The 71,169-nt window shown below is 44.7% G+C and overlaps 1 protein-coding gene and 13 non-coding genes across 14 annotated transcripts; 8 read left to right on the forward strand and 6 right to left on the reverse strand.

Moving 5' to 3' along the window:
• Window positions 1-18,302: 18,302 nt before the first annotated feature.
• LOC138243756 (U7 small nuclear RNA) lies at window positions 18,303-18,358 on the reverse strand. The gene has a single exon (XR_011192374.1). It is a non-coding gene; the product is annotated as a U7 small nuclear RNA (small nuclear RNA).
• Window positions 18,359-27,142: 8,784 nt separating this feature from the next.
• LOC138243843 (U7 small nuclear RNA) lies at window positions 27,143-27,200 on the forward strand. The gene has a single exon (XR_011192461.1). It is a non-coding gene; the product is annotated as a U7 small nuclear RNA (small nuclear RNA).
• A 306-nt stretch (window positions 27,201-27,506) lies between these two features.
• LOC138242399 (histone H4-like) lies at window positions 27,507-27,818 on the reverse strand. Its single transcript, XM_069197867.1, has one exon. It carries the CDS (start codon window positions 27,816-27,818, stop codon window positions 27,507-27,509), a length of 312 nt encoding a protein of 103 aa, XP_069053968.1.
• A 752-nt stretch (window positions 27,819-28,570) lies between these two features.
• trnay-gua (transfer RNA tyrosine (anticodon GUA)) lies at window positions 28,571-28,659 on the forward strand. Its single transcript is given in 2 exon segments — window positions 28,571-28,607; window positions 28,623-28,659. It is a non-coding gene; the product is annotated as a tRNA-Tyr (tRNA).
• Window positions 28,660-32,460: 3,801 nt separating this feature from the next.
• Window positions 32,461-32,542, forward strand: trnal-uag (transfer RNA leucine (anticodon UAG)). Its single transcript has one exon. It is a non-coding gene; the product is annotated as a tRNA-Leu (tRNA).
• A 5,901-nt stretch (window positions 32,543-38,443) lies between these two features.
• trnaw-cca (transfer RNA tryptophan (anticodon CCA)) lies at window positions 38,444-38,515 on the forward strand. Its single transcript has one exon. It is a non-coding gene; the product is annotated as a tRNA-Trp (tRNA).
• Window positions 38,516-40,066: 1,551 nt separating this feature from the next.
• On the forward strand, window positions 40,067-40,140 carry trnan-guu (transfer RNA asparagine (anticodon GUU)). The gene has a single exon. It is a non-coding gene; the product is annotated as a tRNA-Asn (tRNA).
• A 1,332-nt stretch (window positions 40,141-41,472) lies between these two features.
• Window positions 41,473-41,544, forward strand: trnah-gug (transfer RNA histidin (anticodon GUG)). The gene has a single exon. It is a non-coding gene; the product is annotated as a tRNA-His (tRNA).
• A 734-nt stretch (window positions 41,545-42,278) lies between these two features.
• On the reverse strand, window positions 42,279-42,351 carry trnaf-gaa (transfer RNA phenylalanine (anticodon GAA)). The gene has a single exon. It is a non-coding gene; the product is annotated as a tRNA-Phe (tRNA).
• A 1,711-nt stretch (window positions 42,352-44,062) lies between these two features.
• trnav-aac (transfer RNA valine (anticodon AAC)) lies at window positions 44,063-44,135 on the reverse strand. Its single transcript has one exon. It is a non-coding gene; the product is annotated as a tRNA-Val (tRNA).
• A 694-nt stretch (window positions 44,136-44,829) lies between these two features.
• On the forward strand, window positions 44,830-44,901 carry trnah-gug (transfer RNA histidin (anticodon GUG)). Its single transcript has one exon. It is a non-coding gene; the product is annotated as a tRNA-His (tRNA).
• Window positions 44,902-45,470: 569 nt separating this feature from the next.
• trnav-aac (transfer RNA valine (anticodon AAC)) lies at window positions 45,471-45,543 on the reverse strand. Its single transcript has one exon. It is a non-coding gene; the product is annotated as a tRNA-Val (tRNA).
• Window positions 45,544-51,794: 6,251 nt separating this feature from the next.
• Window positions 51,795-51,868, forward strand: trnat-agu (transfer RNA threonine (anticodon AGU)). The gene has a single exon. It is a non-coding gene; the product is annotated as a tRNA-Thr (tRNA).
• A 7,259-nt stretch (window positions 51,869-59,127) lies between these two features.
• Window positions 59,128-59,221, reverse strand: trnai-uau (transfer RNA isoleucine (anticodon UAU)). The gene is made up of 2 exons: window positions 59,184-59,221; window positions 59,128-59,163 (listed from the first exon to the last, which is right to left on the reverse strand). It is a non-coding gene; the product is annotated as a tRNA-Ile (tRNA).
• Between the last annotated feature and the right edge of the window lie 11,948 nt (window positions 59,222-71,169).

Consider the following 71,169-nt stretch of genomic DNA (forward strand, 5'->3'; position numbering starts at 1 on the left):
ATTACAAATGTACATAATGCCGGGACATTGAGATGTTTTGGTAATGAGGAAGGAGGGACATGCAATGTTCACAGGGTCAAATTTATAAAACGCTACAGTAAAATTTCTTGTATTTCGGGATTATGAGAGCCTGTTACATTGTGTCTCACACCTCAGTGTCAGAATTTTGAGACATTTTTATAACCAGGGGTAGGTTCATAGCAATAAGCAGAAAGCGCAATCATCCTTTGCTCATCCTCGGTTAACCATATATTCTCATATGCCATGTTCTGAATGTCCCATTTAAAACTGCTATATTAAAATTAAGACTTTTTATGATCAGAAGGCAAGGTTGTGGTAAATATGCATAAAGTGAAAGTGAACTTATGTTTTGCCTTTGTCTTGTTATTGTGAGTTTTGAAAATTGATTTTCAATTTTCTGAAATGTGTTTCACACAAAAATGCAATTTGGATAGTCACTACTTATATATTCCCCTTTACTGAGGATATGTACAGTAATCCATCCCGATTAGTACTTTTAAAAATTACTGTAGAGAGCCATCAGAAAGGGAATGAAAACTTGCATTAAACAAAATCAAGCTGCATGTAATCATCCATAGTGATACATTTTGTAAGACAAGACAGGAAGAAAGACACTGGTGGGATTTGAACGCAGAATCACCTGTTTAATAGGAAAACACTTTAACCAAATCAGCCAAGATGCTGTCAGAGTATTAACATCATGTCTGCATCAGTGATTACAGCTGACTATCGCTGGAGGACAGTGAAGTCAGCCAGCATAATGAGGGGGAAGAGACTGACCTCTGTGATGCACTATAGAGTTACACTAACCTTCTATCCAACTGTTCTATGCTGCATTCTATCCTAGTGGTAAATATTGATTTCCGTGCGTGTAATATTCCTTTTTTTGTCAAATATTTTCAAGCACAAATTTTGATGTTGAAAATAAGCCTTGTGGTTTTCAATGTTGTGATCCTTTTCCCCCAGTGTCACCCAAATTGATACACTGTGCTTTGGCAATTCTTCAGGCGATATTGTTTAGAGGAGCTCAGTTGAATTAGTTTGCGTATATAAAGTATTTCTTTTCCCTTTAATCCTTTAAAACATATTACATTTTCAAAACATTGTATCTTTCTTCCTACTAATTGTAGTGGCAATGCTTGTTAATAAGAGAATTAAGTGTTGCTGTGCTTTCCCAAATGAGGCCCCATCTCTCTCTTCATCTCTGTGGTGCAGCCACAGAGAAGCTATTCAGGCAGGCTGATTTAAAGATGTTTTCTTTTGATAAGGGACAGCTCCCAAATGGGGATGCATTTAGCTAAGCCTGGCTATCATGATCAATGGGCATCCATTGGCGCCTATCTGTCTAGGGAGTGCCAGATGGACATCTGGACTGCATTCCTAAGTGTCAGGAGTAAGTGACTCATATCTCACCTTGATCAACCAATCAGGGACTGGTAGGGCCGAGTAACCCACGTGGGTCTCTGATGCCCATGAAACTTTCATCCAATAAACGAGCTGAAGTTCCTACAGGTAAAAACAGGCAACACAGAGCTCCGAGACTATTCTAAAGGGAATTCAAAGGAGAATTCCAGGGCTGTGAGACAATTCCAGGGCGGGACGGCCCAGAAGCAGAAAGGCTCCCAAGGGCAGAACATTCTCGCAGCGCGCCTCCTGACCATCCTGAGACTCAGCCTGGACAACCACGGAACAGCCAGTGTGTCTGAGTGCCAGAACTTTGCTTTGTTCTAAGAGTCGAGAGCAGAGGTTGCCAGAGAGTAACCAAAGGATCAACCCGAGGATAGCACCAGCAGCAAGCCTCGTGAACAGGTCAGAACTGTGGACAGCTGAATCACTATTCATAACTATCGCTTCATCAGGAACGAACTGGTCTTCTTCCTGACCTGCTGGGACCCACAGTCATCTTTTCTCCTGTGCACAAACTTCGCTAGTTTCAGCCAAAACTAACTAGCCGGTCTTCAGAGAGCATCAGCAGCGCAACGTCGCAAGCCGCACACCACAGCCATGCACGGAGCCATTGAGCCCGCAGGAGACCTAAATCCCCAGAGATCGGATGAGTATTCCACTTCACTGCATTACTGCTCGAGAATTCAATTGTTATCCCAACCAGTTGATATCAATTTAACTCCTAAGAGTTATGTACTTGTTTTGAGTATCTAATGTAGAAGTTGTAAACAAGTTCAATTACGAAACGGTCTAAATGAATGATATACTGAACGTATGTCCTCTAGATATGTGTAACTGTAACTGAATGAATATATATCTTTTGTATTCTGATAACCTTTACGATAAGATCTGTTAGGTTTACATGCATATTCCATATAATAATAAATGTATCCTCGTGTATTAGTACCTGTGTGTGCGTTTTTTTGAGTTATATCGCATGGTTGGATACTAAGACCATTAAAAGAATCAATTTTGTGATTTACTGCCACAATTAATAATTGTCCCAGTAAATGCCCAAACCCCTACAGAACTGGTGCCTCGTGAGAGCACACTACAACAGTGTGTGATCTCCTGTCCCAGCCTGAGGAGCAGACAGCGAGCCTGTCTCTCAATAATAATAATAGAGTGTGTCATTTTCTGCCCCAACCAGAGGAACAGACAGTCAGCCCGTCTCTCAATAATAATAGTACTGTTACGATCCCTGCCTCCCGGCAACGGAAGAGGCAGAAGTAGGCGTAGCCCTACTCCATCAGTTTTCCTATCAGTTTTCCTATTCACCACCACACCCCCGTCTCATCCTACTTAAACACCTGTCTTTCCCTACCTCCTTGCTCAGTATTGGTTTCCCTTTCGAGCTTCCTGGTTGCGCTACTCCTTCTTCTACCTAGTGTTCTTCTTGGCTTTCGGTTTACGGTTTTTCCACTTTTGACTACGGCTTTTCGGATCACGGCTTGGCTTCGTTACTCACGCTCTGTTTTGGATCTCTGGCTACCCCTGGACTATCGGATTACTCTATTGTCTTCGATTTCGGATCACGCTTTGGCTTCGGTAACTCGTTCCCTTTTGGATCTCTGGCTTCCCCTGGAGTCTCGGTTCGTTCCTTGGACTGTGGCTTTCTTTGGATCATGGCTAGGCTTTGTCAGCTCCTGCAAGTGGGTTCTCTCACTGGTTTCGGTTTCTCTTACCGAATCCGTAACATATACGGTGTGTGATCTCCTGTCCCAGCCTGAGGAACAGACAGGAGTGAGCCAGTCTCTCAATAATAATAATACAGTGTGTGACTTCCTGTCCTAGCCTGAGGAACAGACAGTGAGCCTGTCTCTCAATAATAATAATACAGTGTGTGATCTCCTGTCCCAGCCTGAGGAGCAGACAGCAAGCCTGTCTCTCAATAATAATAATACAGTGTGTGATCTCCTGTCCCAGCCTGAGGAACAGACAGTGATCCTGTCTCTCAATAATAATAGAACAGTGTGTGATCTCAAGTCCCAGCCAGAGGAACAGACAGTGAGCCTGTATCTCAATAATAATAATACAGTGTGTGATCTCCTGTCCCAGCCTGGGGAACACTGAGCCTGTCTCTCAATACTAATAATACAGTGTGTCATTTCCTGCCCCCGCCAGAGGAATAGACAGTGAGCATGTCTCTCAACAATAATATTAATAAACTGTGTGATCTCCTGTCCCAGCATGAGGAACAGACAGTGAGCTTGTCTCTCAATAATAATACAGTGTGTGATCTTCTGTCCCAGTCTGGGGAATAGAAAGTGAGCCTGTCTCTCAGTTATAATAATATAGTATGTGATCCACTGTCCCAGCCTGAGGAACAGACAGGAGTGAGCCCGTCTCTCAATAATAATACAGTGTGTGATCTCCTGTCCCAACCTAGGGAACAGACAGGAGTGAGCCAGTCTCTCAATAATAATAAAGCAGATTATGATCTCCTGTCCCAGCCTAAGGAACAGTCAGGAAAGAGCAGGTCTCTCGATAATAATAATACAGTGTGTGATCTCCTGTCCCAGCCTGAGGAACAGACAGTGAGCCTTTCTCGCAATAATAATAATACAGTGTGTGACTTCCTGTCCTAGCCTGAGGAACAGACAGTGAGCCTGTCTCTCAATAATAATAATACAGTGTGTGACCTCCTCTCCCAGCCAGAGGAACAGTGAGCTTGTCTCTCAATAATAATAATACAGTGTGATCTCCTGTCCCAGCCTGAGGAACAGTGAGCCTGTCTCTCAATAATAAAAATACAGTGTGTGATCTCCTGTCCCAGCCTGAGGAACAGACAGTTAGCCTGTCTCTCAATAATAATAATACAGTGTGTGACCTCCTCTCCCAGCCTGGGGAACAGTGAGCCAGACTCTCAATAATAATAATACAGTGTGATCTACTGCCCCAGCCTGAGGAACAGTGAGCCTGTCTCTCAATAATAATAATACAGTGTGTCATCTCCTGTCCCAGCCTGAGGAACAGTGAGCCTGTCTCCAAATAATAATAATACAGTGTGTCATCTCCTGTCCCAGCCTGAGGAACAGTGAGCTTGTCTCTCAATAATAATAATGCAGTGTGTGATCTCCTTTCCCAGCATTAGGAACAGACAGTGAACCTCTCTCTCAGTAATAAAAATACATACAGTGAGCCTGTCTCTCAATAATAATAATACAGTGTGTCATCTCCTGTCCCACCCTGAGGAACAGTGAGCCTGTCTCTCAATAATAAAAATAATAATAATAATAATACAGTTGTAGTGTGCTCTCACGAGGCACCAGTTCTGTAGGGTTTGGGCATTTACTAAGACAATTATTAATTGTAGCAGTAAATCATAAAATGATTATTTTAATGGCCTTAGAATCCAACCATGCGATATAACTCAAACAACGCATACACACAGGTACTAATACATGAGGAAATATTTATTAATACATAAAATATGCATGTAAACCTAACAGATCTTATCGAGAGGGTTATCAGAATACAAAAGGTATATATTCAATCAGTTACGAAGAGTTACATATATCAAGAGGACATATGTTCAGTATATCATTCATTTAGACCGTTTCGTAAATGAACTTGGTTATAACTTCTACATTAGAAACTCAAAACAAGTACATAACTCTTAGGAATTAAATTGATATCAACTGGTTGGAATAACAATTGAATTCTCGAGCTGTGATGCAGTGAAGTTGAATGCTCATCCAATCTCTGGGGATGCAGATCTCCTGCGGGCTCTCTGGCTCCGTGCCAGGCTGTGCTGTGTGGCTTGCGACGGTGCGCTGCTGATGCTCACTGACCGGCTAGTTAGTGTTGGCTTTAACTAGCAAAGTTTGTGCACAGGAGAAAAGATGAGTGTAGGTCCCAGCAGGTGAGGAAGAAGACCGGTTCGTTCCTGATGAAGCGCTAGTTCTGAATAGTGATTCAGCTGTCCACAGTTCTGACCTGTTCACGAGGCTTGCTGCTGATGCTAACCTCAGGTGGATCCTCTGGTTACTCTCTGGCAACCTCCGCTCTAGACTCTTAGAACAGATGAAAGTTCTGGCACTCGGACACACCGGCCGTTCCGTGGTGGTCCGGGTTGAGTCTCAGATGGGGCCTCATTTGGGAAAGCACAGCAACACTTAATTCTGTCTTATTAACAAACATTGCTGCTACACTGTAGTCTGCATTATTTAGGCTGATTATCGAGGTTAGCCTTTATTTGGTCATGGGGGCCTCGGTACTGTATGCTAATTCTCAAGACAGATTCACCTGTTTTCTGATTGCTTGGTTCTGGACCAGGGCAGACATGTCAAATAGTGAATGGCTGTACCTCTATCGCATCCGTGCTCAATGAGTGAAATCAGTAAGAAAGGGATGATATCGTCATCAAACCAGCGGACAAAGGAGGTGCTGTTGTGGTGTGGCGTAAGGATCTATATATCTTTGAAGCCTCTAGACAACTAACTGACACTTCTGCCTACCTCCCTCTCCAACAGGACCCTACCACTGACTACCAAAAGGAAGTGGTATCCACCATTTCCCTTCTTATCAGCAGTAACGAGCTCCCCCAGGAGGCGAACCGGCTCATCATGGAACATCCACAGGTATCTCAATTTTACCTCCTCCCCAAAATCCACAAACCGGACACCCCTGGACGCCCCATCGTATCAGCATGTAACTGTCCAACTACTTACATCTCAGCCTTTCTCGACAGCCTCATGAGACCGCTGGTTGAAGATCTTCCCTCATACATCAAAGACACCAACCACGCGCTCCAACTTTTCAATGATTTCCAATTTCAGGGTACCGAATGTCACATTTTTACCATGGACATCACATCTCTGTACACCGTCATTCCCCATAATGACGGCCTTACAGCACTCAAGCACACGCTGGACAAACGCACAGTGCTTGATCCACCCACCCACACCCTGGTACGCCTTGCAGAATTGGTCCTCACACTGAACGCATTCTCTTTCAATAATCTTTTTTACCAACAGGTCAGTGGAGTTGCCATGGGCACCAGAATGGGACCCAGCTATGCCAACATTTTTGTCGGCTGGGTAGAAGAACGCTTCTTCGCCTCCTACACTGGCTATGTCCCTGACCTCTACAAACGATATATTGATGATTGCGTCGGTGCCGCCACATGCTCCAACGATCAGCTCGAGTTCTTCCTGCACCATTTCACCAACTTCCACCCGTCCCTCAAATATACAGTTCACATATCTTCCACCACTCTTCCGTTTCTAGACATCCACTGGTCTATCAACTACCCCCGACTTTCCACTTCAGTTTATTACAAACCCACGGATTCACACAGCTACCTCCTGTACAGCTCATTTCACCCCAACCACACTAAAAACTCTCTTCCTTTTTCACAGTTCCTTAGGTTACGAAGACTATGCAGCGACGACATCGACTTCGAGAACCAAGCCCTCGAAATGTACTCATTTTTTATCAACAGAGGATATCCCAGCAGTGTGATTGACAGGGCCCTTGCCCGAGCCAAAAACACCCCCCGGACCATCAACCCGATCAGGAACTCCCGCCGTAACAACCGCATTCCCTTGGTGCTTCCTTACCACCCTAACACACTTCCTATCCCCAGGACCATTAACCAGAATTTTTCCATCCTACAGGATGATCCCTCCATTGGGGCCTTCTTTTCTGATCGCCCTATCATCTCATATCGCCGACCACCTAATCTGCGTAACCTCCTTGTTCACAGCTCCCTTGACCGCCCTCAACAACCATCCACACCAGGCACTTTCCCTTGCAACAGAGCTCGCTGTATCACCTGCAAGTACACAGCCACCACCACACTCATTCAAGGCCCCTCAGGACAATTCCGGATCACCCAGACAGCATCTTGTACCTCCAGCAACCTTATTTACTGTATCTCTTGCAGTAAATGCCCAGCCATCTACATTGGAGAAACAGGAAGGAGACTCGGAGACCGCTTCAGAGAACACGTCAGGGCTGTGAAGATTAAAGATCTCTCCAAGCCCATTGTTTCTCATTTCACCTCTGACGGCCACGACCACACTAATCTCTCCGTCTGTGTTCTCAAAGACGGTTTTCCGAACTCATACATCAGAAAGACCACCGAAACTAAAATTATTCTGCAGTTAGGATCACACATTCTCCCTTCCCTTAACGACAGATTACTGTTCTTTTAAATTTTCTCCATTCATTGGAAGTTTCATTTCACACCTCTCTGCACCCATTCTGACTTCACACCTCTTGATTGGCCTCTCTTTCTGTCCCCTGCTCCCGCCTCTCACTCCTCCTCCCTCTCAACCTCACACCTGAAGAAGGCTCCACGGCCGAAACGTTGTGTTCTCTTTCTTCTTTTTTTCAGCATGGAATAAACCTATTACTTGTTCCTTTGCAGAAATGAATATATGCATAGTTATACGAAAAACCAGTGGTGGATCAGACAAGATCGGGCGTGTTCAGGGTGGTGTGGCCGTAAGTGAAAGCAGTGGCGTCTGACTCACTACTTGAAGCTGTGTGGCGGGGGCTCCGTGTCCCCTGAGCGTGACTGAAGGATTGTTCGTGTGCAACTCATTGGAAACGAGCTTCTTTCCAAATCGCATTGCGTGCCTGGATGTTGGCGAATGTGCTCCCTTGTGTTGGCTTGTCCTGCACTGGAGGAGCACAAGGCAAGTCTTCACAAGACAAAAACCTCCAGTACACAGCACTCTGCAAACACACTGGAGGTTTTTGTCTTGTGAAGACTTGCCTTGTGCTCCTCCGTGCAGTTTGTTTGTCCTCCTCCAGTGTGGGACAAGTTCCAATGCAGGCACACAGGACCGCACCCAGCGTTCTAAGTGCCATGAGAACACCGGGGGAGGGAAAGGGCTAGAAAAGGCTGAACAAAAGGAATCAGTAGCCGCCCGCCTGGCCAGGCTTGAACAAACTTTATTAGGACAGGGACAACCGCTCCCCAAGGCTGCCGGAAGCGTGAATGAGCTAATACTCTCCACTGGAGGAGGTGGAGACCCGCCCCCTCTCCCTCCCTCAGTCTATCTGATTGAGCGGAAGGGTTCCTGCCTGGATGAGGTCAGCCACTCCCAAGCGAGTGCTGACTCCACCCCTGAAGTCACAGAGCAGGCAGTAAAACACAGAGGAAAAGCAAGAAGCTTTTACCTCAAGGCTGCCATGGGAGATGTCTTACCCAGTGAGACACTGATTGACACTGAGGTTGAAAGGTGTTTGATGTCACACAGCAAGCTCAAACAGGTTGAAAAAGAAAAGGGCATGCAACTCAGAGAGGAACCTTTGGTGGATCACCAGAAAGGCAAAGTGTGGAAACAGGTCAAGGCTCCTAAGCCTTCTGTACAGAAGGAAAGGGGGGCCAAGAGGCAGACTGTGCTCACACAGTGCCCACCGAACACAGAAGCCAATGCGGAGATTCCTTCTGTTTCATCTGGACAAGAAATAAAAATATTTTCTTGTTCCTCGAATATACAGGGAAGTCGTGTCCTGTCCGAGGTCCCAGCAGCCTCCCTGCCACAGGAGCGGTGCTCCGAGCAGCCGCCTGATCCACCAGGTAAAGCACACCCCTTTTACATCCCTTAAGAGGAGCTGATCTCCCCACCTGGTGATGAAAAGGAGCTTTCCCTGTGCATCCTGGCACCCAAGAGGGGTCAGGACCACCACCCTGCAGTGGTGGAAGGGATCCAGATGGCAGGAGAGCAGGTTGGTGATGTAGCCCTCACCCTTAGCCCTGAGAGGTCCTCTATTAGTATCGATCTGCTTGAGCAGCTGTCGCAGGGCCACCGCCAGGTGTCCCTGGTGCAACATTCACAGGTTAGACAGGAGGTCCAGCTGGACCCTGAGACTACTGCGCTGTGGACACACCTGATCCCAGATGCCGATTCCCTCTGCTGTGACCCAGGGAACCTGCAGTCAGGTAACATTATTTCTCACAACTACCAGGTAGTGAGTGAGACTGACCTGATTGTTCCTGCCTCAACGGCAGGGTTGCCAACAAACCCAGTCCCCAGGAAGGGACAGGGAATGAAAGCCGACACGGTTTTCTCACAGCCACCAGCTCAGTCTGTCAGTCTGAGTCTGACCAACAGTGGTTCACCCAGACTGGAGCTGGATGGTCAAGCCACCCGCCTGCCAGTGCAGGACATCGCAAAGAGGGGTGTCAGAATCCCCGCCCGCACTGACATGGGCCTGGTGAGTGATAGTGAGTTCAAAGACTGTGAACTAGCTATCCCAGTGCTGGGGCAGCTCCCTGAACCCCTAGCGAGGGAAGGGGGGAGTAAACAGGTGTCCTACACCTATCCCCAGCGAACGACTGTAAACATGCCGATAGAGGGATTCCTCAATCAGGAGGTGTGCAGGGTGGACCGGAACAGTGAGAATGGGGTAACAATCCCAGATCACTCAGGTGCTCCAGATGACCACTCAGCCGAGGGTCAGGCATGCTCCACCGCTACACCGCCCCCTGCAGGGTTCCTAGAGCACAGGCATGAACAAATCGAAAAAGCAGATGCGCTGGAAACGGAGGAGCAGCATCAGCCGCTGCGTCAGATCTCCCCAGATTTCCAAGATGGTGGTGCCCAAGATGCCACAGGGCATACTGAGAAAGACACCATGTACACACTGCGCCAGCTTAGAAAGGCAACAGTCACTCAGAAGGAGATGACTGGGATCAGCCACCCGAAAATACTTTTGGGAGGACTGATTGCTGCCGCCACTGTTGCACGTTTGCTTTTTCTGGTAGGTTTGTGTGCTACTGGCACTCTCCCCCTGACTGCCCCAAGAAAGCAGGTGTCAGAGATGCCAGAGGGTAGTGACAGACTGTATCAACAGCAGCAAAAGTTGGAAAGCTTAGGAAAAATCCTACAGGCAACTTCCTATGCAACAGGGTTAAACCTTATCCCCCAACCAGTGGACATGATTGCCAGTGTTATACAGTGGGTTTATGCTTGTGTGCAACAGGCCAGAATGTTGACACAAGACCTGTTAAGGGAGCTTAGTGCCACTGTAGCCAATCTAACCATGGCACAATTCCCAAACCCACTTGATTCCACTCTTCTCAGTAGAGGAGTATGTGACATTCACCCCATCGTTCATAGCTCACCCAGAAGGCAAACCAAGATTGAAGTCGGTTCCAAATCTTGAGATGGATATGGCTATCCATTGGCTGTGTCTAATCAATTCACCAATGAAGGGTGTAAAGCTACTAATGGGCAGAGGGAGGTTAATGAACCCCATGAAGAGCAGGTGGGAAGTAAATTGCTGGTCAGCACACCACATTTAACTGTCACTATGACTTGTGACAGGCATGATACAGCTACCGCAATGCAGCTACCTAATCAAACAGTTTTCCTGCAAGTTCCCGAGAAGGCCATAGTACAGCATGGTAACAACACTGTACGGTCTAGAACCAGACAATATAAGACCAAACTTGAGGTCGTGGATGCCTTCAGGTGCCACACTATTGAATTGGATGGAAATCCAAGAAACAGTATGCCCTGAAGAGGTACAGGTATTTAGTTTGCTTTAATGGAACAAACCTCCAAACCACCCTAGCAGATACCTAACACAGGTGTTGTGGTTTATCGGGGGGCTGGGAACAGGAACTGTTGTTATTGTAACACTACTGCCGGGTAGCTGGATCATGACTGGATGTACTCTGAATGCTGTACACTCACATCAAGATGTACTCCGGGTAGCACGAATGAGTCAAAGGTAGCATATCAAAAGAAAGGAAGTGACTTCTCCCCAAATATCTACTACAGAGGTATCAGATATTGACAGTGAACTTCCTGATGTGTAATGCCTAGACTGAGACGATGTCTCCTACCGTGTTTATACATACTCCAGATGTTATTCATCCTGTTTGTATCCAATGCTGGTTCCGGTATGAATTCTCGAGGAGTAATGTGGACATTTAAGGTTAATGTTCTATTGGCAAGGGACATCACTTAACTCTGTTTTGTTTTGAAGGCAACAATGCCTCAGGACCTCGTGACCTTCAAAAAGGGGGGATATGTAGCAGCAATGCTTGTTAATAAGAAAGAATTAAGTGTTTCAGTGCTTTCCCAAATGAGGCCTCATCTCTCTGTTCATCTCTGTGGTGCAGCCACAGAGAAACCATTCATGCAGGCTGATTTAAAGATGTTTTCTTTTGATAAGGGACAGCTCCCAAAAAGGGGGATACACTTAGCTAAGCCTGGCTATCATGATCAATGGTCATCCATTGGTGCCTATCTGTCTAGGGAGTGCCAGATGGACATCTGGACTGCATTCCTAAGTGTCAGGAGTAAGTGACTCATATCTGACCTTGATCAACCAATCAGGGACTGGTAGGGCCGAGTAACCCACGTGGGACTCTGATGCCCATGGAACTTTCAGCCAATGAACGAGCTGAAGTTCCTCCAGGTAAAAACAAGCAACACAGAGAGCCTGTAGTGGAGAATTCTGTGGACTTTTCTAAAGGGATTCAAAGGAGAATTCCAGGGCAGGACAGCCCAGGAGCAGAAAGCTCGCAAAGGCAGGACATTCTCGCAGCGCGCCTCCTGACCATCCTGAGACTCAGCCCGGACAACCACGGAACGGCCAGTGTGTCCGAGTGCCAGAACTTTCCTTTGTTCTAAGAGTCTAGAGCGGAGGTTGCCAGAAAGTAACCAGAGGATCTACCCGAGGTTAGCATAGCAGCAGGCCTCGTGAACAGGTCAGAACTGTGGACAGCTGAATCACTATTCAGAACTAGCTCTTCATCAGGAACGAACCGGTCCTCTTCCTGACTTGCTGGGACCCACAGTCATCTTTTCTCCTGTGCGCAAACTTTGCTAGTTAAAGCCAACACTAACTAGCCGGTCAGTGAGCATCAGCAGCGCACCGTCGCAAGCCGCACATCACAGCCTGGCACTGAGCCAGAGAGCGCGGATTGGACAGCAACAGCCTGCAACTGTTTCTTTGTGCCCGCAGGAGATCTGAATCCCCAGAGATTGGATGAGTATTCAACTTCACTGCATTACTGCTCGAGAATTCAATTGTTATCCCAACCAGTTGATATCAATTTAATTCCTAAGAGTTATGTACTTGTTTTGAGTATCTAATGTAGAAGTTGTAACCAAGTTCACTTTATGAAACGGTCTAAATTAATGATATACTGAACGTATGTCCTCTTGATATATGTAACACTTCGTAACTGACTGAATATACTGTATATCCTGAATCAAGAACGAATGTGACCTGGAATCCATTCTATCGCTTCAAACTGAAAGTCAGATATGTAGTCTCAAAACTACATAACTCAGGATTTTTTTTTTCCTTGGTGGCAGCATTGGCTTCTGTTATTTAGATTCAACCACTGAAGAGGTTGGTTTTGTGTTTTTAGCTATTGAACATATGTATTAATACCGGCGCACCTGTCTCCACAGGAAAGTTATTGCTGTTCCAAAACCAATGTACTGCAGCTTGTGGCCACGTGTTCCTGCTGTCAGCATGTGATACCATGTTCTTCCACCGCTAGAAATATTACTGCTCTAGTACAGGAGTAAAAGAAGAAACAAATGCAAACACCGTTTAGAAAAAACACACACGTCTCAGGCCTTAACTATGACAAGGATGGGATTTGAACCTAGACGAGCAGAGCACAGTGGATTAGCAATCCAAAAAAAGACTCCTGTTTAATTTTCTTTTCGCTTGCTCGATTTGTAGTACGCTCCTAAATCCTTACAACCGATAAACAAAACGGCTTCATGTGCCACAGCATTCTGCTGCAGGTACGGTTTGCACCGTGTATTAGGCGAACCCGAATTAAATATTTCAAATATGTGAAGAATTTCATGAAACCTGAAAAAAGATCACAGCCAATGTCAGCAATTCAGAGCCTGTAGGCAGCTTCAACAGAACAAAACGATCTGAAGCCGCAATAATTTCATAGAGTGTATTGTGACACTCTAACCACGTTGTTGCTATTACTGCTACTTCTGCTGCCGTTGCTTTAAACTCTACTCAGCGGACAAGTAAAGTTGTACAAAGAATAGACTACTTTGAGCCGTCCAAATTCCATTATGTGAATTTAAGCTTATTTTTTTATTAATAACAGCATTAGTAATACAATGCGTGCTCAGAAACCTTACTTATTAGCTTATGAAGCAATAGTGTTTCGACAATTTGCGGTCTTCAAAAAGTAAACGCTGAAGTTTTTATACTTCCTTGTGAGCAGATCACCTTTGATTTAGAAAAGGAAAACTTACTCCCCTGTTGCTTTCATTGCAATATCTGAATCGAGACCCAAGCGCTAAGAAAGCTGAAAAACGCAGAAGTCATAAACCCGATTTTAATTTAGACACACATTTTCTAATGCAGCCTTCATTACAAGACAGTCTATTTCTCGAAAGCGTGTTATGTAAAAAAGAGAAAAACGAAAATATATGGATGACAATATTTAAAAGCTGAAGATTTTACTTTTGAGAAATTGTCATTTTATGTATCTAGACGCTTTTTAACCACTGCTTTTAGAACTTTGCTGTGCTTCCTGAATCATTTTCAGTGTTATAAACTGGGTGTGGAAGTAGCGATCACTTTGTAGAGCAGTCGATAGACTGGAGCTGTTCAGACTACTCTTGTTATTCCTCAAATGCTTCCATCATTTTTCTTTCAGGCTAGGACGCGAGTGTGTACATGTGTTTGGTTTTCGTTTCACTGATTCTCATTGAAGATTTGTGAATTAACAAGGAAAGAATCAGTTGCCTCGGAAAGCAGAAGGTTTGGTTCTCAACGATCTTGAAGACACGCCCATGTAGAGCAGCGTATGATGATTCGTACTATAAAAGACCAAGTGCTCAAAGTGACGTCTGCGTTTGCCGTTGAAACTTTTCACCTCGGGCGCACTTTTAGAAAGCAAAGATAGAGCACTTGTGTTGAATCACACTACGACAGCTGTCAGCAGAGTGGCGCAGCGGAAGCGTGCTGGGCCCATAACCCAGAGGTCGATGGATCGAAACCATCCTCTGCTATGTATTTTTTATGCACGATTGATAAGCACACCATCAGTTTAATGAAGTGCATTAAAACTGATTTTTTCTCTCGTGTGTATGCAAGCTTCACACTTACGGTACTCTTTCATCTTTACCAATAGCAGATGCCCAAATGTATCTTTGGTTGTTCTGCGATCCTTGATAGTTTCCTCAAATCCTTCAAATGAACATCCATATCAAAGCAATTGTGTTTATATATATTACAATTAAGGTACATATTAAAAATATCAACGCACATTTGTATAATGCTCATTTAATAATAATTGTCAAAGATTGTCAAGTTCTCCAACAAATGAACAAATGATCAACAAATGATGATTAATCTCTTCTTGAATATAATCTCAAAAAAGAACCATTAAGGTTTACTAAGCTCAAAGCTTAATCAGTGTATTAAGTTTAGCTTGCATCATAGTAATTGAGCAATAAAGTCTGTCCTAATTAAAGAGTACCCAAAGTTTGAAAGTACAACATAGAATAAGAGTACCTTTAATTGCTCTAAAAAGATTTGTGTCTCCCAGGCACCTCTTTTGTCTTTGATCTTTCTGGTTTGTGCCAGCGAAGTTGAATTCCATCATCAGTTAATTTGTCTTAAGTCTGAAAACCAAATTATGACTGAGCTTAGACATTTCTCAAGCGAGTTTTCACTCAGCGTTTATTTACTCAAATATTTAGTATCAAATGTACTTCTGTAATCCTTATATTTTAAAAGACAATTTTGCAGTTTTACACCTTGCAAATTCAGTGGTTAACAAGGTATCTTTAAGCTAAATTTTGTGGATATTTTAACTTGATCAAAGTAAAAATGTAATGTAAAAACATTAAAAAAATCTATAAGCAATACCTTAACAACACTGTGAACACACTTTCTTTGAAATCACTGTTGCCTACTCTCCAAAGTTGGTTTATCTGGAAATAATATTATATTAGAAATAATATTAGAAGCTATTTTTACTACTGGATCTTCACTAATCAACTAATCAGACATACCCATTACACATTTTCACATTTTAACTCCACTTTTCTGCAGTATTTGCTCAGTCCCAGAATACAAAGTGGCCATATTTCAAAGTTCAAAAGTTGTAGTCATTTTTTAGAACATGAAGCTTTTTATAAAACACTTTATTTTGGCATTAAAAGATTAGCAAGATTATACATTATAAACTAAAAATAAGAATGTATGCCAGAGATGGATCCTATTAATCAGATGTAAGCTATCATATAATGACCTATCTGTAACCTAGAATACTAGTAGTGAATATTTTCTACACCACAGAGAGAATTCAATATTATACCAGTAGGTTTTGATTGTCCATGTTGTCAAGGACTCACTTGTGTGTACAGGACTCTTCCATTGTGCTCAGCCTCTTGAAGTAGAATTGTGAGTTCACCAGTTCTGTACACTTTCCCACATGCCTCAGTTCATCTCTGATCTCTATCAGGAGACCCAATACCCGAAACTCTGAAATCATTCACATTTTGTATCAGCATTTGTTAAGAATTAGGTCAGGAGTTTTTAACACTATTGTTATATTAGCATTACTGTAGTGTTGCTAATGTTCTACATGCAATTTATAATCCTAAAAATGTAAAATTCCCACATTTGTAGTTGATTTTGTGTGATCTTCACCTTCACACTATTTTATATGCCATTTATTGCTTATTAACGTACTATTTTTAATCAAAATAATATTAAGACCTGTATGTATTCAAATAGTATTATCATTATTTATACTTACGCATCAAAAGACGATTGCTGAGAAAAACATGACAGTATTTAACCTAAATGGAAAACAACAAATATCTGCAATGCATTGTGGTATATAACCAGAAAAGATGCTGTGTTAGATATGTTTTCAATTTCGATTATATATGCATTTATTAATGTTGTCAATATTATTACGGTTGCAACTTAACCATGGTGAGAATCCCTGCCTGTCATACAGGAGAGTGGGGTTTGATTCCTGACAGGGAGCTAAGGAGCTTTTTCTATGACCTGTTTACAATTTAAACTGTAGTGTGAGACACCCTTCTTCTACAGAAATCTATTTTTTAAAAAGGAGATGAATTAGTTATAACAACACAAAACATCAAAGTGAAGTTGCTTTTCAGCAACTCCTTGGCTACATGGGAATTTAGTTTTTTTGACAGCAGGGTCATTTGCAAAATTAAACAAGGAATTGATTCACTCCTGTGGAATACTGTATAAAATGGAAGACCGGTTTGATATGGAAACAACTACACACATTTTAGTTTTTTTTCCAATTGTACTCCCATCAAAGTGACATAAGAAAAGTCATTGTCAGAAGTGGGATATGAAAACAAGCCACCAGGGGAGACCGATGTAATAACTTCACCAGAAATATATTGAAAACAAATGGGCTGTCACTAAGGAAATTCATAGAGAAATACAGGTCCCACCATAAAACACCATAAGGAGTGCAAAACATGTTAAGTTATTTCTGTACTTCATCAGTGTCGGTAAAAGAGGCACTCAAGGACACAAAGACTCTAGTTTGGGATTCAGGCTGAGAAAGGGAAGTGTGACTTTGGACACAGGGCATTGCAGAGAGGAACAAATGGCGCAACAAAACAAAATGCCAAAACCAAAATGCCATTGAACCAGGGACCTTTAGAGCATCAGTCTAAGGTTTTCTCAGCTGAGCTATTTCAACCTCCGTGTATGATCCAACCTCTGCTGTCTGCAGTAGCCTCCCAAAGTTCCAGCATGAGTGCACGAAGAGGAGTGGTAGAGTGTTACTGCAACGTCATTCAGAAGGGGAATGATCCAGCTCAGCTCTCTGAGGTTTGGTAGATACATCTTCTTCATGAGTAATGTAGGATCAACTTCTTCAGGCTGGAGGAAGGGCTTGCATTTCGGCAGTAGTAACTGACTGAGTAGTGACTTCTAGGACCTCGTCTTATCAGGTTGCTTTGCCATGTTTGTCAGTTCTGCTGAAAAGACCTGTCTCTAGGAAATTTAGGAAGCAGAAGAATGACTATCTGAAAGATGACATGATCTGCTGGCTGTTTGATGTGATCATGAATGACACAAGAAATTCGAATTCTTGCAATAAGACAAAACAAGATCCATAAAACGCTGGCAGAAGTGCAAAATGTGAGAAGATAAAAAGACACCTGTTTCTGCCTGATTTCAAACAGGGGATCTTGTGCATGTGTGATGAACGTGATAATCACAATATTACAGAAATGACAGCAGCATTGAACATGGCGAGACATAAAAGATTGTTAATTCCCTTCAAATACTCACAGTGTGTTTATTCTGCTGTATTAATTTACTGTGCTCATCCGGCAGTTACAAACCTGTTACCTACACACTGTTCCCAGAGCTGGATAGGTGACTCCACATTCTACAGCTCTCTAGCAAAAGAGGAAGTCAGACTACAGAAATGGAGAAAATCTCCTCTTCAGAATGAGGAAATATATTCCTGAGAGTCCTTTCTCGAAGTTCAACACTCTCTGCAAGTCACCCCTACCCACCTTGCGCAGTGTAGTGGTTATCACATTCTCTTAACACACCAAAGGGTTTCAGTTTGATAGCGGGCGAAAACAAGTGATCACTTTTTGGACATTTGTTACTGCTGAGGTTGCTTTATGGGTCTATTTTCTATACTGTGCTGATCAATTGGAAATCAAATGGCAAAAAAGACCCGTTCCCACACCTAAGGTCAAATATTAGGAATCAAAACTGCTCGAGTTTATGGAAGCACACAGCTTTATCAAGATTTCCAAGTGCAAGATCTTTTTATTCATAAAATACCCTATTTATGTTGTATGAGAAATATTAATATTAATACAGAATCTTTTTTCACCAAATAAATGGGCTTCCTGACTTCAGAAAGCCTTCTAGACAAATACTAAAAGAGCAAATATTCCATTTGGTAAATGAAATGAAAACACATACCCTACCAAACCTTGAGTACAGGCCATTCAGGGTGATAATACAAAACCATTTATAATTCAACAAATAAAACCTGTCAACTGGTAATCACCACTTATCATAATAAAATAAGTAGCAATACACAGTAGGGGACTCTTGGGTGCAAGTTAAATCCATGCAAGAAGGGGTTTAGTGTTATATTTCCAAATCAGATATGCAAATGAGAGATCTGGCCCAGCCAATCTCAAAGCTCCCATGGTATGGAATGGAGCTGCTCCCCTCTTCTAGTTATTCACACTGGAGTTAGGTTACATATTAGCACATTTCATCTAACAGTTGCTCCAGAAACAAAAACGTAAACAAATGACCTGGACTGTGACCACACCTATTAGAATGTAGTTCAACAGATAACTTGTAAACCTTGTCATAAGATTTTTTTTGTTCTACACAATATACTTTATTCCGCAAAAAAAAAAAATCTTAAAAGGAACATCTCAAAAAACAACGGCGTAACGGAGATTGATTGTCCGTTATCAATCTTTGCAAGTGGGGGCGGATTTGCGCAATTAAGAGAGTCCCTCCAAACCTACCACTCGCTATTGTCCTTTAATCCCTGTATAGGGCCCAAAGTCCTTTCCAGCGCTCCCTCGCCGTGGGGAAACCCCATTTGGCGACTAGGCGCTTCGTCCTCCTCCTGAGGGCCGATGGGCTCCCGCAGCGCCCGACAGAGGTTGCAGTAGAAGATGCAGTGGAGTTTCAGGGGGAAATGTGGGACATCTCGACCGGCTGACACATCCGGTTTCTCATGATGTACTCGTACTTGCCGCCCCAGACGAAGCCGAAGATCATCCCTTGCAGCGCTCGTCTGAGTCTGGCCGGCAGCGGGTACGGACCCTCGGACCCTCCCAGTCCTCCCTCACCTCCTCCGGTACTCGTGCCTTCAGCTCCTCCAGAAAAGCATCGCCTGCCTCCACCTCCGTCTGCTTTTCTGAAAAGAGCTCCGTGTAGAAAGCGGTGGCCGCTTCTACCTTGTCGCTCTCGTCCAGCACTTCCTCTCCATCTCCCCGTCTCAGGCCGTGGATCACCCTCTTTTTCTGAGCTCCTCGGACCTGATTGAGTTTGCGGAGCCTCTCCTTCAGGTCCCGTGCCCGGGCTGAATTGAAGGCTCCTCCCCCGTTAGCCGAGCTGTACTCCTCCTCTAGTTGTCTCTGGAGTCGTGCAGCTTCCTTCCTCTCCCAGGCCGCCTTCCATCTACAGTACGTCTGCGCCAGGGTTCGGGTCCTGTCTTTCACCGACTCCCACCATTCCACCATGGAGCTGTAGCCGTCTCTCAGATCGACCCAGCTCGCGTAGTCTTTACGGAACAGTGCCTTGAAGTCGTCTTCCTCCAGTATCTACCGGTTCAGCTTCCAGTACCCACGACCGAATGCCGGCAGGTTGGTGTTAGCCACCACCGTCAAGCGCTCGTGGCTGGAATACCACTCCGGGGACACCGTAGCCGACTCCAGGGAGCAGGTTGTGTGCAGAAAGATGTAGTCCAGGCGGCTGCACACTCCCCGGGAGTTTTTCCATGTCGTTCTGGCGTCGTTAGGGCGGCACCGTCTGAAACCGTCTACCAGGGAGAACTGCTTGAGTAGCGACTCCAGCTCTGCTGAGCTAGCGTCGCTCCCCTTCTCCCAGTCGACGTTGAAGTCCCCGCCAAGCACCACCTGTCTGTTGGTGGTGCAGCAGCTGGCCAGGTCAGCAAACACTTCCTTCCGGATAGAGGGTTCCGTCGGAGCATAGACGTTAATTGCTCTCAACTTCTGCCCCCTCCAGTCGATGTCTGCGACCAGGATCCGGCCCTGCACCACCGAGAAGGAGGAAACCAGCGTCATCTCTGGGTTCCCGAGGAGGATTCCCACTCCGGAAGAGTGGACCCCTCCTACGCTCCAGCATGATTCTCCCTTCGTCCATTCCCTGCTGAATGTCAGCTTGTCGCTTTCATCCTTCAGGTCGACCTCCTGTAAGAAACAAACTGAGAAAGACTTTGAGGCCAGATCATGAAAGACTCCCCGTCTTTTCACCGGGTCTCTTAGCCCTCTCACGTTAGTTGTTAGAAAGATAAGTTTCACAGTCATGATTAAACAAGTGAAAGTTGAACCTCCTCTCTTTGTGCTTACAGTGGAAAACTTGGGAGTCTACATCTGGGCACTGTTTAGCCTAGATGTAACTCCTCTCGTTCGGGTCCTGGGGGGAATATGCTGGGCTCCCTCCAGGTTTCGCTGGGGACTGAAAAGAAAACATGCTGGACAGGTCCAGCCCTACCATCAGTCCGGGCTCCAGGGCGGCTTCAAAGTAATCCTCGTCTTCCTCCTCCGCTTCGCTTCTCTCAGCCACCGCTTCGGGGAGGCTCCTTTCTTCCCTCTCTCGGGGAGTTTCGGGGGCCTCCAGTTTCTCCTGGGCTCCTCGGATGCAGCGGGTGCACAGCTTTGCACGGACCTACCTGACACAGGCGGGGGTCCGGCAGAAGCGGCACTACGACCTGCGCTGCAGGGGGCCTGCCTTCCAGCCCAGGGACTCGGTTTGGGTGTACAACCCGCGCCGCCGCAAAGGCCTCAGCCCTAAGCTGGTGCCATCGTGGGAGGGGCCCGCTGAGGTACTCGGGGTGGTGGGCAAGGTCTGCTACCGTGTCCGGTTGCGAACACGGGGGAGAGTGGTGGTCCTGCACCGAGACCGCCTGGCCCCCTACCGGGCCCGGGAGGAGGAGTCGTGTGGGGAGGCTCTAGAGGAGCAGCCGGGGCCGGAGCCGGCTGATAGTGGGGCATCCGTGGGTCGCCAGCCGTCACCGCGGCGCAGTGGCCGCTCACGCAGGGTTCCGTAGCAGTTGGCCGAGTACGAGTACAGCCTGAGGGGGGTTTTCGACGTCGGCAAGATGCCAGACGCTTCAGGTGGGGGCAGTGTAATGCCCTCGCCTGGTGGTAAGGAGGAAGCACCCCCAGGCGCTCGTAGTACCGCTGGGCATGCTGGGAGTGGTAGCCGGGGAGAGTCTGAGGGTCAGCACGATGACCAGCGGCTGACCCTACCTGTGTAAATAATGTCCTAATAGTTCGAGTGCCCTGTGTAGTCTTGTAAAAGTATAGTGTGTTGTTAGGTAATTACCACCCTAACGAAGTGTACGTGTTCCGTCAGTCTCCTCATGTGCGTGTAGATCCTGTGTTTGGTTTTGTGTGGTTGTTAACGAATAAAGCTAATGCTTGTTTGTTAATCGTGTCTCCACTCGTCCTTTGTTCTGAAAAGAACCTATAAATGCTTCAATAATCTTTACTCAGCAGCTTATTAAAAACAGCTCCCGTGATGTTCAAACCGATTTTTTACACAGAATACTGACACAGCTTTGCGTTCTGAATTTCTTTTTCTCTTGTGTTAAATTTAATGTGGCACAATGCACTGGGATAGGGGTATTCTGTTCACAAACCAATAGCATTTAAACCACAGCACCCACAATGCTGCAAGTAAGTGTTTTGTACACTAAGCAGAGAGCGATGTCTTCCTCGTTAGTATAGTGGCGAGTATCCCCACCTGTCATGCGGGAGACCGGGGTACATCAGGACGGCCACAACGCAAAGTACTGACCCCTCTGCGATCACGGCGAGTTACTGATACACACGTGGCAGGGCGGAAAAGGCTGTGCTCTCTTCGTGTGACATAATTCGGGAAAGTCCTGACGTTGCATTTCAACTGAGCCCCAGTATACATCGACCCTTTGACACTGAGTGACAACTCTCTTGCGTGTTTTCTCATATTTATGTAGCTTGCTTGCACGATGCCCAGTTGTGTGCTCCGGTCTAGCGGTTAGGATTCCTGGTTTTCACCCAGGCGGTCTGAGTTCGATTCCCAGTATGGCGACATGTCAGTTTTGCCTCCTGCTTTCCAAAAGATCAGCACCGTGTACGAAGGAGCCGCATTAAAACTACTCGAACGTGCAAAACGTGCGAGAAGAGGGGGCGCTTGTTTCCAGCCGAAACTTCTTGCGTGTGAGACGAGCTGATCATCGCTGTGGAGGGTTACTCTGGTAGACAGGGCTGACCTTCGGCAATAGGATTTATAGTCTCCAAGATGATATATGCACTTTCTGGAGAGGCGTTTTTCTCCACTTCAGTAGCCCGATTTCATCGATTGCGTGGAGAGGGCTGCAGAATGTGGCGCCACCTTTCCTGCTCTGTCCATGACAGGCGTGCTGGTCTCTGGAGAGAGAGCACGGTCCATCAGCGCACTCCAATAAAGGCACTGGAAGCAGCTGAATCACGCTTGGCTGCTGGACACATCTTACCACCTTTCCGTAGTGTAGTGGTTTTCACATTCGCCTCACACGTGAAAGGTTCCCGGTTCAAAACCGGGCGGGAACTGGCTTCTTTTGTCGCCACGCACAAAAGGGGATTTGGGATTCGCCTAGCGCTGTGATCGAGCAGACCCACTCACCTCTTTGTGTGGTGGGATCTGCACAGTGCATGTCGCAGCGCTCCCTGCTTTCACTTCAATGTGCTTCCTGATGTCGAGTCGTGTGCCGTGCGGAGGCTCTGAAAGCGAGAGCAATGAAAAGGTGCACGACGCTGTGAAAGAAAACAGAGAAGTGAAAGGCAGTCCTTTCTCTAAGGAGGTAAAAGAAAAGCAACTACCCGCCAGGGAATCGAACCCCGGTTTCTCTCCGACCCCCGGCATCATGTCCCGACCCAGCGTGCTGGAAGGCGACGCGTGCTGTGATCCCTTTACGAAGCAGAAATGACAACCGAGGAACCGAGAGATCATTTCAGCATTTCGCGTCTGAACGGAAAACAGAAACGACCAACTCGGAATGACTTGCTTTTGACGCTTTTCAAAGCGTTCTTTGTGCACGACGACTGCGCCGCCTAGCAGATACAAATGGGTTGGACAACTTTGAACTAGCAAATGGAAGAGGGCTAAGCCCCCTCTCTTTTAGCCCAGGTTCGATCTGTCTCCCAGAATCACCAGGGCGCACGCACACACACACACCCGTGCCGTTGAAGTGCTCTGCTTCATTTCTAAGGGCAACTCAACATTCACTCCTACCCCGAGAACAGAAAAGACAGCGTCCTCAGCAACAACAGCTCAGGTCTCTGCACAGGAGCTAAGCTGCCCCCATCTCCTCTGCTCTGCGGCTCCTGCGGAGCGGAGTCCTGCCTGGAGCCGTGTTTGCAGGCGGCGGCTCCCCGCGCTCTGTCTGTGCGTCGTGTCCAAGAGCTCCTGGGAGCTCCTGCGCAGGTCGTTTGCGCAGGTGGTGGAAGCCGGCCGGCAGAAACCGGTCTCAAGACAAAGGGAGAGAGGTGAGAACAAAGAACCCGCACCTCCCCTGCAGAGAACCGAAACTGCCGAGGCCACACCCCAGCCGCACCAGTGCCTCAAGATGGCCGCCAGGACGACGGACAAAATGGCTGACCCGAGGAAGGGCCCTGGATAACTCCCAGCAAGAAGGGAAAGAGGATCCACCTTCGGAAGGACAAAAGAAAAGAGTGGTAAGGGAGAACCGTTTCCTCGTCCTAGAGGAAACAGAACTTTCTTCCCCCGAGGCCCAGGAACCAACAGAGGAGGCAGCCCAGGAAATGGAAACCCTCCCCCCCGAGGCCCAAAGATGACAGGAAGTGACAGCCCAGGAAACGGAACCCCCCTCCCCCGAGTCCCACGGACAACAGGAGGAGGCAGCCCAGGAAGTCGGAACCCCCTCCCCTGAGGCCCAGGAACAACAGGAAGAGGCAGCCCAGGAAGTGGAGCCCCCCTCCCCCAAGGCCCAGGAGCAACTGGAGGTCCCCGAAACTCCTGGAGAAAGGGAAGAAAAAAGCCTTCCCGAAGCAGTGGCGGAGAGTATCCTCGAGGAAGACTAGGATTACTTTGAAGCCGCCCTGGAGCCGGGACTGATGGTAGGGCTGGACCTGTCCAGCATGTTTACCTTTCAGTCCCCAGCGAGACCTGGAGGTAGCCCAGCATATTCCCCCCAGGACCCGAACGAGAGAAGTTACATCTAGGCTAAACAGTGCCCAGATGTAGACTCCCAAGTTTTCCACTGTAAGCACAAAGAGAGGAGGTTCAACTTTCACTTGTTTAATCATGACTGTGAAACTTATCTTTCTAACAACTAACGTGAGAGGGCTAAGAGACCCGGTGAAAAGACGGGGAGTCTTTCATGATCTGGCCTCAAAGTCTTTCTCAGTTTGTTTCTTACAGGAGGTCCACCTGAAGGATGAAAGCGACAAGCTGACATTCAGCAGGGAATGGACGAAGGGAGAATCATGCTGGAGCGTAGGAGGGGTCCACTCTTCCGGAGTGGGAATCCTCCTCGGAAACCCAGAGATGACGCTGGTTTCCTCCTTCTCGGTGGTGCAGGGCCGGATCCTGGTCGTAGACATCGACTGGAGGGGGCAGAAGTTGAGAGCAATTAACGTCTATGCTCCAACAGAACCCTCTATCCTGAAGGAAGTGTTTGCTGACCTGGCCAGCTGCTGCACCACCAACAGACAGGTGGTGCTTGGCGGGGACTTCAACGTCGACCGGGAGAAGGGGAGCGATGCTAGCTCGGCAGAGCTGGAGTCGCTACTCAAGCAGTTCTCCCTGGTAGACGGTTTCAGACGGTGCTGCCCTAACGACACCGGAACGACATGGAAAAACTCCCAGGGAGTGTGCAGCCGCCTGGACTACATTTGCACACGACCTGCTCCCTGGAGTCGGTGACGGTGTCCCCGGAGGGGTATTCCGACCACGAGCGATTGATGGTGGTGGCTAACACCAACCTGCCGCCATTCGGTCGTGGGTACTGGAAGCTGAACCAGGAGATACTGGAGGAAGATGACTTCAAGGCACTGTTCCGTAAAGACTACGCGAGCTGGGTCGATCTGAGAGACGGCTACAGCTCCATGGTGGAATGGTGGGAGTCGGTGAAAGACAGGACCTGAACCCTGGCGCAGACGTACTGCAGACGGAAGGTGGCCAGGGAGAGGAAGGAAGCTGCACAACTCCAGGGCCAACTAGAGGAGGAGTACAGCTCGGCTAACGGGGGAGGAGCCTTCAATTCAGCCCGGGCACGGGACCTGAAGGAGAGGCTCTGCAAACTCAATCAGGTCCGAAGAGCCCAGAAAAAGAGGGTGATCCACGGCCTGAGACGGGGAAATGGAGAGGAACTGCTGGGCGAGAGCGACAAGGTAGAAGCGGCCACCGCTTTCTACACGGAGCTCTTTTCAGAAAAGCAGACGGAGGTGGTGAGGGAGGACTTGGAGGGTCCGATTGCGGCCGAGGAGCTGAAGGCGGTGCTCTTGTCCATGGAGAATGGCAAGGTGCCAGGGCCGGACGGACTCCCCAAGGAATTCTACACCTGCTTCTGGGACACCCTGGCGGAAGACCTGGTGGAAGTGGCGCAGGAGATCTTCCGCCGGGGGAAACTCGGAGACACCATGAGGGAGGGCTCCCTGCTCTTCAAGAGCTCTTGGCAGAGACGGTGAGACGGGACCCTGTCATCGACGGCCTGGAGATCTTGGGAGGCGTGGGGGAAACCCTGAAGATCTCCCAGTACGCCGACGACACGACGCTGTTCCTGAGGTCGGACAGGGGGTTGAGGAGGGCCCTGCAGGTCATGGAGCAATACTCCAGAGTCTCGGGGTCGAAACTCAACCGCCGAAAGAGCAAACTGAAGTTCTTCGGGCCCTGGAAGCACAGGACAACGGCGCCGGAGGGTCTCGAGCTCTGCACGGAGCCCCTCAAAATACTGGGGGTTTCCTTCCAGAGCCAGGACAACGAGACCAACAACTGGACCAAGATGATCGCCAAGGTGAACGCGAAGCTGGGTCTGTGGAAAACGCGGTCGCTGTCCTACACAGGGAAAGTGATCCTGCCGGCTTTGGTTTACCTGGCGGTGGTGGCTTCGTCTGGGGCGGGAAGTACGAGAACATCACGAGAAACCGGATGTGTCAGCCGGTCGAGGAAGGGGGTCGAGATGTCCCACATTTCTCCTGAAACTCGACTGCATCTTCTACTGCAACCTCTGTCGGGCGCTGCGGGAGCCCATCGGACCTCAGGAGGAGGACGAAGTGCCTAGTCGCCAAATGGGGTTTCCCCACGGCGAGGGAGCGCTGGAAAGGACTTTGGGCCCTATACAGGGATTAAAGGACAATAGCGAGTGGTAGGTTTGGAGGGACTCTCTTATTTGCGCAAATCCGCCCCCACTTGCAAAGATTGATAACGGACAATCAATCTCCGTTACGCCGTTGTTATTTATTATATGGAGTGTTAATATGTGTGAGATGTTTCTTTTGAGATGTTTATTTTGCGGAATAAAGTATATTTTGTAGAACAAAAAAAATCTTATGACAAGGTTTACAAGGTATCTGTTGAACTACATTCTAATAGGTGTGGTCACATTCCAGGTCATTTGTTTACGTTTTTGTTTCTGGAGTACCTGTTAGATGAAATGTGCTAATATGTAACCCAACTCCAGTGTGAATAACTAGAAGAGGGGAGCAGCTCCATTCCAGACCAAGGGAGCTTTGAGATTGGCTGGGCCAGATCTCTCATTTGCATATCTGATTTGGAAATACAACACTAAACCCCCTTCTTGCATGGATTTAACTTGCACCCAAGAGACCCCTACTGTGTATTGCTACTTATTTTTTATGATAAGTGGTGATTACCAGTTGACAGGTTTCATTTGTTGAATTATAAATGGTTCTGTATTATCACCCTGAATGGCCTGTACTCAAGGTTTGGTAGGGTATGTGTTTTCATTTCATTTACCAACTGGAATTTTTGCTCTTTTAGTATTTGTCTAGAAGGCTTTTTAAAGTCAGGAAGCCCATTTATTTGGTGAAAAAAGATTCTGTATTAATATTAATATTTCTCATACAACATAAATAGGGTCTTTTATGAATAAAAAGATCTTGCACTTGGAAATCTTGATAAAGCTGTGTGCTTCCATACACTCGAGCAGTTTTGATTCCTAATATTTGACCTTAGGTGTGGGAACGGGTCTTTTTTGCAATTTGATTTCCAATTGATCAGCACAGTATAGAAAATAGACCCATAAAGCAACCTCAGCAGTGACAAATGTCACTGGGTCACTTGGGTTTATACGTCAGGGTCCGGTAGTGAAGCTCCGCTCCTGTTTAGCCTCCGAAGCCGTACAGGGTGCGGCCCTGGCGCTTCAGCACGTACACCACGTCCATGGCGGTGACGGTCTTCCTCTTGGCTTGCTCGGTGTAGGTGACGGCGTCGCGGATGACGTTCTCCAGGAACACCTTCAGCACCCCGCGGGTCTCCTCGTAGATCAGCCCGGAGATCCGCTTCACTCCCCCACGGCGAGCCAGGCGGCGGATGGCGGGCTTGGTGATTCCCTGGATGTTGTCACAGAGAACCTTATGGTGACGCTTAGCGCCTCCTTTCCCGAGTCCCTTTCCGCCTTTGCCTCTTCCAGGCATCTTCTAGTTATCAGCTGTGAACACGACACACACTGCTCATCTTTGATGTATAATAGACATCTTTCTTTGATTTCTATTATACATCAAAGAAAGATTTATTTACTAGTGTGGAAACTAGTAAATAAAGCCAATGATTTGTTTTAGAAATGTATTCTTAAAATATACAATTATTCACACCTTAACAATATGTAGTTCAAATTATACATTATATACAATATTGTATTCAAATGTCTAATCATTATAAAAAACACAACTAGTAAACTTCAGTTACAAATTCTAGTAACATGGCAATATATATAGTAATGACAAACACAAACTAATTACATGAACACGCTAATATTTAACTCAAAACCACATTTCGATTCAGATATAAATTTTTAAAATTTACAACTTCTTTATTTTCACGAAAATATTATTAATGTAGCACAAACGCTACTTTCTAATAAAGACAGAAAGAAACTGTTTGTTTTGTGTCTACTGGTGATCCTCCTCTCGATACTAATGAAATGTTTAATATGATCCCTCGAGAAAAAAAAGGAATCAATTTCCGCCTGGAATGATTGATGCCCCATCAAACATTTTGTAATATCCCTGGAAGTTTATACAGTAGAATCCTGGTTCGTGGCTTAAATTCAAGGTAAATGAGACTAAGGAAACGAGTTGGAAACTTGATGTCGAAGTGGGATTTAAATCACCCATTTCACATTTTACTTCATTGGGCAGTATGTGCCAGAGAGCAATGCCACAGCATCTCTTCGATAGCTCAGTTGGTAGAGTGGAGGACTGTAGTGGAATCAACAGGGAATCCTTAGGTTGCTGGTTTGATTCCGGCTTGAAGGAAGGTGCTTTTCATGTAATTTAATCAAAGAGTTAAAAAAGCGACTCTGTTTTATTCAGACATTGATCAAAAGCTCAATAATCGACTAAGCAAAGTCTCCTGTTCCGAATTCAGCCCACGTCTGATTGTCTTTTTTTTGCCAAGATCTGATCTTTGAATTAAGGGACTACACTGTCTGCTTTGTAATTCAAAAATACATACAAATGTCAAGTTTTTTGTAGATATAAAGGTGTTCTCTGTTTTCAAAGGATAGTTACTTCATTGGCATAATGATTTGGTATTGATTTTGTATCGTTGTATTATAAAGTTTGTGCTTTCTGTGTTTTTATCGTATTGTGAACTTATTTTTTAAACAAATGCTTACAAAGGCAAACACGGCACACATCTGTTTATACCAGCGGTGAATTGTACATTTTTATTAAGTACAAGCTACTGTGCACTTCTGGGAGTATAACAGGTTCGATATAAAGTGGCAAAAATATAAAAGGGGAAAATACCCCAGACTGCATGTAAAGCCCTCGTTGTGACTGTTTTAGATAAAAATGGCGTACTGTACACGAAATTTTGCAGAAACACAATCTGATATTTTGATAATTATTATTTTAATAATTTTATAAGTATGAGGCCCCGGATCCAAATCTTCAGTTCTGATTTTTTTAAGTGATATCTTTCCTTCCTGTCGTGGAAGTCACACGATGTGAGCAATTGTTTTTTTTACGTTACGATCCAAAGAGCCTCAGACTCACTGTAACCAAACCAGGATGGATTCTGCTGGGAGCCGGACTGAGCTCATTCTCACTCCCTGTGCTGAAAACAGAATTAGCTCTTCCCCGAACATCGTCTACAGCTGCTGGATTGTGCTCTGCATCTTACTGCTCCGGCAGATACTTTGACGAAAGACAAATCACTTGTGCGCTTTTAACCTTCTCGCAGCTACGGGCGAGACTGACGCTCGCGATATGAAGGCACCCGCTGGTATACCTTCTCTAACTTTCAGTCGCGACAGACTTCGCTTTTTAAAAAAAAAAGTAGATATAGCCCTGAAAAAAACATTAGCTTTATCAGTTTTATATTAATCTATTTTGAATCAAAGTTTGATATTTTGTTTTATTTTTTATTGCATTTTACATAATAATAATAATCATTATTGCTTACACTTATATAGCGCTGTTCTGGATACTCCACTCAATGCGCTTTACAGGTAATGGGGACTCCCCGCCACCACCACCATTCTCCTGAATGATCACAGAGAGTCAGGACCTTGGTTTTACGTCTCAGCCAAAGGACGGCACCTGTTTACAGTTTAGCGTCCCCGTCATTGTACTGGGGTATCAGGACCCGCATGGACCGCAGGGTATGCGCCCAGCGACAGAAACCAGACGTGTGTCGGGCTCGGCTGCGAGCAGGACAATGACGTCACGGGGACAAAGTAGAGGAAATCAAAACGGTTCTATAAAAGACCTGTGTCAGCTGTTGGTTTGCAGTCTGGACTCTAAATCCTCCGATCCGATTTTAAATCTCTCTAATACCTGAGCTGCGGCTTCTTCCGAGTATTTATTCGTATACTTATTATGTGTAAGTGTATAGATGAAACCTTTCATAGTGTAACGCTTACGGCCGACAGGCACTGTGTAAGAGCCGGTGTACCAGAGCAGGTGACGTCACTGCCCTTCCCTGTGATAGCAGGACCACAGCCCGTGGGTTGTGGGGAGATCTCTCTTCAGCTCACCGGGCTGGGTCGCTGCAGAGAGACATGGGAGTCCCGGGTTCGAGCCCCTGACGGTGGGGGGCCGACCTAATGCGGCGACGGCGCCCGCCTGAGCCCTTGTTGCGTTACAATATATTGTTCAGTTTAAATCAAAATGCTTTACTAATACAAGAGAGAAGTATAGTATGAAGGATGTGACAAATGTATGATTTCACGGAACAAAACGGTTTTTATTTGCATTCGAAATGAAGCGGAATTTTAGCGCAACACACAAGCCCTTTGTCTTTTTTAGTGATTTTTAAACAGACGTAGAAAACGCGTTTTTTTAACACTATAATAGCAGGGTCAGTGGCGTAATGAATAACGCGTTAGGCCTCGTGTCAGAAAATTATAGGTTCGACTGCCATCTGGCTTGTTGAGTTTATACCACTTACATTCTTTTATATAAATGAACTGCACCTGAAAGCTATAGAAAACACTTTGGGTAAGTTGTCTGCAGCCTCCTGCGTCGACAATTTACCCAAAACACTGTACTGTCTGGAGATCAGCTCCAGCTCTGAACTCAATTGCAATGAAAAACCATGCGTAACAAAACTGGAGAACAGCTGAACTTGTGCTCAGTTCGGTGATGAGGGTTCAGAACTGTCGTTGTTGTAATTAGCACGAACTGCACAGGCTCTGAATCAGACCATGTCAATTAGTCTGATCAGTGTAGGACACGTTAATGTAGAATTATTAATAGGTTTATTAGTTAGTTAGTTCAGGTTTACCCACCTGAACTAATGTAGAATTATTACTTGGTCTGTCTCTTGTTTGTATATAAATGAATGTCTCTGACAACTTAATGTTAGTTTTACGATGTAGGTCAGGTGTTGACATATGCACGGGTATACGAAATGTCTCACTCCTGATTCAACTCATGTTCTATAGGAGATTGGCGATTCCTCCTGTTTCTCATACAACCATATCAGAACAGAAGCCCGTGTCACCCAGCTGTGATTCAAGATCGACTCGCATCTTTATCCCTTTTTTGTTCGTGATCATTATTTTCTTTAGTTATGATCAATATTGAACTTTTTCGAAATGAAATGACAATAATCAAACATGCAGGCAGATTTTTGAAAAGTATTCGGAATTGACAGGGTGCCCCTTTGGAACAGTCGTCAGAAAATGTGAGAAAATGAAAGTTATGTAAGCTCTCACACAAAGCATTGAAGATTGGAATCTGAGTGTAAAAAAGCTACCCGTCTCCCAATGATAGGCAGGGATACACACCATGACTCAAATAGACTCAGCGAACTTTAACACCTATGATATTACGAGTGCTTTGCACGTGTCGAATTTCAAGAAGGAACTACTACAACAGTTGTGGATATAATTCATTACCATCGGCAAAGTCCAATACCGGCAACTTCTGAAAAAATAATGTTCACTCATGGAATTTGGTCTTTGAACGGCTGGCGGGAAAATTCATTTATACTCCTGTTGCACCCTCAGCTGAAACATGTTAAAATAACAACGCAGATTTGTTGGAGAACCTGACAAGAATTATTGGGTTAGCACTGTATGTATTCTGGTATATTTACTTTAATTTTAATATAAATGAAAACATGCATGCTGTATAATCTATTGTAATTTTAAAATATGTTAGCTGAGGATGCGAGGGGGGCTATTATACCTTGTGAAACACGCAAGGAACTGTAAAAAAGGCTGGTATTTGAATAAAATTGGCGATCACAAGAAAACCACAATTTATGTGGTATTATCATCAATATCCTTCAAAATCGACGTTCAAATGAAGGATTTGAAAAAACTATGAAAAAAGCAATAGTAGTAGGAGAGGATTTTGATTTTTGCTCTTCAAGTCAGTAGATCGACGTAGAGTTGCGCCCCTACAAACAGCACAAAGGATGAAACTCACCTCCTTCGTTATTGCTATGTTTGTGCAGGTGAAAGTAGCATTTGTGCTATTGAAAGCATCTCGGAAGATGAAGGTGCAGCCACTTCCACGTGTCATGATATCATTAGATCCGACGACAAGAGCTGAAGCCCCCCCAGTCCAAGCCAGCAATGTGAGGAAGATGGACATGGAGGAAGGTAGCGTGGCCGAGCGGTCTAAGGCGCTGGATTTAGGCTCCAGTCTCTCTGGGGGCGTGGGTTCGAATCCCACTGCTGCCAAATGTTAATGTTTTAAGACCTGCAATACGATCAGTAAAAGTGCTTTTTGTTAGGCTGCAGGAGGTGTTAAGAGATAAACTTTCTAAAAGACAGGCTTAACATCAAGGCAGAAAAAATATTTTGTTTTCTCAACAGAAATTCTCTTTGGCACGTTCAGCTTTATGTAGGGAACAACATCTGCCAAGATCACTTTTGAGGCAGTGCACATGATAGTGTACCGGCAAGTACAGTACATTCAATATTGGCTGTGGTGGTGAGCTGCTTTTGTCTGTGAAACTTTTAATTCTTCACGCCGAATCGTTGGCAGGGGTAACTCTTTGAACATAGCGCTCCATCAGAAGTACTTTGTTTGTGATCAAAAGAGATCAGAGGATTAACTTCATGAATTCACATAGCATACCTTACAGGAAAGATTTAAAAGGGGAATTGATGGTGCTTCCTGATGTTGTTCCTGTGGTTTCTTTGGATACAAAGGTGAATGTTCTTTGACGTTCTGCTAGAGTATCCACTGGGTGAGCTTTATCAATTAGCTCGGATAGGTCATCAGTGCTCCGTCTCCGGAAAATAATCAGCACTGTCGATCACGAGTTTACAGATTTCTCCAAATAACAACTATACATTTTAACCCAGCGGTTAGCATTCCTTCAATCCAATAGTTTTACTCTGGGTAAAAAGCAGCGCAATCTACAGAGAGATGATATTCAAATATTTCAGCGTTCTTATTGGATTACCTGTATGGAGATATCGCTCAGAATTCCTAATATGATTTTGAGTTCAGTTTTGCTTTACTACTTTCAGAGTCTTTTATTGACCTTGCTGAAGCAGAGAAATGACATAATCACAAATGCGACCTACCTGTGCTGCTGTTTCTGGTTAATAATTATTATTGGGTGGAAAAAAAAACAGCTCCTTGCATTAAGAGCAAGAGCAACCAACGTGCTCTCTTGTTGAGTTGGGTTTTTTCCGTGGTGCTCTTCCTCAGATGCAAAGTTATTTGGCGAGCAAGGACCTCTGAGAAGGAGCCTGAATCCGTCAAGAACTCTGAAATTCTAATATCGCACTACCGTCTTGTGTACAGAGATCTGCTTCTTCCTTTTTGAGTGTTTTGGTGTTTAAGAGCACACTTCCTACCTCGAATGTTAGTTTCAGGAGATGTGTTACCAGATCACAGATCATCTTGAAAAGATTTGGGATGCACTGGCTCAGTTATTTGAAGGAACGTATACCACCAACGCACTTCTGAGAAGCACCTGCACATTTTCGCAATCCTCTCTCTCACCTACAAAGTTATGAAGACACAGACAACCAACAAAAACTAATTTGATTCACTCAATTATTTGTCCATCTCTAAAGCCTGTGTGTATTGACAAGGCAATTCAAAAGCACATATTAAATAAGAACACGATCCTTCTTGTTACCATTCACGTGGTTGGAGCGTTGTTTCGCCCTTTAACATTCTTCTACAATATTTACAAAAGGGCTTTATCACTGGAGTTGTGTGCATCAGTCCATGAACATCAACTGTACTGCTGTTTTTCTATGCGTAATTTAATCGCAAGCACTTAAAAGATGCAAAAAGGTTTCAAAGAAAACATAATTGAAAGACAGTCGAGTAAGGAGGTAGAAAAACGCACTCCCCCATTGAAGAATCAACCACCGTCGCCCATGTGACTGGATATAAAAATAAATTATTCATTTCAATTATTCATGAAGGGTGGATTGTGGTCAGTAAACATATGCACATCTTTAAGTCAGTTCCACCATCTGTGCCATAGGGGATGTAGCTCAGTGGTAGAGTGCATGCTTTTCATGTATGAAGTCCTGAGTTCAATCTCTGGTGTCTCCAGATGTCTTATATTATTGTGCTCACATCGCAATCTTCTGTTGAGTAAGAACTCTTTGCTCGTGTTCATAGAGAGCCAGGTTTACACAATTAAATTCAGTCACACACGAAGTGCTACAGTCTTGCTCTGCTGTTTTAAATGTACCTCCAAAGCATTTCATTGTGTTAACTACCAAATGATTTGAACTAATTTTACGTCATATTCAGGAAATCCAGAGAAGGTCATCAGACTTTTAGTGGCTGCTGAAGAAAACACCTGTTGAATCTCACCAGGGATTTCTTGAGAGATCATTCAGCGAGCAAGTCCTCCCTCTGGACTCCAAATATTTTGGGTAAAACTGTTATTCACATACTCTAACGAAGAGAAACATTAGTGTCTTCCGGTGTGTGAGCCCATTTCTAAAAAAAAAAGTTATATAAATTGAATTGTTCTACTTTTTAGGCTTGCATAGTCTTATTAATATTTCAGTTAAATCTTTTTTTCTGTAGTAACATCAGTTGATATTAATATTAGTCCTGATTTATAATTTTTTTGTCATGGTTGATCTTAAATAATTTTGTAATTAGTTTCAGTTTTGAAAAATCATGCAGAGAAGCTACCAAAACTGGTAATGTTCATATAATGTGTAATGCAATAGCAGCATTTTGGGTTGAAAACAAAACGTATATCTTGGTATGAATCCTAACACTTCATAGACAGCGTTCTAGGACTTCTCGCTTCAGATAAAGTTGTCAATACATCATAGATTTCTACTCAATCAATATCAGCAGTGTTATCGCTACCGAACGCTAAATATAGATCCTGGCAATACTTCGTGAGATTTTCGTAAGAAAATCCAAAATACTACAGAAGGAATCAAATTTATATGTTTCTTTGGATCGAGAAGATGATCATTATGAGACTCAAAACATGCCTGTCTTTTCTTTTTTCGAGGACAAATGGATTATTGAGGTGTAAAGATGGGTTCAAAACCAAAATCACCTGCTATCGCTGCTGTTTCTTCAAATCCTTCAACTGATCATCGATATCGAGGAATAATATATAGTTTCTTCAAATCCTTCAACTGATCATCGACATAGAGAAATAATATTATACAATTGTGGTTTTCTGTTAATTGCCAATTTGACTAATTACATCTTCGTTTACAGATGTCTTGCATGTATCACAAGGTATAATAGTCGTCGTGTGTCCTCAGTTAAAATGTACGACAAAAGTACAACATTTATGGTTACATCCATATTAAAATGAAGGTAAATATACCAAGATATTAAAATACAATTGTACAGTTCTAACTTAATAATGCCTGTGAAGTTTTCCAAGAAATCCGAATTGTAATTTTGAAATATTATAGCTGAGAATGAAAAGAGAGTACAAAGATCAAATTCAATGAGTGAAAATGCACCAGTAGTTCTCTAAGCTGAGTTTCTTCCCTGAACATGACTTGCTTGCAAAGCACCAAGCAGCCTTGAACGGATCGCGGAAATCAAATATACAGTACAGATGGATTCAGAGTGTGCTTTCCAACTTTTGTGCAACATTTTCCTTTGATAGGGTGGAGTTGTCTTCACAATCTGGGTTAAATAAAAAGGAGTGACGTCAGTGTTAAACAGCTTTCCTTCTTGGAGAACAATGGTTGTGTTCCATATTTCTAATTATTTTGGTTTCAAGATCGCAATTTAGTGTGAAACATAAAAGCCAGCTGGATAAGCTTTATTAATTTCCCTCATGGGATCAATAAAGTATCTACAGCAGTGGTTCTCAAACTTTTTGGACCAAGTACCACCCCTAATCCAACCAAAGCATCCAAGTACCACCTACAAGTCATCATCTCATAGGAACCCCAGAAATTCTCAATGACCAACATGAGTGTACGTGCACATACTCACACATACATATAATAAATATTATAATAATGAACTTTATTTGATATAGCGCCTTTAAAGGTGACTTCTCAAAGTATTTTACAGAAAAAAAACATTAACAACAACTAATAAAAAAGCACCATTTCAGTGAGAGGGGTGAGCCTATTTAGTTGAGCAAAGGAGATGTGAATTAATTTTTCGAGCCTTGATACAATTCACAACAGAGTCTAACAGATATTAAATCATCAGGCATTTTCTTGACAGCAAAGGTCTCGCGGTGGATGTTGTAATGCGTACATTAATTTCTGGAGCAACCTCTCTAATTCGTGCAACTGCACCGTTATGTCGGCTTGTCATTGCTCTAGCACCGTCTGTACAAACTCAGATGCATTTTATCAAGTCGAGGTCGTTCTCTTCGATAAATTCATTCTGAAGCTGAAATATGTGCTCTCCTGTAGTTCCTGTTGGTAGCGGTTTACAGAACAGAAAGTCTTCATGGGACCCTCAAACTCGTATCTAACGTAAACGAGCAAATTGGCCAAATCGACTACAGACTCATCTAATTGCAGTGAAAAACATCTGCTCATCTTAACGCGCTCTATCAGTGTACTTTTGATATAATCCTTCATTTCAATAATTCTATGAATGACTGTGTCTTTCAGGGGAAGGGGGGCAGCAGGTCGAGCTGTTTAGCAGCTTTTTTTCCACACATAATACGTGTCAGCTCTTTTGCCAACGGTAAATAAGGTTCTTCAAAAATAGTGTAGCTTACCTGCTTTAGCAATCCGCAAGCTTTTTCCGCGTTTCCGTTTTTATTTCCGTATTTATTTAAAGTTTTTATTTCATGTGCATGGGAGCGAAACACAGAGACGCTCGGTGTATTTTTCTCAAATTCGAACAGTTCTTAAATATTTTTCTATCACGCTTTCGTGTGCTCACAAGATTGCCTGCGTTCGTAGCACGTATTTCTATGCATTCCTGTGTTTACAATGTTGGCATTGTTCCAAAATCACGCACATTCTCCTTTCTCCCTATTTGCTGGAGATACAATAGCTTTTTTAAATACAATTGGTCACTTGCATCCGTAGCACGCATTCCTATAGAGTGGTATAGAATTACAGAGTATCTCTTGTGTCCACTGAAGTATTAGCACGCACTGTATCGTAGTATGTAGGCTGCGTATTCGACAAGTATTAAAATACAAAATATGAAAACCCGTCCCGATTTTTCAGTGCACACTACACAGTTCCAGGGTCATTTGGCCCTGGTGGCACTCCACGTACCACTGCCGGTACGCGTACCACAGTTTGAGAACCACTGATCTACAGTATCTATAAATCTCTTACACGTCATTTACAATGGCTTTTCAACTAATAGCCCGTGCAGGGATCAAACCCTAGCTGTTGGTACAGTACGAGTTGCGTAAGGCTCTGTAACGCGCAGATGAGAAACTAACCTCTGCTTCTTCATTATATACACAGTGAGCTATATATGCGAGCTTACTGCCTCCTACGGGCTCTGTATTTGATTGCGGTACAAGACCGGCCGTGGAGATAAAGTGAGACGGGTGTGTACATTAAAAGGCTCATAGTGTCCCTGGGAGGGCTCAAACCACCACCCTTTTGGTTAACAACCGAACCACAAAGACTCATGTACAGCTTAACACTTCTCGGTCTCAGTGAAAGTGATACACTCCGTAAAATTTCCAGAGATTCATTTATTTTTAAAGGAAAATCACCAACAGCGGCCGAGATCTACTGGAGTTTTTTCATTCTATACTGCGATTTCTGAAGGGTTCTCTGTGAAAATACGAGTTTTGACGAGAAGGGATGGACATATAAGGTCAAAAGGCTTGAGGAATTGAACCTTAAGGTGAAGACTGCGGGTTCAGTAGCAGCAGAACCTGATCAGTATCAGTTGACTCCGATATACTTTGAAAATGAACTTGGGGATTTAGAGTCAGACGTGCTACCGTTGCACCATGGGGTACTTAATTAAAAAAAAAATAGAAAAAAAAATCAGTGTTCCTGGATCTGTAATTGAGAACAACACCTGCACAAGAGCTGCGCAGGAAGAATAAAATGTTGTCTGGGAAGAAGAGACTCTCTTCGGAGAGCTGCGCTCTTCACAGGAGATTTTTTTTTTTGTGAAGCTGATTTGTCTCCTTTGGGAAATTCAACAGCACTGACAACCGTGACTTCGTGGCGCAACGGTAGCGCGCCTGACTCCAGATCGGAAGGCTGCGTGTTCAAATCATGTCGAGGTCAGCTGTTACTTTTTCAGGTGCTGCTGGTCCTGAACACGGAATTCACCCCATGCAGTTGAATTCTATCTGTACACCACATAGATAATCAAAACAAAATAGAGCAGTACAGGACACGCAGTGTGGAGCTCACACAGGCTTACAGTCTCCAGCATTGGAGTGGAGGGGAAAAAATAACTTTTTTTTTTTAAAGAGAAAAGGCACAGTTCACATCTGCTTAACATCACGCCCAACTTTAGAGACAGCTACATCAGATAATGGAATCCCCGAAGTTTCAGATAACTTTTTTTAATACAGGTTCAAGCAAACCTGAAAGTTAATGAGTTTCCGGACACTTTTGTTTTATTAAAAAGTGCCTGAAGCCTGAAACTGTAATTTGAAAACAAAACCCGCTATTGGACATTAGCAGGTGCTTTTTGTAACGATTTGCTATTTCATGCTGGAAAACAAAGGAAACAGACCCAACGTTTGCTTTCAGGTGCGGTTCATTACATAATATACATCTATTACTGAGGAGCTTGAATAAAATTTACACGAGCCAGGTCGAAGTCGAACCTACAATCTTATGATCTGAAATCAGACGCGTTGTTTATTAAACTGCTGGCATTTCACATGACCCGAATTCCCCCATAGTGTGCTCAGCGCCGCTACTAGTAATGCACCGCTCCGTCTAAAATGAGTGACATGTGTTTTCTGAATTTTTATGAGTTTTAAAATATAATCTCTTTAAATCAGACAAGGGGTTTATGTTTCGCACTGAAATTCCGATTGACTGAGAATTCAAAGAAAGACTGTTTTCTTCCACAACACCGTATAATTATCACATCCACCAGACTCTCCAACCTCTCCAGATCTTGCTGGTCGAGCAATTGCTCCGATAAATTAGGTCACGTATCATGTTAAATCATTTCTTCTCAACACAACATTTCCTGGTGCACGTTTTCTCTATGAAAAAAAAGACATTTTTCCGTTGCACGATTTCTCGTTTTTTATCAAAGCGTACAGAAATAAAAAAGAAGAAGAAATAGTGTCGCAAAAGAACTCTGTCGCCCTTGGGAGATGTCAAACGCATTGGACATGAAAATGGCAGATAAAAGCCAGTTCTCTTCGTTTCTCAGTGTCGGGGCTGCTATGTAAAAGAGGCAATTTGCTCTGAGAGCAGGTTCAGCGCTTACTGAACGCAGATGTCTCAGAGCGGTGTGTCCAAGCGGCTGTAAAAGGTGAAGGTTGTCCTGTCACCGTAGCCTAGTTGGTTAAAGCGCTTCTCTATTAAACAAAAGAACCGAGATTCAAATCCCAGCCGTGTCTTTCTTCCTATCTTGTAGTACAGAACGTTTCATTTCGGGCAATCATAAAGGGCTTGATTTCGTTAAATGCATGTGTTCATTTCCTTTCTGGAAAACTTGTTTTTGATTAAATTCACACAGCTTGCGAAAAATGAAATTCAATTCTTGGTTATCAGTGCAGAAGAAATATTACAGGCTGGCAAAATAAACGGGAAGAGTTTTTTGTTTTAACCGAAAACTTGTGATTCGAGAAATGACCTTACCAGTCAGTCTCTGTGGCGCAATCGGTTAGCGCGTTCGGCTGTTAACCGAAAGGTTGGTGGTTCGAGTCCACCCAGGGACGGGGTTCTTTTGCAATATAAACATTGTCTTCAGTCGATTGGATTTCTCAGCGAAACCTTAACCATTTTAATATTTGCAGGAAATGCGAGTGTTTAACACGTGTCAGGGTCACCGGGAAATGTCTAATAATGCCCAACATTGCAACGCCCCAGAAAACCATATTCACTCAAAAAAAATTATCGTCGAATCTTCATTTATACTCCAGTTGAATCCTCTGCTGAAATATTTTAAAAATACAATGCAGATTTGTTTGAGAACTTGACAAGCATTCTTACAATAGCACTGTGCAGTTGGATTTTGATATTTTGACATATTTACCTTAATTTTAAACATAAATACTATACAGTCTATTGTAATTTTAAAATATGTTAGCTGAGGATGCAAAGGGGTGAAAGGGAAAGGTCAAAGGGTATAGTAAAAACAAGGTTAGGATTGGTGGAGGTGGTAGGGGTGTTGATGGTTTTTCTCTTGTCATGGAAATATAACTATTAATTTTAAAGGATCACTTACTGACGTCAGACAGCTGCCAATTCTCCAGACGCGTCTCTGGAAGGATAAACAGTTTATCCTCCGAGGTTCGTCCAATTTGCTAAATGGATGGAGTTTCAGCAGCCGTTCGCGCTCAGGTTTGTGATCCCGGACGAGCCCCCAAATTGTCATGGAAATATAACTATCAAGGAAGCCACAAGAGAGAGTTCTCACCTGAGTAAGGTCTTTATTTCAATATTGCAATATTGGGAGCCCTGCAAAGTGCAACCAGAGACTCAATTTGTTACAAGCAGTACAGGGTTTTTATAAGACGTTGCGCTGTAAAAAAGTTCAGCACTTGGTCCCTACTAAAACTTCCCCTTTCTCTAAGAGAAAACAGATTACATCATAGAGCGAGAGAAGAAAAACTAGATTTGTTATTCAAAGCTTATCAGTTACTTTCAGCTAATTCTAATGACCCAGACAGCATATATTGTTTTGGTACATTGTCTTCTAAACTAACCTAAACAGTGTACTTTGTTGACGAACTGTTTTCTAAAATTCTGCACGCACTGTAGCACAGCAGTTACATCCTTGAAATATATTATCTAAAAGCACCAATATATTTTTTCAAAGCTCTCTACATTTTTAAGAATCAATTTACTTATTAGATTTCCACTTCACCGCCATCATGCAAGCAAACTACATAAATATGAGAAAACACGCAAGAGAGTTGTCACTCAGAGTGTCGAAGGGTCGATGTATACTGGGGCTCAGTTGAAATGCAACGTCAGGACTTTTCCGAATTATGTCACACGAAGAGAGCACAGCCCTTTCCGCCCTGCCGCGTGTGTCTCGGTAACTCGCTGTGATCGTATAGTGGTCAGTACTTTGCGTTGTGGCCGCAACAACCCCGGTTCGAATCCGGGTCACGGCAGAATAAGGGCGTCTGCTTTTACTACTCGCACGAATGAAGGCAAAAAAAAGCCAATCGATGTGAACGAACGGCGCTTTACAGAAAAAGACTGCCTGACTGGATCGTTCATGAACGACAGAGGCCACTCCGACCTCTTCTCGGTTTTCTTCAATGACTTACTAAGGATCTTCACATTCGCCCATGCAGGGGAAGCCAGTTACACCAAAGCAAACGCAGGAAAGTGCATTTCAAGTAGAGACCAGGAGGGACTTGTTTACACCGAGAGTGGGCGGAGAATGGAACAATGCGCCCAGCCCTGTTGCTGGAGCCGATTCTTGATGAGCTCTTGGGCTCACTAAGAGGCCCCCGCTGGATGCTAATCTTTCTGTTGTTCTTGCAGGTCCTGCGCTGCTTTTGAGCCGACAGAGCTCGTCCTGGTCTGTCGGCACAGCCCAATTGCAAATGATCGGCTCCGCGTACAGAAGGAACGTGCGTTTGGTACAAGAGTGCACGAAGGCACCGGAAATACATTGGGAACAAATGACCGGTCGCTCAAGACCTCTGTGAAGTACAGGAGCGTGCAAAACGAGGTCTCGAACCGGGGACCTTTCGCGTGTTAGGCGAACGTGATAGCCGCTACGGAAACCTGCAGGGACTGCTGCTGGTGTCTCGCTTGCGTTTCGGGCTGAGAAAGGGACGCGTCACTTTAGGAAGGGGGTGCTGGAGAGAGGAACAAAGGGCGCGATGAAACAAAATGCCGAAACCCGGGATCGAACCAGGGACCTTTAGATCTTCACTCTAACGCTCTCCCAACTGAGCTATTTCGGCGGTGTGCAAAGCCCATAGCCACCTGCTCCAGCCTTCCTGTGTTGTGGCATGAGCGCACCAAGAGTAGCGGGAGAGTGTTGTAGGAACGTCACTCAGAAGGAAAGCCACCCAGCTGCGCCCTCTGAGCTCTGTCCAGCGCATCTTCCTCGCATGGACTCCTGCCTGCGACGGGCAGGAAACAATTAGCAAGAACAGAACGACACCCCATGGGTGTCTCATGACCGCACCTTAGGTTGTGACACGTGCAGGTGTGAGGGGTTGCCGGGCTACTTTGGAGCAGAGCTTGGGCGGAGGGGGGGCGGGAAAGCAGACAAAAAGGTGACACCTCAAGGTCTGCACGATCACAGCTCTCCGCCACCCAAGGCTTCCGCTCGATAAGCTACTGGACACACCCGCCCCTCCTCACACAGACCGTGGAAAAGCCCCCGAGTGGGAGGGCTCTCTTTTCCTCCCAGGAGCTCTTGGACACGACGCACAGACAGGGCGCGGGGAGCCGCCGCCTGCAAACACGGCTCCAGGCAGGACTCCACTCCGCAGGAGCCGCAGAGCAGAGGAGATGAGGGCAGCTTAGCTCCTGTGCAGAGACCTGAGCTGTTGTTGCTGTGGATGCTGTCTTTTCTGCACTCGGGGTAGGAGTGAATGTTGAGTTGCCCTTAGAAATGAAGCAGAGCACTTCAAGGGCACGGGTGTGTGTGTGTGCGCCCTGGTGATTCTGGGAGACAGATCGAACCTGGGCTAAAAGAGAGGGGGCTTAGCCCTCTTCCATTTGCTAGTTTAAAGTTGTACAACCCATCTGTATCTGCTAGGCGGCGCAGTCGTCGTGCACAAAGAACGCTTTGAAAAGCGTCAAAAGGCAAGTCATTCCGAGTTGGTCGTTTGTGTTTTCCGTTCAGACGCGAAATGCTGAAATGATCTCTCGGCTCCTCGGTTGTCATTTCTGCTCCGTAAAGGGATCACAGCACGCGTCGGCTTCCAGCATGCTGGGTCGGGACACGATGCCGGGGGTTGGCGAGAGCGATGTCTTCCTCGTTGGTAAAGTGGCAAGTATCCCCGCCTGTCACGCGGGAGACCGGGGTTCGATTCCCCGACGGGGAGTAGCTTTTCTTTCACCTCCTTAGAGAAAGGACTGCCTTTCACTTCTCTGTTTTCTTTCACAGCGTCGTGCACCTTTTCATTGCTCTCGCTTTCAGAGCCTCCGCACGGCACACGACTCGACATCAGGAAGCACATTGAAGTGAAAGCAGGAAGCGCTGCTACATGCACTGTGCAGATCCCGCCACACTAAGAGGTGAGTGGGTCTGTTCGATGCACAAAGAACGCTTTGAGAAGCGTCAAAGGCAAGTCATTCCGAGTTGGTCGTTTGTGTTTTCCGTTCAGACGCGAAATGCTGAAATTATCTCTCGGCTCCTCGGTTGTCATTTCTGCTCCGTAAAGGAATCACAGCACGCGTCGGCTTCCAGCACGGTGGGTCGGGACACGATGCCGGGGGTCGGAGAGAGCGATGTCTTCCTCGTTAGTATAGGACCTGTCACCTGTCCCCACCTGTCACGCGGGAGACTGGGGTACATCAGGACGCGCCTTGAAGTGAAAGCAGGATGCGCTGTGACATGCACTGTGCAGATCCCGCCACACTAAGAGGTGAGTGGGTCTGTTCGATCACAGCGCTAGGCGAATCCCCAATCCCCTTTTGTGCCTGGCGACAAAAGATGTCTTTTTCCGCCCGGTCTCGAACCGGGGACCTTTCGCGTGTTAGGCGAACGTGATAACCACTACACTACGGAAACGGTGGTAAGACGTGCCCAGCGGCCAAGTGCTGAGCTTCGCCAATGCGATTCAGCTGCTTCCAGTGCCTTTATTGGAGTGCGCTGATGGACCGTGCTCTCTCTCCAGAGACCAGCACGCCTGTCATGGACGGAGCAGGAAAGGCGGCGCCACATTCTACAGCCCTCTCCACGCAATCGACGAAATCGGGCTACTGAAGTGGAGAAAATCGCCTCTCCGGAAAGTGCAAATATCATCTTGGAGACTATAAATCCTATTGCCGAAGGTCAGCCCTGTCTACCAGAGTAACCCTCCCACAGCGATGATCAGCTCGTCTCACACGCGAGAAGTTTCGGTTGGAAACAAGCGCCCCCTCTTCTCGCACGTTTTGCACGTTCGAGTAGTTTTAAGGCGGCTCTTTCGTACACGGTGCTGATCTTTTGGAAAGCAGGAGGCAAAACCGAGTCGAACCACCTGGGTGAAAACCAGGAACCCTAACCGCTAGACTATATGGCAGCGAACAACCATGCTGTTCCTGGCATCATGCAAGCAAACTACGTAAATATGAGAAAACACACAAGAGAGTTGTCACTCAGAGTGTCGAAGGGTCGATGTATACTGGGGCTCAGTTGAAATGCAACGTCAGGACTTTTCCGAATTATGTCACACGAAGAGAGCACAGCCCTTTCCACCCTGCCACGTGTGTCTCGGTAACTCGCTGTGATCGTATAGTGGTCAGTACTTTGCGTTGTGGCCGCAACAACCCCGGTTCGAATCCGGGTCACGGCAGAATAGGGGCGTTTGCTTTTACTACTCGCACGAATGAAGGCAAAAAAAAAGCCAATCGATGTGAACGAACGGCGCTTTACAGAGGAGTACTGCCTGACTGGATCGTTGATGAACGACAGAGGACACTCCGACCTCTTCTCGGTTTTCTTCAATGACTTACTAAGGATCTTCTTCACATTCGCCCATGCAGGGGAAGCCAGTTACACCAAAGCAAATGCAGGAAAGTGCATTTCAAGCAGAGACCAGGAGGGACTTGTTTACACCGAGAGTGGGCGGAGAATGGAACAATGCGCCCAGCCCTGTTGCTGGAGCCGATTCTTGATGAGCTCTTGGGCTCACTAAGAGGCCCCCGCTGGATGCTAATCTTTCTGTTGTTCTTGCAGGTCCTGCGCTGCTTTTGAGCCGACAGAGCTCGTCCTGATCTGTCGGCACAGCCCAATTGCAAATGATCGGCTCCGCGTACAGAAGGAACGTGCGTTTGGTACAAGAGTGCATGAAGGCACCGGAAATACATTGGGAACAAATGACCTCAAGACCTCTGTGAAGTACAGGAGCGTGCAAAATGAAGCTGTTTCCACCCGGTCTCGAACCGGGGACCTTTCGCGTGTTAGGCGAACGTGATAGCCGCTACACTACGGAAACCTGCAGGGACCGCTGCTGGTGTCTCGCTCGCGTTTCGGGCTGAGAAAGGGACGCATCACTTTAGGCAGGGGGCGCTGGAGAGAGGCACAAAGGGCGCGATGAAACAAAATGCCGAAACCCGGGATTGAACCAGGGACCTTTAAATCTTCAGTCTAACACTCTCCACACCCACCTGCTCCAGCCTTCCTGTGTTGTGGCATGAGCGCACCAAGAGTAGCGGGAGAGTGTTGCAGGAACGTCTCTCAGAAGGAAAGCCACCCAGCTGCGCCCTCTGAGCTCTGTCCAGCGCATCTTACTCGCATGGACTTCTGCCTGCGACGGGCAGGAAACAATTAGCAAGAACAGAACGACACCCCACGGGTGTCTCATGACCGCACCTTAGGTTGTGACACGTGCAGGTGTGAGGGGTTGCCGGGCTACTTTGGAGCAGAGCTTGGGCGGAGGGGGGGCGGGAAAGCAGACAAAGAGGTGACACCTCAAGGTCTGCACGATCACAGCTCTCCGACGCCCCAGGCTTCCGCTCGATAAGCTACTGGACACACCCGCCCCTCCTCACACAGACCGTGGAAAAGCCCCCGAGTGGGAGGGCTCTCTCTTCCTCCCAGGAGCTCTTGGACACGACGCACAGACAGGGCGCGGGGAGCCTCCGCCTGCAAACACGGCTCCAGGCAGGACTCCACTCCGCAGGAGCCGCAGAGCAGAGGAGATTGGGGCAGCTTAGCTCCTGTGCAGAGACCTGAGCTGTTGTTGCTGTGGATGCTTTCTTTTCTGTTCTCGGGGTAGGACATCAGGAAGCACATTGAAGCGCCGCGACATGCACTGTACAGATCCCGCCACTACTGGGCCCGATTTCCCCGGATCGAAACCGGGCGGAAACAGGCCCGTTTCGTTTGTTGCCACGCACACTGTTTGGGGATTCGCCTAGCGCTGTGATCCAACAGACCCACTTACCTCTTAGTGTGGCGGGATCTTCACAGTGGATGTCGCAGCGCATCCTGCTTTCACTTCAATGCGTGTCCTGATGTACCCCGGTCTCCCGCGTGACAGTTGGGGATACTTGCCACTATACTAACGAGGAAGACATCGCTCTCTGCTTAGTGTGAAAAACACTTACTTGCAGCATTGTGGGTGCTGTGGTTTAAATGCTATTGGTTTGTGAACAGTATACCCCTATCCCAGTGCATTGTGCCACATTAAATAAACGCACGAGAAAAAGAGATTCAGAACGCAAAGCTGTGTCAGTGTTCTGTTTAAAAAATCGGTTTGAACATCATGGGATCTGTTTTTAATAAGGTGCTGAGTAAAGAATATTTTAATCTTCCTGCTGTCAGTAGTATTGTGCATATAGTTGACTCTTACCTGAATGAAAACAGGACGTAAAGGAAGGGTTTGAGAATTCAGACAAAGCTTTATTCGTGTGCTTACAGTCTGAGTAATTGGAGACTGCAATATTCTGTTGCCTATTGTCATATATGCGTTTTTCGCATGAAGCCGTATTGAACAGTATTTCTCGCGTTGTGAACTTGTGTATACAGCGGTCCCCCGGGTTCCAGTTAGTGCGTAATTACTCATCGATGAAAAACCATAGGTTTAAAAAAAGATAATTAGCTCACTGATACTTTGATGTAGAGGCTGTGGAAATATCTACATGTCGTGGTCTTTAAAATGCATTTGGTTTGAAGGTGTTCTGTGCTTCCGTTGCGAAGATATGGACAAAAGAATATTCGTGATTGGTCAAAAAAATGTCATATAAACGAAAATGTACAGGCTGAGAAAGCATTCACAATGTATTTTATACACAAAGCAAGTATTCTCGCGATTCTAAGAGGTTTCATGTAAACACTACAGGCGTGCCAAAATCGTTTTCGAAGTTCAAGCTAACTTTACCACGGGAAAATGTCATATAAACGAAAAAGTAAAGGCTGAGAAAGCATTGACAACGTATTTTATACACAAAGCAAGTATTCTCGCGATTCTAAGAGGTTTCGTGTAAACGCTACAGGCGTCCCAAAATCGTTTTCGAACTTCAAGCTAACTTTACCCCGGTCTGGTACCATAGGTCACGCAGCTTAAAATCCCAGTCATGTTTTTTTTCCTATCTTGTGGTACATAACGTACCATTTCGGACTATCACAAAGGGCTTGATTTCGTTAAATGCATGTATTCATTTCCTTTCTGGAAAACTTTCAAGAAATTCACACAGCTTGCGAGAAATGAAATTCAATTCTTGATTATCAGTGCAGAAGAAATATTGCTAGCTGGCAATTTTTTTTTTTAACCGGAAAGTTGTGATGTGAGACCACCATTCCGTCTGTGTGGCGTGTTCGGTTGTTCACCCAGGGACGTGTTTCTTATGTGATGTAAACATTGTCTTTGCAAAGGTCGATTGGATTTCTCAGCGAAACCTTTACCATTTTAATATTTGCAGGAAATGTGAGTGCTTAACAGGTGTCAGAATCACCAGGAAATGTCCAATTACTGTATGCCCAACGTCGCAACTCCCCAGAAAACCATATTCACCCTAAGAAAAAGTCGAGTCGTCATTTATACCCCCGTTGCATCCTCTGCTGAAATATTTTAAAAATACAATGCAGATTTGTTTAAGAACATGCAAGCATTGTTACATTAGCACCGTGCATTTGGACTTCGATATTTTGACATATTTACCTTAATTTTAAACATAAATACTGTACAATCTATTGTAATTTTGTTGTACTATTAAAATATGTTAGCTGAGGATGCAAAGGGGTGAAAGGGAAAGGTCAGAGGGTGTAGTAACACCAAGATTAGGATTGGTGGAGGTGATAAGGGTGTTGATGTTTTTTCTCTGTAGAGGATTTTGAGTTTTTTATCCTTCTCTGAAGTGAGAAACTGGAAGAGTTGGGAGTTGAGGGATCTGATGAGGTTAGTTATGAAAGGAAGTTGATATGGAGCTGTAAGCCGTAAAAACTCCTTAATGTCTTTGATGTTGTCATCAGTGATAAACTGCACTCAGCAAAGATAAAAAGAAAATTATCTTTGCTTACTGCCCTGTCTTTCTCACACATCAAGAAGGCTCCATAGCCGAAACATTGTGATTCTTTTCTTCTCTTTTCAGCTGGAATAGTCCTTTACTTGTTCCTTTGCAGCCTACGCATGCTGACGCAGCTACTCACCTGATATCTAACATTCTATAATCACAACTATGAATGTCCACTTTGGGTATTTTTTCCATGCTTATTTATTATTATTATTATTTATTCTGTCATTGAAGCATATTTTATGTCATACTGAAGTGTCATAATCACTGAAAAAATATTTTTTTCATTTAGAAAGTAAGAAAATGATAAATCACTAGGAATTGCATTTAGCCTGTTCTGATCTAGATTTTCTATATACTTTAACATGCCATGTGCACAATGTCACAACTCATAAATGAAACAGTGAAGTGTTGTAATTACAAATGTACATAGCGTCGGGACATTGAGATGTTTTGGTAATGAGGAAGGAGGGACATGCAATGTTCACAGGGTCAAATTTATAAAACGCTACAGTAAAATTTCTTGTATTTCGGGATTATGAGAGCCTGTTACATTGTGTCTCACACCTCAGTGTCAGAATTTTGAGACATTTTTATAACCAGGGGTGGGTTCATAGCAATAAGCAGAAAGTGCGATCATCCTTTGCTCATCCTCGGTTAACCATATATTCTCATATGCCATGTTCTGAATGTCCCATTTAAAACTGCTATATTAAAATTAAGACTTTTTATGATCAGAAGGCAAGGTTGTGGTAAATATGCATAAAGTGAAAGTGAACTTTGTCTTGTTATTGTGAGTTTTGAAAATTGGTTTTCGATTTTCTGAAATGTGTTTCACACAAAAATGCTATTTGGATAGTCACTACTTATATATTCCCCTTTACTGAGGATATGTACAGTAATCATCCCGATTAGTATTTTTTTTTAAATTACTGTAGAGAGCCATCAGAAAGGGAATGAAAACTTGCATTAAACAAAATCAAGCTGCATGTAATCATCCATAGTGAAACATTTTGTAAGACAAGACAAGAAGAAAGACACTGCTGGGATTTGAGCGCAGAATCTCCTGTTTAATAGGAAAACACTTTAACCAAATCAGCCAAGATGCTGTCAGAGTATTAACATCATGTCTGCATCAGTGATTACAGCTGACTATCGCTGGAGGACAGTGAAGTCAGCCTGCATAATGAGGGGGAAGAGACTGACCTCTGTGATGCACTATAGAGTTACACTAACCTTCTATCCAACTGTTCTATGCTGCATTCTATCCTAGTGGTAAATATTGGTTTCCGTGCGTGTAATATTCCTTTTTTTGTCAAATGTTTTCAAGCACAAATTTTGCTGTTGAAAATAAGCCTTGTGGTTTTCAATGTTGTGATCACTTTCCCCCCAGTGTCACCCAAATTGATACATTGTGCTTTGGCAATTCTTCAGGCTATATAGTTTAGAGGAGCTCAGTTGAATTAGTTTGCGTATATAAAGTATTTCTTTTCCCTTTAATCCTTCAAAACATATTACATTTTCAAAACATTGTATCTTTCTTCCTACTAATTGTAGCGGCAATGCTTGTTAATAAGACAGAATTAAGTGTTGCTGTGCTTTCCCAAATGAGGCCCGATCTCTCTCTTCACCTCTGTGGTGCAGCCACAGAGAAGCTATTCATGCAGGCTGATTTAAAGATTTTTTCTTTTGATAAGGGACAGCTCCCAAATGGGGATGCATTTAGCTAAGCCTGGCTATCATGATCAATGGGCATCCATTGGCGCCTATCTGTCTAGGGAGTGCCAGATGGACATCTGGACTGCATTCCTAAGTGTCAGGAGTAAGTGACTCATATCTCACCTTGATCAACCAATCAGGGACTGGTAGGGCCGAGTAACCCACGTGGGTCTCTGATGCCCATGAAACTTTCATCCAATGAACGAGCTGAAGTTCCTCCAGGTAAAAACAGGCAACAAAGAACTCCAAGACTATTCTAAAGGGAATTCAAAGGAGAATTCCAGGAGTGTGAGACAATTCCAGGGCAGGACGGCCCAGGAGCAGAAAGGCTCCCAAGGGCAGGACATTCTCGCAGAGCGCCTCCTGACCATCCTGAGACTCAGCCCGGACAACCACGGAACGGCCAGTGTGTCCGAGTGCCAGAACTTTCCTTTGTTCTAAGAGTCTAGAGCGGAGGTTGCCAGAGAGTAACCAGAGGATCCACCTGAGGTTAGCACCAGCAGCAGGCCTCGTGAACAGGTCGGAACTATGGACAGCTGAATCACTATTCAGAACTAGCTCTTCATCAGGAACGAACCGGTCCTCTTCCTAACTTGCTGGGACTCACAGTCATCTTTTCTCCTGTGTGCAAACTTTGCTAGTTAAAGCCAACACTAACTAGCCGGTCAGTGAGCATCAGCAGCGCACCGTCGCAAGCCGCACAGCACAGCCTGGCACCGAGCCAGAGAGTGCGGATTGGACAGCAACAGCCTGCAACTGTTTCTTTGTGCCCGCAGGAGATCTGAATCCCCAGAGATTGGATGAGTATTCAACTTCACTGCATTACTGCTCGAGAATTCAATTGTTATCCCAACAAGAGTTATGTACTTGTTTTGAGTATCTAATGTAGAAGTTATAACCAAGTTCAATTACGAAACGGTTTAAATGAATGATATACTGAATGTATGTCCTCTTGATATATGTAACTCTTTGTAACTGACTGAATATATACCTTTTGTATTCTGATAACCCTCTCGATAAGATCTGTTTATATGCATATTCTATGTATCAATAAATGTATCCTCGTGTATTAGTACCTGTGTGTGTGCGTTGTTTGAGTTATATTGCATGGTTGGATTCTAAAGCCATCAAAAGAAACAATTTTGTGATTTACTGCTACAATTAATAATTGTCCAAGTAAATGCCCAAACCCTACAGAAGCATGCAAGAAAATGTGATCATTACCTATGGAATTTCCCACCAGTGTTGTGAGATCAAGATTTCAGTGGAGCACTGTCGTCTACGTCTTTAGCTACATGAGTTGGACATCCTCTTGTACACGGAAAGCAGATTGAGATCCTCTGACATGAAAAGTGCCAGATAAAAGCCGTTTCTCATCCTTTCTCTTAGTGGTGGAGCTATCGCATGTAAATGAGGCAACTTGCAAGGCGAGCAGGCTCGGTGCACACCGAACGCAGATGTCTCAGAGCAGTTGAGACGTGTCCAAGTGGCTGTCAAAGGACAGCACTTTGCCGGCGCCGTGGCTTAGTTGGCTAAAGCGCCTGTCTAGTAAACAGGAGATCCTGGGTCTGATTCCCAGCGGTGCCTTTCTTCCTGTCTTACTGTACAGAATTTATCCTTATTGGCAAATCCCATGCCTTTTCATTCAGGTGAATGCAAGTGTTCGTTTCCTTTCTGGAACAACTTGTTTTGAAAGAAATCTATACAGCTTGCGAAAGATGAAACACAAATCTTGCTTATCAGTGAAGAAGAGGAACTCCCAGCAGGCCAGCTAATACCAGCAAAGTTTTTTTTTCACCCTAACCCAGAGAATGGAGAAAAGCGAGGCGCCTGTGGCTCTGCAGTGTAATCAGTTCGCGAGTTTGGCGGTTAACTGAAAGAGTGGTAAATGGAGCTCGCCCCAGCCCGTCCTTATTCTTTTAAAGAGGATAAAAAATTAACTTCGCCGCCATTACTACCAGCTTTAAAAGACTGCCATGGGCACGGAAAAAAACACACTACAGATGACTTTTCTGGAACCGAAGCAGAGATTCCTTTACAAACCAACTGATAAAGCTCAGCCAGTGAATACTGTTAACAGAATGTGAAAGCACGATCAACTTTGTAACTGCAACCACAGGAAAAACAGCAAGAAGCAGGCTCCATTCCCCATTTAAATCTGTCGTGCGAGGCATGCTTTTTGAACGCATGAAGTAAATCCCACGATCGCTTTTGAACTTGGACAAAGTACTTCCAAAGGAGCGCTATGCGCAAAGATTTAACAAGCTCAACCCCCGCCGACGATTCGGTGTGAAGAAGCAGAACATTCAAGTTTCACAGACAGAAGCGGCACGCCAGCACAGCCAACATTAAAACGGAGGGCACACTATGATTTGCATTGACACAAAAGGGATCTGGGCAGTCGTCGTTCCCTGCATAACGCAAAAAGTGGCAAAGCGCTTTTGGGTTGAGAGGACGCAAAAAGGTTTTTGTTTTGTGCCTTGATGTCAAGCTGAGAAAGTATCTTTAAACACTCTGCTTAGTTTCTCGAGAGACTGCCAAAAAGCAGTTCCCTCCCTTTCGTCTGAAGCCAGCTGAAAGGGGGTCTTGACAGAAGCACCTGGCAGCGGTGGGATTCGAACACACACCCCCGAAGAGACTGGAGCCTTAATCCAGCGCCTTAGACTGCTCAGCCACGCGACCCGCTGCGTGCTGTCTCTTTGTCTAATTACTTGCCCGGAGGAAGCCGGGTGGGTTTTGCTCTTGTCGCCTGACTTAGTGGCGTTATGACCGTGGAACCGACTGCACCTGCTTTTTCTGAGATGCTTCCCCTCTCATGGCGAGATCTCGACTTTTTTAACACCTCTGGATAAAGATCTTCTGTGGAGCAGGTTTCAGACCTCTGCGTACAGCACCCTTGATGTCATTTTATTTTTACAGCAGCCGCATCCGGAAAGTTGTGTCTTTTACATTTTATTTAAACAACAAAACTACATACAATACAAACAAGAGCACATATTACGTATCAAGAAAATCGTCAGGGGCACATGCGATAATACAATTGCACTTTATGAAAAACGATTACACAAGGTAAATAAAGATAAGGTCCGCACAGCTTGTTCTTACATTTCAAAAGAATCCGTAAATACCCCTTTACATCTATTTTGAACTGTTCAAACGTAGGACTCTTCCCAGACCATTTCACTTTATATCACATTCCTAAACGAGGATGCATCTCCTGTTTTAGAACTCTTTTGGGCGGTATGGCTTATACAACACACCCACAGTATTCTAATGGTGGACTGCAGATCTGTGCTATAGTTCAGTTCAATTCGAAGGATCCAGCAATCGTACTGGATTTGACTGGGATTCTGAAATGTCTCTTGCAAAAGTATTCGGGTTTGCTTGAACCTTTGATAAAAAAAGTGATCTGATCTGAAACTACCCAGCTTACAAACTCTGAGGTAGTTGTCACTAAACTCGGACGTGATGTGGCACACATGTGCCATGTGCCTTTACTTTTGTAAAAAACTGGTATCGGGAAAAGTTTCTTAATATTTCTTTTGATTAGCATGCAAGAAAATGTGTTCATTACCTATGAAATTTCCCGCCAGCGTGGAGTTTGAATTCACAACCTTGAGACTCAGTGTTCAAGAGTCACAGAAGAGGTCGGCCTGGTCTTCAGTTTGCCAACGATAAGCTCCGGCAGTGCTCCTCTGTAAAGCAGACTGTTCGGATCGGTTATTTGGGACGGCACTTCGATACTAAGATCATTTGCAGTACACTCAAAAAACATAGACGAAGAAGGTGTCACAGTAAGGTGAACCCTATGGGCGAGGGATGTTCCTGCCTTGTGTACGACTACACCACCTAGCAATACAAACGGGGTGCTAGGGCCCCTCTACATTACCACAGGTTCTGTTTATCTCCTAGAATCACCAATGCACACACAGACCAGCGACAAGCATTTGTATTGTATAAGTGCCCTTTTTATTTTCCAACTACATTCACATGCACTATCACCCAAAAACACAATGAAAACAGAATTCACAGCAGCAAGAGGTCCTTCCCAGGGTCAAAATGAATACAGAGGGGCAGCAGTCTTTCCTGTAAAATACTAAAGAGAGGTCCCTCGAACGTCTCTACTTAGTACCTGTAGTCTCTGATGGCCCACTTTGAGGAGAGGGGTATCGCCCAGTCCTATTTCCCCAGTCTCTGTTCAGGTAACAATAGAAATCCTCTGCGACTATATTACATTCCTCTCAGTTTGAATCGGCTAACTGTGCCAGTTTCCTTGTTCCTCACCTTCAGGTGTTAAAAGTCTCTGTACAGTACCTCTGTTTCAATGCCAATGTCTCCTGTTGTCGTCAGTTACTGAACCAGTAGATCCTTGCCTCCAGGTATTAGAAGTCTCTGCAGAGTACCTCCGGGGTCTTGCACTCTGCAGCTTCCCTTGTGCTGCCTGTGTCGTCTCCAGGGTCCAGTGGGAATAGGGAGCCCCCTCTGTTCTGTCTCAGGTCTTTTTATCCCTCTCCTTAGCCAATCCCTTTCAGGGGGGTTTCCACTGTCCCTGTCAGAAAAGGGTCCAGGAGGAAGCTTGTGTTGTTTGAGGGGTGTTGGAGTGCTGAGCTAGGTGTCATGGAACCTTATCAGTTCACCCCTTGGTCTGGCTAAAACTGGCTCAGCGACTCCTCACACCTCCAAGTCTCGATACCTAATTGCTCCCTGAACGACTTGGGTTTGACTGTTTTTACTGACTGTTCCTGTATTAATTGGGACAACTGCAGTCACCCCCTTGAGTGAGAGGCAACATTGACACCATCCTGGAAATCAACATAACCTAATCAATCACAGCCTGTTACTGCCTCAATGACCCACACCCTGTAACACAAATCAACATAACCCAATCAATCCCAGACCGTGACTACGTCAATGACACACATCCTGCTACACAAGCTTCACCTGGAGCACAATGGCTGTGTTTTCAGCTACGGAAACTTCCTGTTGACAACTCGGTGTTTGTGTTGCTTTTTCTGCTCAATGGAGCTGTATTAATGCAGGCACACTTGCTTCCACGGCAAGTTATTTTATTAGTGCTCACAAACCAACACACTGCAGACACCTCTGATACTGTCACTGCTTGTGGGCCCCGTGTTCCTGCCGTCAGTCTACTATACCATGTTCATGCACATCTAGAAATATTACTGCTGTAGTACAGGAGCGAAAGACGAAACGAAAGCACACCCAGTTTAAAAAGGCACATTTGTCAACTGCTGAACTTCACAAGGATGGGATTCACACCCACATGTGCAGAGCACAATGGATTAGTAGTCCATCGCTGTACCACTCCACCACCTCATCCCAGAAGTTAGCCTCCTGACATGAGTTAGTGCTCAAGATGGTCGTCTTTCCTCTACTCAAGGATCATTTTCCTCTTCCACCTGCGATTTCACCATTTTCCTTAAAGATGTCAAACATAAAAAGCATATTGAGCTCCTTGGACTTGAAATTACCAGATAAAAGCCATTTCTCATCACTTGCTCAGCGAGCAGGCTCAGCGCACACAGAACGCAGGTATCTCAGAGCGGTTTGTCTAAGAGGCTGTAAAAGGAGAGTGCTCTGTTGGTGCTGTGGCTTAGCTGGTTAACGTGCATGTCTAGTAAATAAGCTTCTAGGTTCAAATCACCACAGTGCTTTTCTTCCTCTCTTGCCATGCAGAGTTGGTCTTTGTGGACAGCAACAGGTGTCTGCCTTAACTTTAATGGAAGTGTTCATTTCTGGAACAACTTTTTTAAAAACAAATTCCACACATATTGCGATAGATAAAATACTAATCTTCCCTGTTGGTGCAGAATAATTAGTGCCAGCTGGCATGAAAACGACAATTTTTTTTTGTCTTTAGCGTAAAACCTGTGAATGTAGAAGAAAAGATGACGAGTGTCAATTTTTATGGCACCGTGAGCTTGTACTTCAGTCAAACACGTAGGTAATTCAAACACACCCAGAGATGCACTTTGAATTAGCTTTGACCTAAATACTATCTACTCCAGATGTGATTGGGCCTCTTTCCACATCCTGATATATGCAGAGAACACAAGCTTTTGGCACGAGTGAATATAAATGTAAACATAAATACTATTCAATATATCGGAATTTTGTTGTATTTAAAAAATATTTTAGCTCGGGATCCTCAAATCAGGAGTGTAGAAAAGAGCACCGTTAAACACCATCGGGAGTGCAGAACGTGATAAAAGTGTTCTTTAAACAAAAAGTGAAAATAGTGAATTTGTCTTTCACTTAGATGTTCATTGAAAGCTCAGTAAACGATAAAGCAGTGGCTCGTTTTGTGAATTCTCCTCGCATCAGATTGTCTTGCTTCGACCTTTAAATTGTACACTGTGTAGACCCTTCACTCTCCCTAACTCAATTAAAGAGCCACAGGCAAAAGTGCCTGTCAGTTTAGTTCAGTGGTAGAGCACTTGTATCTCATGTATAAGGCTTTGTTTTCTACTGCCACTCTGGATTTCTTTTTAAACGCAACATCTTATCTGTGATTGTCTTTCATGTGACATCATGTGTGAATTTCAGCATGACACATAACATCGTTTGAGATGCTATTTTTAAAACAGACCAAATGAAAGACCTAGTAGCTAAATACAATTAGAAAACACGGGAATCTAATTGAGAAAATTTGGACCGGAGCGATGTATAGTATTGTAATGGTTGGGGGTTCAGGCGGGCACCCTTGCCATTGCCACTTAAGTCAGCCCCCCACTGTCGGGGACTCAAACCTGCGACCGCCACCATAGCTCAACCGCCACCATAGCTGGGTCCCTGTTGAGTGATGCCAGAGGCCTGGGTTTGAGTCCTTGACGTTGGGGGACTGACCTGATGTGGCAGTGGCGAGGATGCCCATGTGAACCCTGGAGCGTTACATTGGTGTCAGCAGTGGGATGGGATAGCCCTTTGCTAAGGTTGGTGAGTTAAGCGGGGGAGAGTGTAACGCATACGGCCACCATTGAGTGTGTAAGAGCCGGCTTACCAGAGCGGCGATGTCACTGCCCTTCCCTGTAATAGCAGGGCCACAGCCGCAGGACTGAAGGGAGATTGCTCTTTAGCTCAACAGGCTAGGTCCCTGTTGAGTGAAACAGGAGGCTCTGGTGGTGGGGGGCTGTTGTGAACACTGGAGTACTACAGTATTACTAATAGCAGCACAAAGCTCACAGTGGTGGCTTTAGGGTATCAAAGCCAGTGGCGCAATGGATTATGTGTTTGACTTCGGATCAGAAGATTGTAGGTTTGACTCCTCCCTGGCTTGTTAAGCTTTTAAACTACACTTCTCAGCGTACACAACCCTTCTATCGACTGGATGAGTCTCCCGTTACGTCTCCAATTCTTTCCGCAGATTCTGCATGTTTCACCACCGTTACTGTTGGACCACAGCCAAAAATTGGAGGAGAGATATGGTTCCGATAAACTGTCTTAAATAATCATGTTGAAAAAGGTGACAACGTTTTTTTTTCTTTAACATAACCTTACATTTGCCTGTTCAGTTTAAGTTATTTTCTGTACCTGCAAATTCCCCAAAGACATGTGTCAAATCACAATCTATTCAGTTAACACCCAGATGTAACAGAACACATTTAAGACTTACACCCCCTTTAAATATGTATTTCCTTCATTTCAGTTTTCTTACCTCCCCAAGATACCTGAAAGTTCACTATCCCATATTAAGGACTGTACATGCATTACCGGTAATACAGCTACTAATAAAGATATACATTAATCTTAATTATTAATAAATTACACTTTTATTAATAAAGACATGTATTCATCAAATTCATTGTGAATAGTTGTGGTGTCTAGAAAACAATTTTAGCTACAGTAAATATTTCAAGCGAGTGGTGCGTATGTTCGTTACTTTGTGACCATATTATTTCCACTACATTCAGAACAGTTCAAATGCGATCGACTGTTCCTCTACTGAGCTACATAAACCCTGTGAAGAGGTGGTTTAAGTTAGTCTCCTACATCGGTAACATCTAATGGGCAGCACATGTTATTTTAGGTTTGTTGCAATTGAGAACAGGTTTAGTATGGAGCTGCTGACAAATTTCAGCAGCCACGTTCGTTGCAATGACCCGTTGTAGGGTCATTGCCAATCAGCTGCAAGAAAAAAAAACATCATTTGTGCCTTTATTTAAAAAAAGAAAAACAGAGTAGTAGTTTATGTGGTAATTTCAGGTACAATGTAAGAACTTAAGTTAACTAGTCCCACAGTAATGCGTGGGGTCCTATCAATAGAAAAAAATACTTGTAACCCAAAAACACAACAACCACGATGCAAGAAGCCTTCCGGGAACCTAGGTAAATCACTGTAGTAGTCTAACGACTACAGAAAATAAAATAAAAAAAGGAACAACTTCAAAACAAAAAGAACATTAAAAACAAATCTGGGAAACAACAAAAACAGAATCTAATGCGAGAGCTTTTTCAAGTCTTTGGTACCCCATCATGCTCCCTTAGTCCCAGTAGACCTCTCATCTAAGAAGATATCTCTCATCTATCTGTCTAGAGATCAGCTGGGGGTCCACAGCTGATGGGAATTTAAGTAGTGACCTGCGTCAGCTGCAAAGGAAAAAGTATAGGTTTATTCCATGCTGAAAGGAGAAGGAAACACAACATGGAACCTTCTTCGGGTGTGACGTGGAATAAACCTTTACCTGTTCCTTTGATGTTAATTTAGACCGGATTTCCAGCAAATACCTAACAGGCTACAATCCCGTTAGATAAAGTGTTAAGGACGACCTATAAGTAGCAGTATCTAAAGTGGACAGTTGCTTTCAGTAGCTAAAGACAGGACACGCTGCTCCAGGTGAGGCTCGAACTCACAACCTCGGCATGACTCCGCTGTGCACTGCTGTATAAGTACCGCGCGCTGACCGATTGCGCCACTGGAGCCGCGGAAAGTGCTTTCCCTTCACTGACGTTGAACAAACACAGGGTGAAAACGATTTCGGCACGTTTTCCGTCTCTCCGTGGGAGAAAGGGACAGTAAAAGAGCGAGGAAACTACAAGGGAAGAAAATGAAAAAATAGTGCTCACTGCAAAAGAGGGAGGAGAGAGATGGTCAGACACGTAAATCAGCTCGGCGGATTTACACTATTTATGAGTCTTCATGTGTCTGAAACTGTCCAGTTTGTATTTTCGTTTAAAAAATCCAATAAACTTGAATAAGACAAGAAGGCACACACTGCACATCTGCGGAACATCACGTCCGATGTTTACAGTGACATCAGAGATTGAAAGCGAAGTCGTTTTTTATTAAAAGTTCAAGGAAACCTGAATATGTTTGCTAGACGTATTTCAGAATCACAGTGAAATGTAGTACGATTGCTGCACAGATCTGCAGTCTGCAATTAGAATACGGTTTGTGCGTTTTCTAAAACTGCAGAGATACATTTCGGAATGCGTCTTCCTGTAAAAATTAAATATCTATTTTATTTGACGGGCGCTATAAGCAGAGTCTGAAGCCAGCTCCACAGAAGAACTATATTCAGTGGTCCAAAAAAGTGAGTATTTCACTAAGTGAACAATTACTGTACATCATAATCATATTTGTTTTACTTCTCCTGCCATTGCAATTTGTGCACAGATTTTTTTCTTCAAAATTTATTAGCCTTGATGGGAAAAAAACTAAACTGTGTGCGCGGTGGTCAAGTGGTAAGGCATCGGTCTCATAAACCGAAGAGCGCGGGTTCAAACCCTCTCCGTGCCTGGTTTGCGTACCACGATATACCTTTATCTAAATCGTCAATTGTCTTGCAATGTTGAAATCTCTGTAATAAGAAAAGAAAAGTAGTTAATAATCCTTTAACAAAGCAACGGGCATCCTCCACTGCTTGTCAGGATGGCTGAGTGGTCTTAGGTGCCAGCCTCAAGATCTCAATCGTGTGTAGTGACAGTTGTTATTCACAACCCGGATTTCTATGGAAGCCCGTTTCCGCCAGTAAGCAAAAAAAACCTCTATGGTATCTCAGAATTCCGACTTAGCAACTCAGAATTGCGATTTAGTAACTCAGAATTCCGACTTTATATCTCACATTTGCGACTTCGAAATAGCCCATATTGCAATGTCTGTCCTTTTGTTATTGTAATGGATTCGGGTTCTAGGGCTTGTGTCCTCGCAGCTCCCACCCTAGTTCGTGCCTCACTGCATTAGCTCGAACCCAGGTCTTGCCAGCTGAGCTAAAGAAGACCTTTTTTAAGTAAAAAGGACATACAATGAGATACCATAGCGCGTTTTTTTTTTACTCCCTGGCGGAAACGGGCTTCCATAGATTTCCCTTCATGGTCATTAAGATGTGTAATTTGAATGTTGCTTATATAAGAACAGTTTCTTCAAAAGTTCTGTCAATTAACAGTGGAGAGCTAGCCGATGTACGTTTTCATGAAAACTCTCTTTAAGGCGATTACAATTATCTTGAGCAAATCTGCGTCGTATTTTTTTTTAAAAAGTTTAGCTCAAGATGCAACAGGAGTATAAATGAATTCTCCCGCCCTACATTCCAAGATATGGAATCTTATTTTTATTGAAGTGTCTGATGTTGGTCGTTATTGGAAATTGCCCGGTGATATCGACTCAGGTACTCAGTTGTTACGTGCTGTAATTCGATACTTCCAAAGCATTTATATTCCCTCAAATTATTAATAAGGCCAATAATGTGTTAAACATTACATGCCACTTTTTCTCTAGATGACGTTCACGATGGAACAGTGAGAAAGTCGTGCCTAGATGTGCTTGAACCAGCACCTTACTATCGTTTTAGTCCCGACCTGACCGCACTGAGCAATGGTACGACAGAGACTCCAACGGGTCGGTTTTCTCCTTTTACAGTTTTTGGGAAAAAAATAATCTGCACTTTTAAGCAAGTATTTTATTTCAAATTTTGCAAAGTGTAAGTTTTTCTTGGAAAACGTTGTTTCAGAAAGAAACTGAGTTGATGGGAATAGCCCTGTCAGTAGAATATCGAGCTTTTCATCTCAGCTAGTTCTTCTGTGGAACAGGCTTCAGAACTCTACGTACAACGCCTTTGATGTCATTTTATTTCTACAGCAGACGCATCCGGAATGTTTTTTTTTTTACTTTTTATTTGAACAACAAAATAGATTCAATATAAACAAGAGCACTTATAACATCAGTAGAATCGTCAAGGGTACATAAAATAATACAATTACACTTTCTGAAACGATTAAACTAGGTAAATCAAGATAAACTCCGCACAGCTTTAATGTTTAATTCAAATTTAGGACTCGTACCAGACCATTTCACTCTACGTACAGTATATCTCTTTTCGTAACGAAAATGTATTTCCTGTCTTAGAAATGCTCTGTGCGGTATGTCTTGCACAACGTGGACTGCAGATCTGTGATATTGTCGAATTCGAGGGATCCAGCAATCATACTGGATTTGACTGGGATTCTGAAATGTCTCTTGCAAAGGTATTTGGGTTTGCTTGAACATTTAATAAAAAAGTGATCTGAGACTTCCTAGCTTCCAGTCTATAATCTCACTGAAACTAAACTAGGATGTGATGTTTCGCATATGTGCAGTGTGCCTTTACGCTTGGCATGTTCAAGACTATTCGAGTACAGCGACTAGAACGCCTTGAACCTTTTTTTCGGTATATAAAAGAAAACGCTAAAGCACATACAAAGTAACTAACAACTAAAATGTAGGTTTTCTGATTATATCTCTACTTTACTTAAATACCTTAGTGACAGGCGATTCTTTCCGATATTTGTTCCGGCGCGGTTATTGATCCCATACTAAAGATTATTTTTATAAAGAACATGTCACCTGCAAACTGGTATCGAGAAAGTTTTATAATATTACTTTTTATTTAAAAAAGTAAATTTATCATAACCTATATGATTTCTTACCAGCGTGGAGCTCGAATTCACAACCCCGAGATTAAGTGTTTGGCACTAGCTGCGCCACAGAAAAAAATGAAATCTCTTATTTACATTAAATACTGCGGCTCCTGACCTTTTCTTCTCGTCAGAGAAGAGGTCGGTCTGGTCTCCAGATTATCAACTATAAGATCAGACCGTGCTCCTTTGTAAAGCAGTGTTGGTTCACATTGCTTATATGGGGCAACACATCAACTCGATGATCGCTCGCTGTACACGCATGCCCCCCCCTTCACTGAAATAACATAGACGAAGGAAACTCTCTTGTCTTGGGCTGCTGTCACCCGGATTCAAAGCGCGGGTATTGCGGTCACAGCACAAAGTACTGACCCCTATACCATCGCGGCGAGCTGGGACAGACTATCCTAAATTTTATTCAAATGCTCGCAGTGTCTTTAATCTGATGGATTCATATACCGTGCTCATGAGAAAGTCACAAACCTGTCATCTACACACTGTTCCCAGAGCTGGATAAATTAATCCAGATTCTACAGCTCTCTAGCAATAGTGGAAATCAGGCTACAGAAATGGAGAAATTCTCTTCAAAATGTGGAAATATATTCCCGAGACGAGTCCTTTCTCAAAGGTCAACTCTGCTTGTAAATCACCCCTCCAATGACTGTGATGATCCAATGACTGTGTTGAAACAGCCAGGGTTGTGCTAGCTCTTGATGGACTGGTATGCAAACCAAATGACAGACAAGCAAAGCGTTGTTTTACAATTCTGAAAGCTCGTTCAATGTGGCTTCTTGTGTTTTTATGACCCCTTTTATAGTGCTGGTCTTGTAATGTTGTTGGATTGTGCGCAGGTGTCAAAAGATACCGTCATAAAGGATAGGCACGACTTGGCAAAACAACATGCCAGCAAGCACTTCCCCACTTTGAAAGGAAGATGTTGGAACTGATTAAAGAGCTTAATCTGAACTGACACAGGAGAGAGAGAGAAAATCAAAGTTCTGAAAAGTAAGCACAAGGCACACCCTGCTAAAGAAATGTATTGCCTTAAAAAAAATGCTTAGAAGGTCAGAGGAACAATTGTTGTGTTGTTTTTTTTTGCTCAAGTATTTTTATAAGTTTAATTTCCAGTTCTGTTAAAAATAAAACTTAACTTTACTGATTATTAGTCGGTGTCTTTTGTAACGATTTAGCTGTAATGATGTCTGCTTATTCATCTGGAGTGTTAAACAAAATTAATTCTGCAATAATACAGTAGTGTTTAATTTCAAATGCACAGCTGCTGTTCTCATTTGTTTCATGACTAATTATAATTGGGTATCTCATTAATAACTATGTAGCCTCATCAGGTGAATTGTCGACTAAATGCAATTCTTAAATTAAAAACTAACTGATTTGTCAGGAAATTTAGTTTGAATATAAATGAGAAACAGAAAAGTAATTGTATATTAATGTGGCCTACATATTATTCTACTAATCTGAAGTGTTCTGATGTACAGTCCTCTCCAGTTCGGGCTAATTAGTACAACAATGCCGAGCCCTTGGAACCGGATTAAGCACAAGTTGAGCTGAGCTCCAACTTTGTTCCACATGTTTTTTGCTGCAATTGAACTTGGAGCGGGAGATGATCTCCAGAATGTACCATACTAACTTAGTACGCGGCTGTGTTTTAACTCGGGAAGTCCATTGCATTTTACCCTATGGGTTTATATACATGGGTTTCTCTGCATACACTACCATAAGGGAGGAATTGTCACGACCACCAGCCAGCGGAGATCAACAAGTAAGCGAGCCAATCAGCACCAGCAGCGGATTACTTCTAACAAGCGCCGCCGCACGAGTTAACACACCTGCAATTGCTCTACCGTGCGGCACGCCGGGTTATTTATACCATTCGTACCTGATTCCCGTTGCTCGGTATTGAGTTCTCTTCTTGTTGCTCAGCCTAGCGTTCTCACCCCTCTTTTGCCTTCCTGGAATTCTGCCTGCACCTTTTGCCTTCGGACTTCGGATCTCGTCTCGCCCTTTGGATTGTTTGCTTTCATTGCCTGTTTTGGATTTGACCCTGTAGCTCTCTTTTCGACTACGATTCTGTCTCACGTTTTGGATTGTTCGCCACCAGTGCCTTTACCGGATCTCGACTTACCTTCGCCTTCGGACTACGGCTCAGCTCCTGGATTTGCTCGGTACGTTTACTTACCTCCCTGCGACTCCTGCATCTGCATCGGATCCTTTTCACCTCTACAGAGCATCGTTACAGAATACCGAGCCTGATTATGGATCCCGCAGACGCACAGACCCTTCGTTCCCTTCTCCCGCAGCAATCCCAGACCATCGCCCAGCTTCAATCTTCTCTCCAACTGCTCACTAACCAAGTCGCCTGGCTTTTTTCTTCCCCTGTTTCGCCAGCTCCCGCACCGATTCCTACAACGCGGCCCCGCCCACCACTCCCTCAACTTTACCATTTGTTCTCCCGGAGAAGTATGACGGCAATCCTGCAGGCTGCAGGGGCTTTATTGCCCAGTGCTCCCTGGCTTTTCAGCTGCAGCCTGAGCGTTTTTCTACTTCTCGACAGAGGATCGGATTCGCACTTTCCTTGCTCACAGGCAAAGCATTGGATTGGGCTGCAGTATTGCTTGCTAGAGGAGAGCAGCTGTTCTCTGACTTTCAGCTTTTTGCTGACCGTCTCCAGGCGCGTTTTTCTCAAAGCAACCCGGATTTGACTTGCCTTCGGCTTTCCTCTCTTCGCCAGGGCGACAGACCACTGTAAGATTATGTGGCTGAATTCCAAGCCCTCGCCACGGAGTCTGCCTGGAACCCGGAAGCTTTGGTTTGCCTCTTCGCTAAGGGTCTCTCGGAGGATCTAAAGGACCACCTGGTGCTCATGTCCTTACCAACCTGGTCTCTAGAGGCGGCTATCGCTGCGGTAGTTGAATTGGACACTCGCATTCGGCTGCGGAGAGCGGAGAGACACCCAGGAAGCAGACTCGTGGCGCCCACCCTGCCACATGCACCCCTGTCCTTGGAGGAAAAGGAAAGGCGCCGTCAGGAGGGGCTGTGTCTGTACTGCTCTGCGTCGGGTCACCTGCTCGCTACTTGTCCTTTGAGACCCCCACATCCACCTCGAGCTCCCCCACTGCCTACTGTTAGTGTCAGTAGTGCTGTTTTTTCACAATCCTCTTCAGGGCCTTTATTCCCAGCTGAGATTTCCTGGATGGACACGCACCTTCCCCTTTCGGTTTTGGTGGATTCAGGGGCAGCTGGGAATTTTATGGATGCCTCTTTTGCTAAGAAGTGGGATATTCCTCTTGCTCCGCTTTCACCCCCTATCTGCATTCAAACGTTGGATGGGTCACCGATCGCTCCTGGACGTATTTCCTGGCAGACCATTCCCCTATCCCTTACTGTTGGTGCCACTCACGTGGAGGACATTTCACTCCTTCTCCTGGAGTCCCCTGCTTACCCTGTGATCCTGGGCCTTCCCTGGCTCAAAAAGCATGATCCCCACATCTCCTGGGCCAAGAATGAGATCATTGCCTGGAGCCATGCCTGTCGTGACAACTTTTGTCGTCCTCCACTCAAGGTTGCTGCTTCAGTAAACCTCTTGGAAGAACACTCTATTATTCCCCCCCAATATGCACATTTGAAGCAAGCCTTTGACAAACAGAAAGCTCTATCGCTCCCCCCTCACCGCACCTATGACTGTGCAATAGATTTGCTTCCAGGAGCACTCCCACCCAAAGGACGGATCTACCCGCTCACTCAGACGGAGAATGAAGCCCTGCAGGATTATATCAAGGAGGCCCTGAATTCTGGTTTTATTCGTCCCTCCTCGTCCCCAGCCTGTGCTGGGTTCTTCTTCATAGGGAAGAAGGACGGCTCCTTGAGGCCGTGTATTGATTACAGAGGCCTGAACTCCATTACAGTCAAACATCCCTACCCCTTGCCTTTAATCCCAGCCGCTCTGGAGTCCCTACGTGGAGCCTCCATTTTCTCAAAACTAGATCTACGAGGGGCTTATAATTTAATCAGGATCCGTGAAGGGGATGAGTGGAAGACGGCCTTTATGACCACGCACGGCCACTATGAATATCAGGTGATGCCTTTTGGACTCGCTAATGCCCCGGCAGTCTTCCAATCCTTCATAAATGACATCTTCAGGGACATTATTGGAAAATTTGTCTTGGTATACTTGGATGACATCCTCATTTTTTCCACCGACCCTCAGGAACATGTCCATCACGTCCAGGAGGTCTTGTCCAGACTCATCGACAACCAGCTCTACGCCAAGCTTGAGAAATGCATTTTTCATGCTTCTAAGATTCACTTTCTGGGCTACATTATTTCTCCTCTTGGAGTCGAGATGGACTCAGCCAAGGTGGCAGCTATCAATGATTGGCCTGTGCCACGTAATTTGAAGCAAATCCAACGCTTTCTAGGTTTTGCCAACTTCTACAGGCGATTCATCCGGAACTTTAGCTCCGTGGTGGCGCCCATTACGGCTCTGACCCGCAACCGTCCTAGTCGGGGTAAATGTAATCCGGAGGCTAACCAGGCATTCCTGCGCTTGAAACGTCTCTTCAGCTCCGCTCCTCTCCTACGGCATCCGGATCCCTCCCGGCCTTTCATTGTTGAAGTTGACGCCTCTGCCCATGGGGTTGGTGCAGTCCTCTCCCAGCGCCTCGAAGAGGATCGCCTCCCTCATCCATGTGCTTTCTTTTCCAAGAAGCTCTCTCCTGCTGAGGTTAACTATGATGTGGGCAATCGGGAACTCCTAGCTATCAAGCTGGCCCTCGAGGAATGGAGACACTGGCTGGAGGGGGCTCAGCACCCCTTTGTCATTATTACGGACCATAAGAACCTGTCCTATATTCAATCTGCCAAGTGCCTCAACTCGCGTCAGGCCCGTTGGTCACTTTTCTTTTCTCGTTTCAATTTTATTATCACTTACACTCCTGGCTCGAAGAATGGGAGGGCTGATGCACTCTCTCGGCTCCATGACCCCCCAGACCTGGACGACACACCTGAACCAATCATCTCTCCTAATAGAATCGTGGCAGCGATTCATTGCTCCATTGAAGATCAGGTCAGGCGTGCCCTCAACGGAACTACAGTTCCTCTGTGCTGCCCCCCGGATAAGCTTTTCGTCCCGAACAACTTACGTTCTGCGGTTTTGCAGTGGGGACATGATTCCCGGTTTGCCGGCCACCCGGGATGCAGACGCACTCTGGACCTGCTCACCAGGGACTTTTGGTGGCCTTCCATGCGATCTGATGCAGCAGAGTACGTCCGGGCTTGCCCGGTCTGTGCCAGGAGCAAGACTCCGCGCTCTAGGAAGGCTGGCCTCCTTCACCCCCTTCCAATCCCACACCGCCCTTGGTCCCACATAGCTGTTGACTTCATTACGGACCTTCCTAACAGTCAGGGTCATACGGTAATCATGGTGGTCTCCGATCGTTTTTCCAAAGCAGCCCATTTTGTCCCCCTCCCAGCATTGCCCACAGCCCAGGAAATGGCATCTTTGTTTGTACAACAGGTCTTTAGGATACATGGTTTGCCTGATGACGTTGTCTCGGACAGGGGAGCGCAATTTATCTCGGCCTTTTGGAAGGCTTTCTGTCAAACTCTAGGGACTCATGTATCTTTGACTTTTGGTTATCATCCTGAGGCCAATGGTCAGGTGGAAAGGACCAATCAAAGTCTCCTGACCTTTTTGAGAGCCTTCACCTCCAGCTCACAGGATGATTGGTCATCACTACTTCCCTGGGCAGAATATGCCCACAATTCTCTTACCTCCTCCTCCACAGGTCTCTCTCCCTTCCTTTGTTCTTTAGGTTATCAGCCCACTCTCATCCCCGTCACACCTCCACTCACGGCAGTGCCGTCCGTGCAACAATATATTGCCAAACTGCAAAGGACCTGGAAAATGGCGAGGACAGCTCTTATTAAGTCAACCCAGCGCCACGCCAAATTCGCCAGCCGACACCGCAGACCAGCCCCTCGTTTTCGGAAAGGACAGTTTGTTTGGTTATCTACACGGAACCTACCTATACATCAGCCTTCCAAAAAGCTTGGGCCTAGATATATTGGTCCCTTCCGGATTCGTTCCCGGATCACCCCGGTTACCTTCCGTCTTGCTCTCCCCCCTACCCTCAGAATCCACCCCTCATTTCATGTCTCCCTCCTGAAACCTGTTTACCGATCGCCCCTTGTGGCTCCCTAACATCGCCCGCCACCTCCTCGTCGCATTCAGGGGCGCCCGGCTTATACGGTCCACAAGATCATTGACTCCAGATGGAACCGCGGTACCCTGCAGTATTTAGTCGACTGGGAAGGTTTTGGTGCCGAGGAGAGATCTTGGGTTCCAGAGAAGGATATTTTGGACCCTACACTATTCAGTGACTTTCACAGGGACTATCCTAATCGGCCGTCTCGGGCATCGGGAGCCGCCCGTGAAGGGGGGGTACTGTCACGACCACCAGCCAGCGGAGATCAACACGTAAGCGAGCCAATCAGCACCAGCAGCGGATTACTTCTAACAAGCGCCGCCGCACGAGTTAACACACCTGCAATTGCTCTACCGTGCGGCACGCCGGGTTATTTATACCATTCGTACCTGATTCCCGTTGCTCGGTATTGAGTTCTCTTCTTGTTGCTCAGCCTAGCGTTCTCACCCCTCTTTTGCCTTCCTGGAATTCTGCCTGCACCTTTTGCCTTCGGACTTCGGATCTCGTCTCGCCCTTTGGATTGTTTGCTATCATTGCCTGTTTTGGATTTGACCCTGTAGCTCTCTTTTCGACTACGATTCTGTCTCACGTTTTGGATTGTTCGCCACCAGTGCCTTTACCGGATCTCGACTTACCTTCGCCTTCGGACTATGGCTCAGCTCCTGGATTTGCTCGGTACGTTTACTTACCTCCCTGCGACTCCTGCATCTGCATCGGATCCTTTTCACCTCTACAGAGCATCGTAACAGGAATGGTGAGTTAGAGGGAGGGCACCAGTTTGGTTTATCAAGAATTCACCAAACTGAGTAGAACTACAGATCCAACCATTAAAAATGTGCAAGGTATGCTGCAGTAAATCGTAGTGCTCGTTCCGCAGAGAACTGCAGGATACAGCATGATGTATCGAAGTAGGGTGGAATATCTTGTAAAACCACCAGGTGGAGCTATGAAAGCTCTCATGTGCAGAATTTGGGCTGTTGCCAGAAAACACAACTGGTTTTGAATCCCTGTCAATGCTGAGGGACAATCTTTTGTCTATTACAGAATTTAACAGTCTAAATGGCATATACAATTTAATAAGTTTAAGCTTTGTATTACATTGTTAAACATTAAACTGATTAAACAGTACACTGAAGTGTTACAGAGGACACAAATTGTGTATTTCCTCTTACATTAAAAAAAACATTCATTTTAATGTGATATGAAAGATTAATAATGAATAACATTGGATAGGCTGTAAGCTCAAAATATTACTGTAGTCCACTTTCTTTCTAAACATCTGCATCAATTTGTCTCATTCACCCATGATTACTTAAACATTCTGCCTGCCCTTTTCAGCTATAGCTTTGTTTGAACCCAGCTCCTGGCATGAGTTTTCCTTTAACAAAAACATTTCTTTGAAAAACTAAAATAGTAAATTATATTGATTTGTTGCTATTTCTAAATATCACAACATGTTCAAAGTTAAGTGATTTATTAATAACAACTAATAATTTCAAACTGCTTGTATTCTAAAATTGTATTTTGTTTGGGGTGATTTGTCACTGTTTTCACAATCTTGAATTTATTCAACATCTGAGATATGGTGTTCTATACCTCTGTTTACTTTCTGAAACTCCATCGATATTTCCTGTTTTCACACAGATAAGAACAAACTGCACGTGCAAATCTTTTCACAAGTGTAAAGATGTTCTGTGCTCAATAGCTCTTTAACACAGTGCACATTATGTCATATCTTTAAACATCAGTTGAAGCATTCTGAAGTCTGACAATTGTAAAAAGTTACCAAATAGTATTGGTGAAACTGTTACCTGTCCTGGATAAAGCGATTAGAAAATAGTTGGATTTACACTTGTAAGAAACTTTCTGATTTTAATGGGATATGGAAGATATTAATAATAAATGATTGGATGGTCTAAATGGAAGATGTATAGAGGAGACATGTTGAGTCTTTTCTTTTCAGCTTGAAATTAACTTTTGCCTACTATGTATATTCCATTGCAGCCATTTTAATGCAACGCAGCTCCATACTTCTCACAAAGTCTAGGCTAGGTGTTACACCCCACTGTGTTTATGTAGATTAGACAGTTCTACTTGGGGAGGGGAAGGAACTTTTAGTTTTCTGGTGTCATTGTTGGCCTTTAACATAAGGCAATCAGCAATCAAATGTCCTGTTTTTTCTTAACTTGAACAAAAACATGCCACATGCATATGGTGTGATATTGTATACTTTTAAAGCTACTACAGAATAGCTTGTGGGAAATACATTTGTCCTGTATTAAAGTTTAACTTGTTCAGAGCACCCTACATTACAAACTGAGTGAATTCAACAGTATCGACGGCTAAAAGCAACATGTCAAAATGTTCCCAAAATAACAAAAAGAGAACGAGTTGAGGATTCGATAATAGAGTAATCATAACAATAACTCGCGAGTTGTTTAATGCAATCCAAACTAAAGAAGGACACTTAAATAAACATGAAAAGATTATTTTTTCATTGACGAAAAGTAATGACACACTCTCTCTTGTTTAATTGGGATAACAATTGGATTCTCGAGCTGTAATGCATTGGATTTGAATACTCATCCAATTTCTGGGGATTCAGATCTCCTGCGGGCACAAAGAAACAGTTGCAGGCTGTTGCTGTCCAATCCGCGCTCTCTGGCTCGGTGCCAGGCTGTGCTGTGCGGTTTGCAACGATGCGCTGCAGATGCTCACTGACCGGCTAGTTAGTGTTGGCTTTAACTAGCAAAG

This window comes from Lepisosteus oculatus, chromosome 14, assembly GCF_040954835.1.
Source record: "Lepisosteus oculatus isolate fLepOcu1 chromosome 14, fLepOcu1.hap2, whole genome shotgun sequence".
Classification (NCBI taxonomy): Eukaryota; Metazoa; Chordata; class Actinopteri; order Semionotiformes; family Lepisosteidae; genus Lepisosteus; species Lepisosteus oculatus.

Coding starts and splice junctions, on each gene's coding strand:
- LOC138242399 (XM_069197867.1), bottom strand. CDS start 27,818: ATGCCTGGAAGAGGCAAAGGCGGAAAGGGACTCGGGAAAGGAGGCGCT.